This window comes from Oryctolagus cuniculus, chromosome 2 (genome assembly GCF_051225735.1).
Source record: "Oryctolagus cuniculus isolate XC-2025 breed Fujian yellow rabbit chromosome 2, ASM5122573v1, whole genome shotgun sequence".
Taxonomy (NCBI): domain Eukaryota; kingdom Metazoa; phylum Chordata; class Mammalia; order Lagomorpha; family Leporidae; genus Oryctolagus; species Oryctolagus cuniculus.
The window spans coordinates 53,690,231-53,762,319 of NC_142868.1; the positions used below are offsets into that span (position 1 = coordinate 53,690,231).

General features: G+C 38.6%; 1 pseudogene; it reads right to left on the reverse strand.

Annotated features, from left to right (window-relative positions):
- Positions 1 to 8,436: 8,436 nt before the first annotated feature.
- LOC103346103 (calpain small subunit 1 pseudogene) lies at positions 8,437 to 52,547 on the reverse strand (annotated as a pseudogene).
- Between the last annotated feature and the right edge of the window lie 19,542 nt (positions 52,548 to 72,089).

Genomic DNA, 72,089 nt, shown 5'->3' on the forward strand with positions numbered 1-72,089 from the left:
ACATAGATAAAAGCGGGGGAAAGAAGTAGGGCCAGGTAATGTCTGAGGTAGCCCAACCAACTTTTTAGTTTTCCCTTCATTTTATAGACAAATTCATTGCATTTATAAAATTCTGTGTAAGCATGTTTGTTTTTTTTTTTCGCCACTTTAAATTTCAGCTTCCTCTTTTCTTGTTTGCAGATCTAAGATTAGAAGTTTGCTGCAATTTTAACCTTTGTTCCACTATTGGAAAGATGATTTCTTGATCTCTCCCCTCACCTCAGACTTGAGATTTCCTTTCTCTTCGATTTTGTGCATTTTGAACAACATATGCCTGGATAGTTGTCTGTTTTGTTTTTGAATCCCATTTAATGTTCTCTGATCTTTGAGGTCTGTGATTTTTGTCTTCCTGGTATTCTAATTATACCTATGTCACACTTTGTTTATGGAACTCAGTTTCCAAACAAATAGATTCAGATTCTCACAGGTCAGAGAACAACTCAGAGTCATTGTAAGGTTATCCCTACTTATGCAAAAAAATGTACAGTGGTCACTAGCCCATGATGGCAGTTGGGCTACAATAGGTATGCATCTTTGTGTACGTAGCAGCAGTCAGACACACACACACATACACACACAGACACACACACAGACATCCACATGCATCCTCATATTTGTATCTGCATATCCACATCCATCTGTAAACAGTTGCATCTAATCATACTCCCAGGTGCTTGTATGGGCCTACAAACAACAGTGGCCTGGAGCCAAACAGTTGCATAACAGGGTATGGCAGTCATAGGCCTGTCAGTTACCATGACATTGGTTATCATGAAGGCAGAAAGATAAGGGGGCATAAAAGTGTGGCAACTTGATAAACTCCAGTTTTCAACCTCATCTTCTCAAAACTCTACTTCTTCAAGTCTCTTTGTCTTTTTTTTTAATATTTATTTATTTATTGAAAGTCAGAGTTACACAGAGAGAGAAGGAAAGGCAGAAAGAGAGAGGTCTTCCATCTGATGGTTCACTCCCCAATTGGCTGCAATGGCTGGAGCTGCACTGATCTGAAGCCAGGAGCCAGGAGCTTCTTACAGGTCTCCCATGTGGGTGCAGGGGCCCAAGAACTTGGTCCATCTACTACTGCTTTCCCAGGCCATAGCAGAGAGCTTTGATTGGAAGTGGAGCAGCCAGGTCTTGAACTGGCACCCATATGGGATGCCAGCACTTCAGGCCAGGGCTTTAACCCACTGTGCCACAGCACCAGCCCCCATCTCTTTGTCTACAATCTACATGTACATTATCTTTGGAAAGTCCCTGTGGGAGGAGTTATACAAGAATTATGGAATATCACATCCAAAGGCCATAATAACAATACAAGTTACAATGACAAATTATAACTATGACTGGGTTCTGTGATATCACTCCTCATTAAGGTTTCTATGTGGGTCCAAGTGTGGTTTCAATACCAAGTCCAGTGTGGTCAGTGGCATTGGTTACCTTCCAAGGCAGCCCAGCTGCAGTGATAGCAGGCAAGCCAGTGTACATCCAACAAGTTGATCAGTTGGCCACCGTTCAAGACTGCCCACTCTACAAGGTGTTTGTAGCTATTGGGCTGTATCCATTGATTAGATCAAAAGTTCAATAAAGTCATTTTTCAAGGGGCAACTCCATATGGATCAGCTTAATTGACATAACGGCTTTTAAATCTGTAAATAATGTCACAGGGTACTATCATACCATATTAAATCCATCATGACACAAAGTGGTGTTATGCTACTGGGTACTGAGCACCCAGTCAAGGACATCGATTGTTGTGGATTTAGCCCCAAGGGCAGGGCCCTCTCCACCACTATATTCCATAATGGGGTGGCTCTGAAGCCTTGAATAACACTGAAGACTCAGCATTGTCCTCGCCACCAGAGGACCCAACCATTGCAATTATTTGCTGGTCTCTTGGTGATGGATGTAACCTCCAGGGAGATGACGCCTCCCTTCAGGGCACAAATTGCATCGTTCTTTATTTTTTCCCCCTTTGGTTTTTCTTTCTGCCTCCCACCAACTGTTCTTGAGCTCAACAGTTGTATCGCCATCCTCCCTCAGTCATGTGCCACCTAGGCTTTGGATCTTGTTTTTCAAGGCGCCCTGGCCCACTGCCTCACAAAGAATGGTAGCCCTGGTGCTCCTCACCACGCAGACACTCTGGTCGTGTAAACTGCCCCCTTTTCTAGAAGACGGCTCACCTTTTCCGAGGCCCTAAGACTTTGCCAAGGGTCTGCCGATGTCACTGCCTTTGCAGCCACCATATGCTCTCCACCAAAGAGAAGGAGTAGGACACTGGCTGACATTCACCTTCTCTGTCACCTCAAGCTCCTATCTGGTGCTGCTACTGAAGCCCCCTCGAAGACATATCCAGCCCTGTGCGCAACCCCAGGGAGAGGTCAGCCCAAAATGTCCACATAGATGAGTATTGTCACCCTTTATGTTGAAATCTGGCTCCTTTCCTTGGTGTTGGATCTCTTTCACTTATTGCTTCATGAGGGCAGTTGCAGTCAAGGTATCCAGTTGCTTCTCCCACTTCTGCTACAGTTGCCACTCCATTCTTCCCAACCCTTCCCCAGAAAGGGTGAAGGTACAGTGTGAGCTGGCGCTGCGGCTCACTAGGCTGATCCCCCGCCTTGCGGCACCGGCACACCTGGTTCTAGTCCCGGTCAGGGCTCCAGATTCTGTGCCGGTTGCCCCTCTTCCAGGCCAGCTCTCTGCTGTGGCCAGGGAGTGCAGTGGAGGATGGCCCAAGTGCTTGGGCCCTGCACCCCATGGGAGACCAGGAGAAGCACCTGGCTCCTGCCTTCAGATCAGTGCGGTGCGCCGGCCGCAGCACGCTGGCCGCGGCGGCCACTGGAGGGTGAACCAACGGCAAAGGAAGACCTTTCTCTCTGTCTCTCTCTCTCTCTCACTGTCCAATCTGCCTGTCAAAAAAAAAAAAAAAAAAAAAGGTAGAATGTGCAGGCTTGAGAGGGACAGTTGCTGCCTTTTTCAGCTGTGTGTTTTTTTTTTTTTTCTTCTGAGAGGCATTGCAAGCTCCACTGCTCTCAGATCTGTGCTTGGGCTCAGCATTATTTCCTGCCTACAGGTAGTGAGAAGGACCACATCCACACTGTTTGCTGTTGTGAGATGTCCATCTGCTCATTTTTGCCTCTTCTAAGGAACCCTGCAGACCTCTTTTTAGGGTTGCCACCAGTGATCTGGCATTGTCTTTTGCCCACAAGGCAATTAGGAAGACACATCCTACTTAGCCCATGCTACTAAGGGCATCCATCTTCTCAGAAATCTTTCTCAGCAAGGAAATGCCTTTTCCATACTAGTAGGTGAGCCTGCTACTCCAGGCAACTCCTGGGAAGGCACGTGGTCCACAAGGCCACAGCCACCAAGAGCCACATACTTGAGACTAACCACTCCTGAATTCTACCCTTGATGGGTAAAAAAAATCCTTACTAGCCAGAAAAGAATGCTGTTGATGACACCAAAGTGTGTGTCCAGAACTCATTTCCCAGCCAAGTGGATTCAGATTCCAACAGGTCAGAGAAAAATGTGAAGCCATTTGTAGGGTTATTCCCCCTTTATTCACAGTGATGATGAGAAATACACAGCAAACCGTCACTAGCCTATGATAGCAGCCCTGCTAACAAAAAGTCTCCATCTTTTTGTCAGTGGCAGTGATCATGCACACATGTGCAAACACACACACAGAGAACATCTACATACATCTACATATCTGCCTTCACATGTTCACATCCATAGGCAAATTGTCACATCTATGCCCCCCAGTTGCTTAGGTGGGCTTACAGGAAAAGTGGCCCAGAGCCAAACAGTTGCCTAACACAGCTATGGCAATTTGGGATATGCTGGTTAGCATGACATCGGTTACCGTGGAGGCACAAAGAGAAGGAGGCATAAAGGCATGGGAACCTGGTAAACTCTACTTTCAGCCTCATCTTCCCAACAGACATCTTTGAAATTGTCCCAAAATTTCTTGATGCCTTTCCATTTGTGTTTATTTATTCATTCTTTTTATTTTTGTATTTATATTTGTGAAGTTTCTATTGGCTTATCTGGAGCTTACTATTTTTACACAGCTATGGCAAGCCTTCCAATACACCTATTGAAGGCATCTTTGTTCATTCTTTCTGTTAATGTGTTTTTTTTAAAAAGATTTATTTACTTATTTGAAGGCAGAGTTACACAGAGAGGCAGAGGCAGAGAGAGGTCTTCCACCCACTGGTTCACTCCCCAGATGGCCACATTGGCTGGAGCTTGTGCTGATCTGAAGCCAGGAGCCAGGAGCCAGGAGCTTCTTCCCGGTCTCCCAGGTGAGCACAGGGGCCCAAGTCCTCGCCCCACCTCTACTGCTTTCCCAGGCTATGGCAGAACACTGGATCAGAAGTGGAGCAGCCAGGACCCAAACAGGCATCCACATAGGATGCTGGCACTGCATGCAGTGGCATTACCCGCTAAACCATAGCACCGGCCCCTATTAAGGTGTTTTTAACTTTGAGGATGTCTTCAGAATCAAACATTCAATCTAGTGGTTAAGATGTCCTTGTTGTACACTGGAGTATCTGCGTTCAGTTTCTAGCTCTGGCTTCTGAATCCACATACCTGCTAAAGTAAATCCTCTGAGGAAGCTGAGATGATTCAAGTAATTGAATTCTTCCTCCAACTCACATGGAGACCTGAATTGCATTACCATCTTCTGGTTTCAGCCTCAGACCAGCTTTAGTTGTGGACATTTGGGGAGTGAACCAATGTCTTGGAGTTTTCTCTTTCTCTTTCTTTGTGTGTCTCTCTAATAAATATGTATACAGAAAATACATAAATAAATGAAACAAATAAATCAAAACAAATAAATATTTTTGGCATTATAAATCTGTATTCAAGATTGAAGAGCTTAAAGAAGAAATTGGTAGCAGGTTATTTGAAATGGATATAAAATTTTCAACTCATGACATTCAAATATAAAAACATTGAAATTATTGGAAATTGACTCACAGTAGATTCACATTGATAGTCAAATGTCATTTTCCAATAAAATAAAGTTTATGTGGAAATGTGTTATTGTAGGTATAGAGTATGGGATATACAAGATTACTTGACTCAACTTGAAATCCAGTATAGAAAGAAAACTATCATGCAACATTTAGGTCTAAAACTCTTTTGCAATGAACTCTGAGTTTTTCACTCACAAAAAAACTGTAACATGTAAATATAAAAATCTACTTAAATAAGGTGAAAAGTCAGTTACATTGTAATTCATTAGTTATGATTAGCATCCACCCACCCCTAAAACTAATACCAAGTTGGTCCTCTCCTATGTTAGACAGCCAAATATTTCTTTTTAATTATAAATTCAAATAAAATACCTTTGCTTTGTTATTCACACTTAATCTCTGACTGACAAAATAGTGAATAAAAACAATTTATTTTCATTGAAGTATTCCAGAAAGTAAATGAAGGGAGAATTATAGAATTGTAGCATTACCATTTTGTAACAATATATAATTGGCTGGTAACTTAATATATAACAGAAAATGAACCACTGGGTGCTTCTTACAAATGTGTTTCCACATTGCCAATCTCAGAAAACCATCATTTCTAAATCTATCTTACCCTGTACATCCAGCTCACAATTTATATGACACTCAACCAACATACCAACATGAAAAACTCTACAAGGAATGCAATTAACAAAATCTTGACTGTTAAAAAAAAAAAACTCTACAGTACATAATTGAGATTCTTCACCAAATAAACTGCAAGGAATCATTAAAAATGAGAAAGAAGAGAGAATGATTTAAACTAAAGGAAACTACTATGATATATAGCAACAGGCAAAAGTAAATCATAATGAGTTTAGCAATATTCATTTAAGTGATAAATCTGTAAGAGAAAGTAAAGAAGTTTTATGATAAAAGTCATTTGTGATCACCCTTAAAACTGGTGTTTTTGAAGTGGTAATGGAGGATTTATATGCTATGTGGCAAGATCATATCTCTTAATACAGGCAGTAGTTAAAATATCTTATGGCAGTTAATCAATATTTGTTTCATGCAAATTTCTGTATTTGTATCATACTAATTAAAAATAAATTAGAATGTAAAGGATGTTTTTCTGCAGCTATCTTCCTTCACGTCAGCTGCCTAGAATGTAGATATGGCTGTAACTTGAATAATCATAGAGAACCAGAGGTTCTGATACTAGAACTACAACAATGGCAAGATAACTGTATCCCTTATCTGTCAATTTATGACTCCTTAAGTGTAGATAGAATTAAACATACATCTTGTGTAAGCCACAGTAACTTGATAGTTTTTTAATCCATGAAGGCAAACAAAACTAATTCCAATTAATACAAATTCTATGATGACATTAAATAATTGAAGGAATGTTCTTGTAGTTAACAAAGCAGTCTAAGTAAGAAGAGTTATAATGTCCCTTTCTGTGTTATTACATTGAAAACTTGTTGGTAATCTAAGCAGCAACTACAGCACTTCAATTTATAGACCTATTGCCATTGCTTGATAGAAAGGACATTGGAGAAAAAGGTGTTTAAAAGGTTGAATTTTGATTAGTATAAAAAAGAGAATAGGAGAACTAACAATGTATTTCAGAAAGGAAATATATTATTCATATCGAATTTTTAAACTTTAGTTATTTGAAAGGCAGATTTACAGAGAGAGAGAGAGAGATACACAGAAAGAGATCTTCCATCCACTGGTTCATTCCCAAAATGGCCACAACAGCTAGGGCTGGGCCAAGCAAAACCAGGAGCCAGGAGCTTCTTCTAGGTCTCTCATGTCTGTGCAGGGACCCAAGCACTTGGGTCATCTTCCACTGCTTTCCCAGGTAATTAACAGCGAGTTGGATTGGAAGAGGAGAAGCCTAGACTTGAACCAGTGCCTGTATGGGGATGTCAGCACTGCAGGTGAGATGGCTTAAGATATTGAGCTATAATGCTGGCCCTCAAAATGCATGTTTTTGAGAGTAGAGCCATGATAAAGGGGCTCTAGAGAGAAGAAAGAATGTGCATCAATGATTTGCTATGCATATGTACTAACATTCAGAATATTTAGATTATCATAGATAAAACCAAACAATTAATCAGCATATTAGAACCAAGAAGATCTCAAAATGCAATGATAATTAAAAAATATAAAGACAGAAGTAAAGGCATGAAAAATTAAAAACCTAAAAGCAGGAACTATCCAAAATAAAGCACAATAAGTGAAAAATGTAATGTATGTAATGTATGTAAAAATGTAATGTATTCCATGTATGACATGGAATAGTATCACACGATTCAAAGAGAACTAGATTTAAAAATAAAAAAAAAATATAACATTGGATGAAAACTATGTCACAGATAAAGGAGCTGAAAGAAATACAAACCAATAACTATAAAGATAACTAAAAAGGACTCTATAATAAATTGCTCTAAAATCAGTGATAAATCATAAATATGATCATAGATAAATGCATATTAAATATAAATGGACAATGAAAATGTTAACTTCTGACCTTTTGTCAAGGCAGAGATGGTGGTGCAACAACTTTAAAGTAATGAAATAAAAGCTGTTAGTCGAAAATTCTATATTCAATGAAAATGTGTTTTAAGTGCAGAGGGAAAATTCTGTCAGACATAATCATATATTCAGATACTTTATTTTGGTAGTGCTAGAAAACTACTAGAAATATCCTTTAAAAATAAACATTAAAAAACAAAGAAACCTGGTGGATAATTAATGTCCAATATCTAACAGTAGTTTAAGGGGACTAGAATCAAGAGAATGTATTCAGTCACTCTGGGACAGGGAAAGAAGGATAATGTTCTGAGATGGCAAGGAAGACTACTAGAAAAGATAGAGGCAGAAACATCCTTGGATTTATTTACCCATTTATTTATTTTTGATAGTAGCAATAGGAGTGCAATTTCCTCCTGGGTCTGGTAGAGCGGAAGCTGAAAACGAAGGCACAGAATTCTATGGACTTGGAATGGCTTGGTGATGCAGTGTTTAGGTGGTATAGGGACTGGAGTGATCCAGAGCTGAGAGAGGTAGCACTTCAGATTGGAAGAAACACAAATGTTGGGTTTGGCACAGAGCCAGACAGAGCTTATGGAGAAGGTATGAGACAGGTGTCGTGAGAGCAAGGTGATCCTTAGGCAGAGCATGCTAGAATGCCTTAGTGCCACGGGAAACACAAGTGTGGCCTATTGGTGTGTGTTGGGCTCCGGCTGTTGCCTGAGAAGCTGGATGCCAAGGGTTGGGAGAACAAATGGCCTGTGGGTTTTCAGGGCTCATGCAGATATGACTGCAAACAGGTTCAGCCCTGGGAAAGACCAGTGTTCAAGGTGACTCCTAAAGCAAGATGGTAAGGGAACAGGTCTGGGGTTTTTATTCAGAATTACATAGTCAGCTGAAGGCACTCCTGGATATTCACCTGGATTTGTTCAGTGCTATTGTTGTCAAGAGATTTGCAGGGACAGAGCATGGGGTCCAATGTGGCCACGCAGCTGATGAAGCTGTCAAAATTCCAGGTGCCTTCCCTCAGCTGGACAGCGTCAGATGCTCATGTTCAGAGATGATCATTGCGGTGGAACTCTGCTGCCTCAAAGGCCTCCAGCAGTTCACCGCTACAGATGCACCCAGATTGCTCAAGATCTAAATGTTTGTGTATGACCTACCGCTTTTTGATGTTATCCCACAGGTACTTGAACTCCTCCAGGCCCAGCTTGCCTGGGGTGTCACTATCCATCATGGGAACCAGACTTTACCATGTGTCAATGCCAAATCTGTCAGCCGTAGATCAGGGTATTGGATCACAACTTCATTGAGAATGTTCATGGAATCTGTGGCACTGATGCTATCGCCAGCCAGCTTGGCAAACCGTGGATTTAAATGTAGGAATTTGTAGTTGAAACATGGGGGCACTCACTCTATTTGAAAGAATAAGGTTTTGGTGGTAGATGTGTGCTTTCTGTTAGACTACAGCTCTTGAGATTTAATTAAGTCCTCACAGGGCTCATCTCACTTCTTAAAAAAGGTTGCCTGTTCATAATTGTCCAACAGACTTCACTGTCATTAGCCATTCACCTGATTCAATGCATGACTGAAAGGAAAGAACAATGGGCTGGAAGTTAAAAATGCCCGGATTGTGTTCCAAGCTTTATTATTTGGTTGAACTGTTTAAGTGTTGGAAGTTGATAATTCTTTAGAAGCTGTTGAAAGTGATGCAAATATTTCTTCTTGATACTAATGTGGTACAGATTTTTATACTATTGCCATTTATTTATTTGAGCTAGTAGTAGTTGCTTATCATAACTGTTTTCTAAATCTAGGAGACAAACTGAGATTAAGCTAATTATGTGTTTCTTAGCTATAATAAAAATTGATTCCTACATCAACAGCAACATGTGATTGCTCACGTACTTACATGTTGTTCACCCATATGGGAGGCCTGGATTGAGTTTCTGGTTCTTGGAATGCATAATTTGTACATAAAACTCCTTCATATGTATTAATTCATATTTAAATTACTTATAGTATCTAAAGCAATATAAACTCTTTTTAAATAATTGTCATATAGTGTTTTCAAAGAATTATCACAAGAAAAATGTCTCTACACTTTCTATATATGTGCAATTAATTGTTGGAATATTTTTGGTTCACATTAAGTTGAATTTGTGAATTCAGAATCTATAGTTAGTGATTACTTCTCCAACTTCTTATTTATAATTTTTATTTTAAAATATATTAACATATTGTATATATTTTAAAATATTAAATGTTTATTAATGAAATAGTTGTTATGTATGGAAAATTACCACTTCATTTAACACAGTATCATTTTTTAACTTTATTTAGTAAATATAAATTTCCAAAGTACAGTTTATGCATTACAATGGCTTCCCCCCCATAACTTCCCTCCCATTCGCACCCCTCCCAGCTCCCACTCCCTCTCCCATTCCATTCACATCAATATTCATTTTCAATTATCTTTATATACAGAAGATTGATTTAGTATATATTAAGTAAAGATTTCATCAGTTTGCACCCACACAGAAACACAAAGTGTAAAATACTGTTTCAGTACTAGTTATAGCATTACTTCACATTGGACAACACAAAAGGACAGATCCCACATGAGGAGTACGTACACAGTGACTCCTGTTGTTGACTTAACAATTTGACACTCTTGTTTATGGCATCAGTAATCTCCCTAGGCTCTAGTCATGAGTTGCCAAGGCTATGGAAGCCTTTTGAGTTTGCTGACTTCAATCTTATTCCGACAGGGTCATAGTCAAAGAGGAAGTTCTCTCCTCCCTTCAGAGAAAGGTACCTCCTTCTTTGATGGCCCCGTTCTTTCCACTGGGATCTCACTTGCAGAGATCTTTCATTTAGGTGTTTGGTTTTTTTTTTTTTTTTTTTTTTTTTTTTTTTTTTTTTTTTGCCAGAGTGTCTTGGCTTTCCATGCCTAAAATAGTCTCATGGGCTCTTCAGCCATATCCGAATGCCTTAAGGGCTGATTCTGAGGCCAGAGTGCTTAACACAGTATCATAACATACAAGAAACTGAAGCTCAATTAGAAGATTCTAAATCAGATATTATTACTAACATATCAGATATTATGGGCTGGCGCTGTGGCTCACTAGGCTAATCCTCCACCTTGCGGTGCCGGCACACTGGGTTCTAGTCCTGGTCGGGGCTCCAGATTCTGTGCCGGTTGCCCCTCTTCCAGGCCAGCTCTCTGCTGTGGCCCAGGAGTGCAGTGGAGGACGGCCCAAGTGCTTGGGCCCTGCACCCCATGGGAGACCAGGAAAAGCACCTGGCTCCTGCCATCGGATCAGCACAGTGCACTGGCCGCAGCGTGCCGGCCGTGGCAGCTATTGGAGGGTGAACCAACGGCAAAGGAAGACCTTTCTCTCTGTCTCTCTCTCTCTCTCTGTCTACTCTGCCTGTAAAAAAAATCAGATATTATTACTAACTCTAACTGATATTTTTAAAAAATTATGTATTTGAAAGACAGAGCAACAGAGAAAGAGAGGGAGAGAAGGAGAGAGAGAGACCTTCCATCTTGCATTTTATACCCAAATGTCTCAAATCCCCAAGTCTAGACCTGACCAAAGCCAGGAACCAGGAAATCCATCATGGTTTCCCACACAGGTGGTGGGGGCCTAATTCCTTTGGCCATTATCAGAAAGCTGGATTGGAAACAGAGCAGCCAGGACTCTAACTGGCACTCTAACACAGGATGTCAGCATTGCAAGAGGGGGTTTTACCTGTGCTGTGCAGTTGTTTTTTGTTTTGTTTTGCTTTAGAAGAATTGGAAAACAGCACACTTGTCAAATTAGGAAGACATCTCTCTTCAATGAGTAATGATTATGGTAGTAAGCTTAAGGAGAAAGCTGCAAATGGGGAGCTTCAAAGTTCATTCCTGCGGTATAGATCTAGTAAGTCCAGTTATTTAAGACCAGAGTTCCAGAGGAAAATTTAATTCCAAAGATTAATTTTTTATTTCCTTCCATGTGAATATGAAAAGTCAGGAGAAACTGCTTACTCTTTCAAGAAATAGGCCTTGTTACTGATTTTGTTAATATCACACTGGAGAATGACCTTTCCTAGATAATTAGGTTTTCTTGTTAACTGAAGTCTAACATTTTACTGCACATGAATGGTATTAAATATAATAAATTTTGAAGTTACTTTTCTTAGTAAAATACAACAGAAATAAACTTAAGCTACAGTCTATGGGATCATAATTTTGAAAATTAATTTAGTATTGTGCTCACAATATTACAGTAGGTATTGATGCTGTAAGACATATAGATGAATGCTAATTCATCCAAGAAGATGCTCTGAAATATGACTTCTCTGGTTAAAAAATAATCTTTGGTGAGGTATTAAGATTTTTCCTATTTTTATGTATTTTACATTTGTTTGCCAATATTTACCTGCAAAATTGTATGTAATTACATATAATATACATTATATACATATATCTATATTATAATGCCATCAACAGCTGTTGAGGCAATATATAGAAAAATCTCTAATGGCAAATATCTTTTGTTTGATGAATTATGTATCCAATGGGCCTGGAATGGTACCAGGCATGCAAATCATGCTGATCAAGTATGATTTGAACTAATGTCTCATGGAGATTAGTTACTAGGTTCAAATTTTTACTCTAATACTTCAAAACATGAGTGTTAATGGGTAACATACTTATCTCTTTATTATTGTTAATATCGCCATTAAAAATTGGTGATGACAGTAAACTCTCTCATAGAGTCACTATATTACATAGTCAAATGTTAAAACAATATGATGCCAATAATAGAAAGTACTAAAATTGTTCAATATTATTATTCATTAGTATGATTTTTTCAGGATCTCCTCTCAAATGTTTCAGGAATAAGCCAAATGCATTGCTCCTCTGCCAATGAGGTTCTTTTAGGATTGCTTGGTAAAGGTTTGGGATGCATGGAGGGTGGAGAGTTGCTAGCTCTTCACTTCCATGGAGACACTTTCTTTCTTCCCACTTTGGCCCTTTATGTATATATTCTATTCTCAAGGTCCTCGTTCCTAACTGACCTAGCTCTGGACAGTTTTTCCAGTTTTTGGACTCCATCATTAGTCTTCTGCACCATGAGTACGCATTACCTGAAAGTCAGACTCCAGATAACAGAGGTCTCCCCATATTTAGACTTGGAGGATTCTTTCTCAAGTACTTAGATACAAAGTCCAAGTACTTAGATACAAAGCTGAGGATGAGGAACGTTCAGATATTAAGGCAGGGTAGTGGTGGACAATTCTCCATAAACTGTGACCTGCAATTCCTGGCAGGTCTAGGCTGATAACTAGATGAGAACCCTCAGAAAAGAGTGATGAAAATGTGGTTAGCAAGTGATTTTATCATTGGGGAACTACTCCTGGATTTATTTAGCCCTATTAGAAAGATAAGAGGAGTTTTTTTTTATCACTTCATATCAGAGCAATACATTGGACAAATGGATACGAATTTAGTTTTCAGGAAATCTGAATGATTTCGTGATATATAACAATTCTGAAGGAAGTAAAAGCAAATGTTCTCTATCAATGTATGATACAATTTTCCATGTCTAAGGAGCAATAAGAAATTCAGAGAAGTTCTGTTTTTCTGTAGTGTAGGGACTTGAATTCAATGAGCTTACCTGATCTACTGCCAATTTAACAACAAACAACACAGTTAATTTTCTGCAACCTGGAAAAATAACTAGATATTTTATGGCTATTTTCACAAAATCAAGCATGACATTAATTCAGATGAGATCAGCCAATCACATCTATTTTTTAAATGTCAAAAATTAGTCTCTGTTTTTCCTATTCCATTTTTTTTGTTGTTTTTGGCTTCTAAAAGGGAAAAAGGTGACTTTTGACCATTCAGTTTCTACAAAAAGTTTGATGACACCAAGTTAATCAATTAAGATACTTCAAGTGCAATTAAAAGATTATTTGCATAAATTGGCTTAGGTTAAAAAGCTATTCTATTATCTCATACAAAAATAATTTATTGTAAGTAGGTCTGTGATTGGTGTGACAGGGCAGCACTATCATCCAGAACCCAGGCAGTTTTAAATCTGCTCTGCCAACTCCAAATTGTTTGATGTTAATTCTTTGGCTTCTCATAAACATCGTCAACATGATTTTTTCACATCAAATTATCACATTTTTGTATGTGGTAAACAGAGGAAAATCTTTGCCCTGGGTTTTCCAACAAATGTGCCCTTTTGTCTAATTCTATCCTGTATCTGGCAAAAGATAATAAATTGCAACTATTAGTTTAGGCTACAGAAATAAAACACTGTTTTGCTTAACTTTTTAATTAAGTATTTTAAGTACATTTTGTAATTTTAGTATATACTTATCATATTTCATATTTTTATGGTTAGGAATACTATTTGTTTAACATGTATATACAAATTATGTATATTTATATACTTTTTGGGTTTGTACATATTACATATGGTTACATGCAATAGCACTGATGTGTACAGACAGTCCCTGACTCATAATGGCTCTACTGATGATTTTCAGCTTCACAATGATATGAAAACAATATGAATTCATTAGAAACTGTGCTTTGAATTCTGAATTTTCAAGTTTTCTGGGAGGGAAATATGTGATGGAATAATTGTCTCTCTTGATGCCAGACAGTGGCATAGAGCCATACCTCCTATTCACTCAATCGTGAATACTCTAAGTTATACTGTGTTGCCAGTCGTTTTATACACAGTTATTGAATACATTAAATGAGGTATTCAACATTTTTATATAAAACAACTGTCGCTCCCCCTCTTCACGGAGGAACGACACTAAACCCTGCCTAGGCTTCATATCCGAGTCACGGCACCATTATGTCGCTCCCCCTCTTCGTGGAGGAATGACACAGGACCCTGCACTGTTCTTTTGTCTGCTCGGCCCTCCCCGGGTTTGCTGCTGGTTCTTCACGGGTTGGCTACCGACCCTTCCACCTCCGTGGAGGGGCGGGCCCCCTGCCACTTTCCCCACTTCCGCGGGGGAGCGGCACACAGCCGGCCGGCTCTCTCGGGGGCTGCACAGGTGTTCCTTCAGATAGATGTTCCTGGTGCATGTTGTCTCTCTCCTCCTTTATAGTCCTCTTCCACCAATCCCAACTCTGCTACCCACACGCCAAGTACGCTGCTCTCCTCCAATCAGGAGCAGGTCCTGCTGTTTATTGGTTGAACTGGAGGCAGCTGTGTAGAAGCTGTTACTCCCTTCTCAGCACCATATTGTGGGAGAGCAGATGCATAGAATAAGTCTTAATTCGAGTAACAGTCTAGTCCCAGTTGCTCCCCACAAACAACCTCTTTTTTTTGTTTTTTAAATGAGGCTGGAGTTGTGGCATAATGAGTGAAGCCACTGCCTGCAATGTTGGCATCCCATTGTGGGTGCTTGTTTGTGTCCTGGCTGCTTCACTTCTGATAGAGCTCCCTGTTTTCTCTTGGGAAAAGGAGCAGAAGATGGCCCATGTGTTTAGGTGTCTGCCACCCATGTGGGAGACCTGGCATCAGCTTGACCCTGTTCTGGCTGTTGGCAGTTTTCTGGAGAATGAAACAGAGGATGGAAGATCTCTTTATCTCTCCCTCTCCCTGAAACCCTGCATTTCAAAATAAATACACAAAAATGTTTTTAAAATGTTTTGTTTTAAATGATTTTGCCTAACCATAAGCAAATATAACATGATTAAGTTAGGCTTAGCTGAGCTACAATGTTTGGTAAGTTAGCTGTATTAAATATTTTTTCCACAACTGCTATTTTCAATTTCTGATGGGTTCATAGGATTACTCTGGACATCACAATATAGGTATATATATCAATGCAAGCTTTTCGAAAGTTAAGAGGATAAGGTATTTAGTGGCTAATTTTGTGAGGAGAATTTCTTAGTATAATTATTATATACTATTTTGAACTAAAGGGAAAAAAATTAATGAATTTTTTTTTAAATTAAGCAGAGAGCATAGGTCTCCCTAGACATATTGAGATTCAAAAAAAATAGAAACTAGAGTAGTTATGCTTTGTGCATGAAAAAAAGTTAGTTACCAAAGATCTTGTGAAAGATATTTGCACTCATTATACATTATTGACCTTATAAAAATTACATATTTCGGCATTATATTATCAAATTATTGAATAATTTAAAAATATACACATTCTTTCCTGACTATGTAATGTAAAATAAATTACTCAATTTTTTAATGGATGACCAGTTTAAGGAAGACATATTAAAATAATATTCCATCACATTTTAATGTAAATTAAAATCATAGAGAAAGTATATCTTCTGTTTCTGGCATTTCTACTATATCTGTTGGAAAAACAGAAGGATAATTTTATACATATTGTATAACATATGCGATTTTAAGTCTCTAAGCCAGATACATAACCAAGCTGTCTGCAAACACATTTTTTAATCGTTGAAAAAGAAATGTGTTGAAAATTTAAAATTACACATAAGTGGATACATAAAAATAAAAGGCATTTCTGGAATTTTATTTTTCTTTTATTGAAATTTGAAGTTGAATAAATAGGCATCCAATCCAACTGTTCTATACATTTCCTAGATCCATATCACGATTACAAAATCATGTCATTATATTTATACACTAATGACCTTATGCACAGCAACATGTAGCATTTAATTTAGATATTACTTTATGTGTTAACCAGACAAAATTCTTCATTGACAGGAGGAGAGATCAAAGCACAGAGAAATAAGCAGTTGCCACAATGTCTCAGCATCAAAATAAAGGTATAGACATAGCCATCAACAAGGCTTTCACACACAAACACACACACACGTGCGCGCGAGCTCCAGTATCTCTGTTTATAAGCTTATTTTACATGTCATATCCCAGTATCTTGTTTTTTAAATTAAATTTTGCTAAAATTTAGCATGCATATAGAAACATTTTCATAAAATGAATGTATATTATTATTCTGAAGTCACATCAAGGAACTGATGATATAGCCAACAAATGGAATCCACCTAAGTATACATCAGCTGATGAATGAATAAATAAAATGTTGTAAATTTATGCAATGGAAAACTATTCAGCCATAAAAAGAGATGACATTTTATCACTCACAACAATATGGATTGATTTGGAGAACATTTTGTCAAGGGAAATAAGCCAGGAACAGAATGGCAAACAGAATATGATCTCATTCATATGTGGAATACAGAAAGTATTGTGGGCATTTTTTTATTCTTTAACTTAACCCTAGGTCCATTTTACACTTTTTTTTTTTTTTTTTTTTTTTTTTTTTTTTTTTTTTGACAGGCAGAGTGGACAGTGAGAGAGAGGAACAGAGAGAAAGGTCTTCCTTTGCCGTTGGTTCACCCTCCAATGGCCGCCGCTGCAGCCGGCGCACCGCGCTGATCCGGTGGCAGGAGCCAGGAGCCAGGTGCTTTTCCTGGTCTCCCATGGGGTGCAGGGCCCAAGCACCTGGGCCATCCTCCACTGCACTCCCTGGCCACAGCAGAGAGCTGGCCTGGAAGAGGGGCAACCGGGACAGAATCCGGCGCCCCAACCGGGACTAGAACCCGGTGTGCCGGCGCCGCTAGGCGGAGGATTAGCCTAGTGAGCCGCGGCGCCGGCCCCATTTTACACTTTGTAAAAATTGTTTTCAAACCATTTTTAATGAAGCAACAATGAATTATCTCTAAGTTTCTAGAAATTTCAATGAAAATATCTTTATTGGTGATTTTGTACTTCAAAAATATAATGCCAGGCATTTTTATTAGAAAGTCCTTTCTTTTCTAAAAAATGAAAGAGAAATTTCTATTACTTTAGAGCAGTGTATAAACTTTATAGCTGAAACTCAAGACTAATGATCTTTAATTAGTCCCTTGACCCTGGGAAATATTCATTGTGATATAATAAAGATCTGGAAACTCCCTAACATGTCATTCTCATAATGCGCACAGAGTCTGTCCTTTGTAATAAAGCATTTTTATCACTCCACTATTTAATTGGATATTTGTCAGGCAACAGTGTTTTTCACAATAAGTGGTGCCACCAGTGTTTTATAGCTTATAACAATCTGAGCAACAACTAGCATTTATAAAGAGTTGCCATGTGCTGGACATTTTTCTAAGTTATTTGCAAGTATTAGTTGTATTAATCGCCATAATAATCCAATCGCAGAGTTGCATTTCTCATCTATTTAAAAAACGACAACCATGACAAAAGTTAAAATAATTTTCCCATTGTGTTTATATGTAATTTATTTTTTATGTAATCTACCCACTTATTTCCAACTCCGATTTCTTCTCTTAGCCCTAGCAAAAGCAGGGGTGGGGAATGTCTAGCCCACAGGCTATAGAAAGCCTGCGAAATCATCTGGTGCAGTCCTGCCAAAGAAGCTGCAGACAGCGTGGGCATTCAGTACATCTACAGCAGGCTAATTTTTAAGTTGCTAATTTTGTCTGGCAAATGAATAATGTCAAAATTATCCAAATGGCCCTTGGCAGAAAAACAGGTTCCCCACCCGTGAAAGGAACATTCACATTTGATTATATACCTTGAACAAAAACCCTCTATTTTCATTTATTTTTATTCCATGATAAGACATTAATATATTTATTATAAATGTTGTTGCTAATATTTTCTTCCTAGGTAAATACTATTACTATACTTGAGAACGAGGAAAGTAGTTTAAGCTTTTCTGGATCAACTTCTGACAACACAAGCAATTTACTTGTGTAGACAGACATTTCTTTCTCCATTGCTGAGTGCTGTTGTGCAGTCTTAACGTGTATTAGATTTGAAGGAACTCAGGTCTATAACCAGCACTTTTGAACATTTATATTTTAGAACCCATGTTATGCAGCATTTCTCTTCTAACCTTTTTCTTGTTTAGGAATTTTGAATGTGCTACTGAATGAACTTGGGTCCCTCCACCTCATTGCAAGCTGAACTACTTCTAATTCTTTTTGTTGTCTTGAAAATTATCTACTGAGAGAGAACCTTGTTGACACTTCTATCCATGCCTCCTTCATCTCTTCTGTCTATAGTGTTCATTTAATCATTTCTTTCCTCCACTGAGTAAATTAAATTGATCATTTGTTTTATCTTTTTTTCTTCTGTACACTGTAATCTTTTTTAGGCCAGATATTTCACTTAACTTGTTAACTTTGAAACTCTTAGTATGTAGCACAATCTCCAGATAAAATTATTGTTGAATTAACAAATAAATGAACCAACAAGAATAAAGACTGGAAAATTTATCTCATTGAACAGAAATTATTTCTTTCTAATTTTCAAAAAACAAAAAAAAGAATATCACAGTATGATGGTTTACCATTAGAAAGTTTCATAGATTTAATTATAATCAGGCTGACTTCAAGTTAAAAATTATGTATTATAAGCTGTATGAATAATGGTAAAATAAGATTTCCTAAAGCCTCCTATTCATTTAAGTGGTTAGAACTATTATTTAATTAAACAGAATAGCTAAAAACAAAACAAATTAAAAAACAAGTCTAATAATCACATGTTAATTCAGTATATCTTATGTATTAAGGGGCATTCATGCATTTGTCATAGATCTATGGTCCAATATTAGATTCTCTGTTGTAGAAGAAATATGTAAGCATGAGAGTTGAGTCAATAATGAGATGACATAAACCAGATGTTAAGATATTTGGACTCTAATATAGACTGCCAAGATGATCCATTTCTCTCACTAAATCAATGTAGATATACTGCAGTTATATCTTTGCCACATCTCCTTAAAGGCTTTTCCCATGGAACAGGTTACAAATGGACCTGAGTGGCTGGCGCCGCGGCTCAATAGGCTAATCCTCCGCCTAGCGGCGCCGGCACACCGGGTTCTAGTCCCGGTCGGGGCGCCGGATTCTGTCCCGATTGCCCCTCTTCCAGGCCAGCTCTCTGCTGTGGCCCGGGAGTGCAGTGGAGGATGGCCCAAGTGCTTGGGCCGTGCACCCCATGGGAGACCAGGAGAAGCACCTGACTCCTGGCTTCGGATCAGCGGCCATTAGAGGGTGAACCAATGGCAAAGGAAGACTTGTCTCTCTCTCTCTCTCTCTCTCTCTCTCACTGTCCACTCTGCCTGTCAAAAAAAAAAAAAAAAAAGGACCTGAGCAAACAGTCATTATAATGAGGGGTGTAACTAAACCATGATCCTTGCTGAAATTTGCCCTTGCTAAATTTTTTCTACTCTGTGGTGTAGTATCTATTCTAAATGTGAATTACTCAGGGCAATTTTCAGAGATATCAAATTTAAAATAATTTTTGAAAAGCATTTGGAATCTGGTTGTTCTCCATATCTCTTAAATTCCTCCTGTTGTCAAACAGGCTATATTTAGTCAAGAGAAATCAGTTTGTAAAAATAAAACATATTTTGATTGAATTGATAACATTGGGTAGGCCCAATTAAGCAATAAAAAGAAACAAAGTATTGGAAACAAAGAACAAAGTTGAATTTCACAGATATAATGCTGTATGTGATATCAAATGCAAAACAAGTGTAAATTATGTTGAGCAAACTATTTCAAGGATAGCAATTTTCAGGGGTGGTCAAATATTCTTTATCTTGATAACACTTGTTTGCATTTGTCCAAGTTGATTGTATTTATCCATTGCATGTAAATTATATCAAAAAGGGATAAATTAAAACATTTGATAAGCAACATAGGTATTGAATTCTTCAGTTGTGACAACCTCTGAATTTAGCCATCTGGAAAGGAGGTTGGTTGAGGAAGAGTGGTATGGCAGTTGGCTAATATCAAGCATAGTACAGTCACTGATGTAGACATTTGTTCACCTTTTATTTCCATTTAGCAAAGATTGTCCTCATTTATGTATGTTTACCTGATGGATTAATTTTATCTCCAGTTACCCTCAAAAGTTTCCCTCACAGAAGATAAATAATGTTACCATATTATAATTAATTAGCCACAAGAGGAAGCAATCCCCATTTGGACTGACAGAATTAGTTAGCTTGACAGCTTCTCAACCTGCTTAATACAATTTGCATAACCATTTGGTTCCCATTTAGTAACCTGTAATCCATAGTTCTTATTATCAGAAAATAGCTCCTGAGAAATATTCTGTTACAACATTCCTGAGTCAGTCCTCTGTTTGCATCTTTCACTGTGTACTTTGAAATCTTTATTCAATTGAAACAAACTTTCCTGCAAATATGAACTTGACAATCCAATTTTATAGAAGGTTGATTCCCCAAGTAGTTTATGCTTAATCAATTTAAACACTATTCAACATCTTCCTTTAGGAACCAGCTTCTTCCATAATAGCTACTACTGTACTTCACTGACAGTCTATTACTGTAGTTTAACAAATAAACTTGAAACATAACAACTTGATAAAAATAGAGGGTTCATTCTTTGCTTGTTTTTTTTTTCTTTTTCTTTTCCTTTTTTTTTTTTTTGCTTCTTATTTCCTTGTTCCCTTGGAAATCACATCAGGTACTGTTTTTTTAGTTTTTTAGCAACCAATCCACAGAGCCATTGAAATTCCAAGTTTTTATGACCACATTTTCTGCTCATTATGATGTTTTAGATTAAATTTCACCTAGTCAGAGAGGTCTTCCCTGTGTAATTTTCCTGTCTTCTGTTCTATATTACTCCTTTTTTTTTTTTTTTGCTATATCCTACTCTGAGATTAGTGTACTGACGCAATTGCATATCTGACTTTTAGCAAATGAGGGTTTTGATCAATGAAGAGTTCTTTGAGTACCTTTGACGTTTAGTCAAGACAGTTTGGAGAATGACTAACAGCTGATCTTGGGTTACTCCTCCCTCTTCGCATCTCTGCCCATCATAAAATTCTCTTTCTTTCTCAGTAGCCCCCAGCTCCTACTTGTCACTTGTCTACTGCAGAGAGTTTCTCTTGGATTTTCTGACTACTCCCTCCACGTGCCTCTTCAGGTTTAATGGTGGTAATGACTGTTTAAGCTGTTAGCCTTAAAAAAATGTGTATAATCCTGTTTGGTTTTATGTTATCCCTACCCATTTCTTTCTTTAGAAATAGTTCTTCCATTAAACATTTGTCAATAGTTCTCCTTGAGTGGACCATTTACATGAGGCCAGTATGCTAACACATTATTATTTTTTTATTAGAATACCAAATATAAAGTAGGTCACAAGTAGCTTTTATTTCATCACTCTATTTGAAAGCATCATAGAACTTGACACTATCTAAATTTTTAAGTTATCTATGTACTATTTACTTTGCACATTACAATGAAAGCTTTTTGGGAGAGGACTCCAAGTTTGTTTTATTTGATTTATTCTAGTAACTACAATACTGATTACCATCAAATAATTTTTCAAGATGAACAGGAATGACAAATGAACAGGAAATGATAAATTTATATTTGTTGATTGAATGCTGCATGGAGTGCTTTTTTCTCCAACAACCCAACCTGCTACATACCTTTATCTGAACATTGTAGTCCCAATCATTTCACCAAAACACCTTCATTATTAAATATATCTGTTGATTATACCTACATCTTTCATTGGCTTTCAGACTACTACCTATTAACAAAGTTTTATGATGATTACTGATTTCAATTTAAATCCTTTATTTCTGGGAAATTGTGAATTAAATCATTTGGTCTTAAGTACAGTCATATTAAATTGTCTACAGCCATGTACACTGTCAGTAAGCAGTGAGCCTGTATTCATCAGTGATGTGTTGGTGATGATGACAGGAAGGATAACTTGTATCTTTACTTCTTAGTTGTGAACAGACTGACACATTTTTCATTTTCAGAATATCCGTGATAATATGGCTTTATCTATGTCATATTTCAAAATACCATGTCAAGGACTGCTTTCTGACATGTTCAGCAATGGGTTCAATATCCCATCACACTTTTAGGAGTATTTATTGATTCTTTATCTTCTCAGGGCATTTTTTAAATACTGTCTTTGGTTGAAATGCTCTCACAGCCAAAGTTCAGTCTCAGAGAGATTTCACTGTGCTCTGAGGAGTGAAAATTCAAAACACAAAGCATGGAAATTTCAAAGTTCAGTATTAAAGTGAGTAATATCGGTTGTGAATAAATAAGCAAATTCAATCTGCTCTAACAGTTGGGTTAATCACAGCTCATTTAAGTCGACTTTATGATGATTCACCTACCTGTGTCATATCGTTCTTGTATTTACTGCTTCATGTTTTGGATAGAATATTTTTCTTCTCATTAATAAAGTGTTATCATGGAATGCTATCTTTAAAATTTTTATATATTATTTTTTAAAATTTATCTTATTTGAGTGGGAAAGAGAGGGAAGAGATGTATAATTTGGGACATGCTCAAGCTGACTTGCCCCAAATGGTAGAGTTAGAAACATACCAGGGGATTCCAATTCAATCCCATCAAGGTGGCATGTACCAATGCCATCTCACTATTCCAAGTGATCAATTTCAGTTCACAATTGATCATAATGAAAGGACTAAGAGTCAAAGGGATCACATAAGCAAGTCTAGTACCTGCTAACACTAACCGATAGAATAAATAAAGGGGAGAGTGATCCAACATGGGAAGTGAGATACTCAACAGACTCACAGAATGGCAGATGTCCTAAATAGCACTCTGGCCTCAGAATCAGCCCTAAAGGCATTCTGATCTGGCTGAAAAGCCCATGAGAGTATTTCAGGCATGGAAAGCCAAGACACTCTGGCAAAAGATCTCTGTGAGTGAGATCCCAGTGGAAAGAACAGGACATCAAAGAAGGAGGTACCTTTCTCTGAAGGGAGGAGAGAACCTCCACTTTGACTATGACCTTGTCTAAACAAGATAAGAGTCAGAGAACTCAGAGGGCTTCCATAGCCTTGGAAACTCATGACTGGAGCATAGGGAGACTACTGATGCCATAGACAGGAGTGTCAATTTGTTAAGTCAACAACAGGAGTCACTGTGTACTTACTCCTCATGTAGGATCTCTGTCCTTAATGTGCTGTGCATTGAGATTTAATGCTATAACGAGTACTCAAACAGTATATTTCCCTTTGTGTTTCTATGGGGGTGAAAACTGTTGAAATCTTTACTTAATGCATACTAAACTGATCCTCTGTTAAAAAAAAAAAAAAAAGAAATTATCAATTCCCAACTTGACTCTCACTGGGATTAAACATGACAATAGGTCTGATCTGATTTCATCATCATTTAAAGAAAATCATCTATTATTTTTCACTTTATGTTTCTGTGTGAGAGCAAACTGTTGAAATCCTTACTTAATGTATACTAAGCTGATCTTCTGTATATTAAGATAATCGAAAATTAATCTTGATGTGAATGGAAGGGGAGAGGGAGTGGGAAAGGGGAGGGTTGTGGGTGGGAGGGACGGTATGGGGGGAAGCCATTGTAACCCATGAGTCGTACTTTGGAAATTTATATTCATTAAATAAAAGTTAAAAAAAATTATCTTATTTATTTGAAAGGCAAAGTGACAGAAAGAGAGAGGGAGAAACAGAAAGAGAGAGCTTCTATTTGCTGATTCACTGTCCAAAAGTCCAAAATGGACAGGGCTGGTCTAGCCTGAAACCAAGAGCCATAAAACCCATCCTGGTCTCCCATATGAGTGGTACCACATATGTACCGCATAGGGGACTGCAAACTTGGGTTGCCTTCTGTTTCTTTCCCAGGTGCATTAGCAAGGAGCTGCATCAGAAACAGACAACCTGGACCAGAACTGGCTCTCCAATATGGGATGCCAGTGTTGCAGGAAATGCCTTAAACAACGAGACATAACACCAGCCCCTGGAATATCTTAAAGTGGATTTTTATACACAAGGGAACTTCATTGAGTATGTGGAAATTCAAATTATAAAAAAAAAGAACTATGCATGGCTTTCAAAAAATTTATATCAAAATGCAGTTATTTTTAAATTTGAGTTTTCCAATGAACCTCTTGAAATGCCCTCACATATAATGAGTGTTCAAAACGTTCACAGAAAGTGCATATTGTAAAAATGTGCATGGATTTTAAACCTTTCAAACAGTGAAATACACTTTATTTTCATAATCTAGGAACTTCTTGAGCCCTCTAATCTATACACATATTGAAGATGAATCAGACATAGTATTATGTTACATTTAGAATTTTATCCTATCATATCATAAGAAAAGAAAATATATGAAACTTGTCAGGATTTGATATGAGTCAGCTAGAATTCACTAGAAAAATAGGCAAGAAAAGGCTATGTGAAAGTATGTTTCCACTCATAAGGAAATCAATACTTAAAAGTTCACTAAGTCATGCCAGATTTGAAACAGTGAGTAGTTTCTGAGAAGAGCCAACAGAGAGGCATCCAGTGTGATTTTTTAATAAAATACGTCAAGGATTTGGATTATTTGTGACTAGTAACTTCACTACTTGTTGTGGGGAGCAACTCGGACTAGACTAAGTTACTGGAATTAAGACTTATTCTATGCATCTGCTCTCCCACAATATGGCGCTGGGAGAGGAGAAAACAGCTTCTACACAGCTGCCTCCAGTTCAACTAATAAACAGCAGGAGCTGCTCCTGATTGCAGGAGAGCAGCATACTCGGTGTGTGGGTAGCAGAGTTGGGATTGGTGGAAGAGGACTATAAAGGAGGAGAGAGACAACATGCACCAGGAACATCTATCTGAAGGAACACCTGTGCAGCCCCTGAGAGAGCCGGCCGGCGGTGTGCCGCTCCCCCGCGGAAGTGGGGAAAGTGGCAGGGGGAACCGCCCTTCCACGGAGGTGGAAGGGTCAGTAGCCAACCCGGGAAGAACCAGCAGCAAACCTGGGAAGGGCCAAGCAGACAAAAGAACAGCGCAGGGTCCTGTGTCGTTCCTCCACGAAGACGGGGAGCGACATAATGGTGCCGTGACTCGGATAGGAAACCTAGGCAGGGTTAGTGCCATTCCTCCATGAAGAGGGGGAGCGACACTTGTTATGCTTAATTCTGTTTAATTCTTCTCCAAAGTTTCACAATTACTAGAGAGAAATCATCATTTACATAAGACATACAGAATATCACAAACTGCCCTGTATACTTGCTGCTACATTTCAACTTCATGCAAGTTCTCTCTCTTACCCCACTATAATTTCAATGCAACCCAAAATATGATAAGGGAAAAGTATTCTGAAGGAATTTGAAGTAGTAGAAAGAGAGAAGCATAAGTTGAAAGAACTACAATGTTGGTAAATTCATTTTTAGGATTTAATTTTTTTTATTTTTTTTTATTTATTTATTTAATGAATATAAGTTTCCAAAGTACGAATAATGGATTACAATGGCTTCCCCCCCATACCGTCCCTCCCACCCACAACCCTCCCCTTTCCCACTCCCTCTCCCCTTCCATTCACATCAAGATTAATTTTCGATTATCTTAATATACAGAAGATCAGCTTAGTATACATTAAGTAAGGATTTCAACAGTTTGCTCTCACACAGAAACATAAAGTGAAAAATAATAGATGATTTTCTTTAAATGATGATGAAATCAGATCAGACCTATTGTCATGTTTAATCCCAGTGAGAGTCAAGTTGGGAGTTGATAGTTTCTTTTTTTTTTTTTTTTTTTTTTTTTTTTTTTTTTTTTTTTTTTTTTTTACAGAGGATCAGTTTAGTATGCATTAAGTAAAGATTTCAACAGTTTGCACCCCCATAGAAACACAAAGTGAAATATACTGTTTGAGTACTCGTTATAACATTAAATTTCAATGCACAGCACATTAAGGACAGAGATCCTACATGAGGAGTAAGTGCACAGTGACTCCTGTTGTTGACTTTACCAATTGACACTCCTGTCTATGGCATCAGTAATCTCCCTATGCTCCAGTCATGAGTTTCCAAGGCTATGGAAGCCCTCTGAGTTCTCCGATTCTTATCTTGTTTAGACAAGGTCATAGTCAAAGTGGAGGTTCTCTCCTCCCTTCAGAGAAAGGTACCTCCTTCTTTGAAGACCTGTTCTTTCCACTGAGATCTCACTCACAGAGATCTTTTGCCAGAGTGTCTTGGCTTTCCATGCCTGAAATACTCTCATGGGCTTTTCAGCCAGATCAGAATGCCTTTAGGGCTGATTCTGAGGCCAGAGTGCTATTTAGGACATCTGCCATTCTATGAGTCTGCTGAGTATCTCACTTCCCATGTTGGATCACTCTCCCCTTTATTTATTCTATCGGTTAGTGTTAGCAGGTACTAGACTTGCTTATGTGATCCCTTTGACTCTTAGTCCTTTCATTATGATCAATTGTGAACTGAAATTGATCACTTGGACTAGTGAGATGGCATTGGTACATGCCACCTTGATGGGATTAAATTGGAGTACCCTGGTATGTTTCTAACTCTACCATTTGGGGTAAGTCAGCTTGAGCATGTCCCAAATTATACATCTCTTCCCTCTCTTATTCCCACTCTTATGTTTAACAGGGATCACATTTCAGTTAAATTTCAACACTTAAGAATAACTGTGTATTAATTACAGAATTAAACCAGTCATATTAAGTAGAACAGACAAAGAAACTACTAAGAGGGATAATGTATTAAGTTGTTCATTAACAGTCAGGGCTATGCTGATCAAGTCACCGTTTCCCATAGTGTCCATTCCACTTCAACAGGTTTCCTTTTTGGTGTTCAGTCAGTTGTCACCGATCAGGGAGAACATATGGTATTTGTCCCTTTGGGACTGGCTTATTTCACTCAGCATGATGTGTTCCAGATTCCTCCATTTTGTTGCAAATGACTGGATTTCGTTGTTTCTTACTGCGGTATAGTATTCTAAAGAGTACATATCCCATAATTTCTTTATCCAGTCTACCGTTGATGGGCATTTAGGTTGGTTCCAGGTCTTAGCTATTGTGAATTGTGCTGCAATAAACATTAGGGTGCAGACTGCTTTTTTGTTTGCCAATTTAAATTCCTTTGGGTAAATTCCAAGGAGTGGGATGGCTGGGTCGAACGGTAGGGTTATCTTCAGGTTTCTGAGGAATCTCCAGACTGACTTCCATAGTGGCTTGACCAGCTTGCATTCCCACCAACAGTGGGTTAGTGTCCCTTTTTCCCCACATCCTCGCCAGCATCTGTTGTTGGTGGATTTCTGAATGTGAGCCATTCTAACCGGGGTGAGGTGAAACCTCATTGTGGTTTTGATTTGCATTTCCCTGATTGCTAATGACCTTGAACATTTTTTCATGTGCCTGTTGGCCATTTGGATTTCCTCTTTTGAAAAATGTCTATTGAGGTCCTTGGCCCATCTCCTAATTGGGTTGTTGGTTTTGTTTTTGTGGAGTTTCTTGATCTCCTTGTAGATTCTGGTTATTAACCCTTTATCTGTTGCATAGTTTGCAAACAGTTTTTCCCATTCTGTCGGTTGTCTCTTCACTCTCCTGACTGTTTCTTTTGCAGTACAGAAACTTCTCAATTTGATGCAATCCCAATAGTTGATTTTGGCTTTGACTGTCTGTGCCTCCCGGGTCTTTTCCAGAAATTCTTTGCCTGTGCCAATATCTTGAAGGGTTTCTCCAATGTTCTCTAGTAACTTGATGGTGTCAGGTCGTAGATTTAGGTCTTTAATCCATGTTGAGTGGATTTTTGTGTAAGGTGTAAGGTAGGGGTCTTGCTTCATGATTCTGCATGTGGAAATCCAATTTTCCCAGCACCATTTATTGAGTAGACTGTCCTTGCTCCAGGAATTAGTTTTAGATCCTTGATCGAATATAAGTTGGCTGTAGATGTTTGGGTTGATTTCTGGTATTTCAATTCTGTTCCATTGGTCTATCCATCTGTTTCTGTACCAGTACCATGCTGTTTTGATTACAACTGCCCTGTAGTATGTCCTGAAATCTGGTATTGTGATGCCTCCGGCTTTGTTTTTGTTGTACAAGATTGCTTTAGCTATTCGAGGTCTCTTGTGCCTCCATATAAATTTCAGCACCAATTTTTCCAGATCTGAGAAGAAGGTCTTCGGTATCTTGATTGGTATTGCATTGAATTTATAAATTACTTTTGGGAGAATGGACATTTTGATGATATTGATTCTTCCAATCCATGAGCATGGAAGATTTTTCCATTTCTTGGTATCCTCTTCTATTTCTTTCTTTAAGGTTTTGTAATTTTCATCGTAGAGATCTTTAACATCCTTGGTTAAGTTTATTCCAAGGTATTTGATTGTTTTTGTAGCTATTGTGAATGGGATTGATCTTAGAAGTTCTTCCTCAGCCATGGCATTGTCTGTGTATACAAAGGCTGTTGATTTTTGTGCATTGATTTTATACCCTGCTACTTTGCCAAAATCTTCTATGAGTTCCAATAGTCTCTTAGTAGAGTTCTTTGGGTCCCCTAAATAAAGAATCATGTCATCTGCTAAGAGGGATAGTTTGAGTTCTTCCTTCCCAATTTGTATCCCTTTAATTTCTTTTTCTTGCCTAATAGCTCTGGCTAGAACCTCCAGAACTATATTGAATAGCAGTGGTGAGAGTGGACATCCCTGTCTGGTCCCAGATCTCAGTGGAAATGCTTCCAACTCTTCCCCATTCAATAGGATGTTGGCTGTGGGTTTTTCATAGATTGCTTTGATTGTATTGAGGAATGTTCCTTACAAACCCAGTTTGCTTAGAGTTTTCATCATGAACGGGTGTTGTATTTTATCAAATGCTTTCTCGGCATCTATTGAGATAATCATATGGTTTTTCTTCTGCAGTCGGTTAATGTGGTGTATCACATTGATTGTCTTGCGCACATTAAACCATCCCTGCATACCAGGGATAAATCCCACTTGGTCTGGGTGGATGATCTTTCTGATGTGTTGTTGCATTCTATTGGCGAGAATTTTATTGAGGATTTTTGCATCTATGTTCATCAGGGATATTGGTCTGTAATTCTCTTTCAGTGCTGCATCTATTTCTGGCTTAGGAATTAAGGTGATGCTGGCTTCATAGAAAGAATTTGGGAGGATTCCCACTTCTTCGATTGTTCTGAATAGTTTGAGAAGAATTGGAGTTAGTTCTTCTTTAAATGTCTGGTAGAATTCAGCGGTGAATCCATCTGGTCCTGGGCTTTTCTTTGTTGGGAGGGCCTTTATTACTGTTTCAATTTCTGTCTCAGTTATGGGTCTGTTTAGGTTTTCGATGTCTTCCTGGTTCAATTTAGGTAGGTTGCATGTGTCCAGGAATCTATCCATTTCTGATAGGTTTCCCTGTTTGCTGGCATACAAGTCCTTGTAGTAATTTCTGATGATTCTTTTTATTTCTGTGGTGTCTGTTGTTACATTTCCTTTTTCATCTCTGATTTTATTGATTTGGGTCTTTTCTCTTCTTTTTTTAGTTAGTTGGGCCAATGGGGTGTCAATTTTGTTTATTTTTTCAAAAAACCAGCTCCTCGTTTGGCTGATTTTTTGTAATGTTTTTCTTGATTCAATCCTGTTGATTTCTTCTCTGATTTTAATTATTTCTCTTCTCCTACTAGATTTGGGTCTGGTTTGCTGTAGGTTTTCTAGATCCTTGAGGTGAATAGAAAGCTCATCTATTTGGTGCCTTTCCAATTTCTTGATGTAGGCACCTATTGATATAAACTTTCCTCTTAACACTGCTTTTGCTGCGTCCCATAAGTTTTGGTATGTTGTGCTGTTATCCTCATTTACTTCCAGAAAGTTTTTGATTTCTCTTTTGATTTCTTCTATGACCCATTGTTCATTCAGGAGCATGTTGTTCAATCTCCATGTGTTTGCATATGGTCTAGGGATTCCTGAGTTGTTCATTTCCAACTTCATTCCTTTATGGTCTGAGAAGCTGCATGGTATGATTCTAATTCTTTTGAATTTGCTGAGACTTGCTTTATGGCCTAGTATGTGGTCAATCCTAGAGAAGGTTCCATGTACTGCTGAGAAGAATGTAAAATCTTTAGCTGTAGGATTGAAAGTTCTGTATATATCTGTTAGATCCATTTGGGCTATAGTGTCGTTTAAATCTACTGTATCCTTGTTGATCTTCTGTCCTATTGATCTGTCTATTTCTGAGAGTGGAGTATTGAAGTCCCCCAGTACTATTGTGTTGGGGTCTAAGTCTCCCTTTAAGTCCGTTAACAAATCTTTTAGATAAACCGGTGCCCTGTAGTTAGGTGCATATACATTGATAATTGTTATATCTTCCTGTTGAATTGATCCCTTAATCATTATGTAGTGTCCCTCTTTGTCTCTCTTAACGGTTTTTGTAGTAAAGTTTATGGTGTCTGATATTAAGATGGCTACGCCTGCTCTTTTTTCATTTCTGTTGGCATGGTATATCTTTTTCCAGCCTTTCACTTTCAGTCTGTATGGATCTATGTTGGAAAGATGTGTTTCTTGTAAGCAGCAAATAGATGGGTTTTGTTCCTTAACCCAGTCAGCCAAACGGTGTCTTTTAACTGGACAGTTCAGGCCATTCACGTTCAATGTGACTAATGATAAGTGGTAACTTTGCCCTGCCATTTGCCAAAGATAAGTTCTAATATATGCTTTGAATTCCCTGTGATCTTTTGCTGTGAGGTTTCCTTCCTTTACCTTCTTTCATATTGATGACCGTGTTTCTTTGTTTCTGTGTGTAACACATCTTTAAGCATCTTTTGCAGGGCTGGACTGGTGGCAACAAATTCTTTCAATTTCTGTTTGTTATGAAAAGTCTTTATTTCACCTTCATTCACAAATGATAGCTTTGCAGGATATAATATTCTGGGCTGACAGTTGTTCTCTCTTAGTACCTGGGCTATATCTCGCCATTCCCTCCTAGCTTGTAGAGTTTCTGATGAGAAGTCAGCTGTGAGTCTGATTGGAGATCCTCTGAGAGTAATCTGACGTTTCTCTCTTGCACATTTTAGGATCTTTTCTTTATGTTTCACTGTGGAGAGTTTAATTACAACGTGTCGTGGTGAGGGTCTCTTTTGGTCATGTTTATTAGGGGTTCTGTGAGCTTCCTGTACTAGGATTTCTCTGTCCTTCTCCAAACCTGGGAAATTTTCTGCTAATATCTCACTAAAAAGGCCTTCTAATCGTTTCTCCCTCTCCATGCCTTCAGGAACTCCTAGAACCCGAATGTTGGGTTTTTTAATAGTATCCTGAAGATTCCCGACAATATGTTTTAGATTCCGAATTTCCTCGTCTTTTCTTTGGTCTGACTGTATCCTTTCCTGTTCTCTGTCTTCTAAGTCTGATATTCTCTCTTCTGCTTCTCCCATTCTGTTTGTAAGGCTCTCTATTGTGTTTTTCATTTGATCTATTGAATTCTTCACTTCAGTCACTATCCCAGTTTCCTGTTGTACTAGTTGTTTCGTTTCATTTTGATTCCTCCTTAATATTTCATTTTCACGAGAGAGATTTTCTATCTTGTCCATTAAGGATTTCTGTAGTTCAAGAATTTGTTTTTGAGAACTTCTTAATGTTCTTATCAATTTTTTGAGATCTGCTTCTTGCATTTCTTCTATGTCATCATCCTCATAATCTTGAATTGGGGTGTCTTTTTCATCTGAGGGCTTCATGGTGACTTCCTTGTTTTTATTACCTTGGTTTTTGCGTTTGTTATTTGTCATATTGGAGATATTTGGTTTCTTCACTGTGGTGCTTTCTCTTGTTATACTATGACTCTAGATTAAGTGGACTATCTGTTTTTGATGGAGCCTTAGGGCTTGAGATGGGTGTGGCCTGAGAGCTCTGTTTGGTGTGCCAAAGGTGACACTCCCAGGTTGGGCGTGGTAAACCTCTCTCTCTCTCTCTCTCTTTTTTTGATTCAAAAGGGAAGTTGTTCTGCACAGCTGAACGAAGTTGGAGGTAGTTAGCAGGCAAATGATATACCCGCAGGAGCCAGAGATCAGAAGCTCTTTCCCAAGGACCACACAGGGAATCTGTTCGGCCCTCGGAGTGGGCTCAAATTCTCCTTCAGTCTCCCACTGGGTTGCCAAAGTTATGGAATTGTAGCGTCTCTGGAGAGTGCTCACGTGAATTCCGTGAGTTCTCTCCCCCACCGTCTCTTTTTTCACAGTCTCAGTTCAGTAGCACCACAAATTTACAAGGTCCTAATCTCCTGTTAATTCGCCCCGCCCAGAGTCAGGTTTTTCTGCTAGGCTCAGGGCCGGTGCAGACCTGAGGTCGCTCTGCTTATGACGTATGTCCAAGATGGTGCCTGCTCTTTGTCTTGCTCGCCCTTGAGAGGTGAGCGGAGAGAGAGAAACCCGTGTCCATACCAGTCACCTTTTTTTTTCCCCTCTCTCTCTCTTCCAGTTAGCTTGGTGAAGTCCCCCCCCCCCGGGGGTCGTTCCCTCTAGTCTCCTCTCTCCACTTGCCTGCCGGTGTCTCGGGTTATTGAGGTTCGGCTCACCTCGCGTTCCAGCGCTGGTGTGTTGAGTCTGCCGCTGGTGTCCCGAACTGTGGGCTCCCACGCTCTCCACGCAGGTCTGCTCCCCTTCCAGTGCCGATGTGTGGACTCGGAGCCCTGGACGTCCCAAGTCTCCCCGCTGTTGCACTCCCCTTTGAGCACTTGCGCGCAGACCCTGCAGCTTGCGCAGCTCAGTCCCGCGGCTCGGCTTCTGCGGCTCGGCTTCCGCGGCTCGGCTTCCGCGGCTCGGTCCCGTGGTTCGGTCCTGCGGCTAGGCTTTCGCGCGCAGTGGGCGACCTTGTTCTCCCAGTAGGTCCTCCGATTTACGCCCACTGGATCCAGAAGAGTTTCGTCTGCAATATTTTCCTGGTTCTTTTTTCTGAGGCTACCGTAACTCCCCTTTTATTAAACTAAATTTTCCCGGACTATCGGTGCGCACCCTCACTATTCCGCCATCTTGGCTCCGCCCCCTAATTTTTTATTTATTTATTTATTGAGAAACAGAGTTGCAGAGAGAGAGAGAGAAACATCTTTTGTCCACTGATTCATTCCCCGAATGGCCACAATGGCTGGAGTTGGGCCAATCAGAAGCCAGGAGCCAGGAGCTTCTTCCAGGTCTCCCATGTGGGTGCAGGGGCCCAAGCACTTGAGCTATCTACTACTCCTTTCCCAGGCCATTAGCAGAGAGCTGGATTGGAAAAGGAGCAGCTGGGACTCAAAAGGGTGCCCACTGGAGCCACAGAAGGAGGTCTAACCCACTATATGCCATGGTGCCAGCCCCAACATGTTTTTTCTTTCCTAATAAAGATTCATTTTACTTATTTTTGTTTATAAGAAGATCAGAGGAATTGGGAAGTGGGGAAGAGAGAGAATACTTTCATTCACTGGTTTACTCCCCAAAAGACTGCAACAGCTACTGATAGGATGTGCTGAAGCCAAGAGCCAGGAACTCCGTCCAGGTCTTCCACATGGGTGCAGGGGCCCAAACACTTGGACCATCTCCTGTTGCCTGCCAAAGCATATTAGCAGGGAGCTGTATCAGAAACAAGGTAGCTGGTACTCTAAATATTGCTTTGATATGGGATTCTGGTGTCACAAACTGTGTCCTAATCTGTGCCACAGCACTGACTCCTAACACATGGTTTTAAGTTGTCAATATTTGCACAACACTACAAATTAAATTGATTTAAACTATTTACACATATGTTAAAATATTTTTATGGAAACCTGAAAATCTGTAAAAGAATATGACATTTTTCAAAATTCCTTTATGAGGATACACAAAATAATCTTTTGAAAAATACTGATGGAATACATTACCATTGTTGCTGGATTTCACCAGGAGGTCAAGTTCTCCAGTGAGAACACAAAAGAAGAAAGTAAGAGTAGATGTAAATAAAGCTTTGGTGGATGATGAAGGAGGAATATATTTTTAAAATATGTCTGTCTTATAGCTATATTTTTTCACAGAAATCAATAGCTGGTAATGCAAGAACTTTATTTTAGTAAAAAAATAATTCAAAGAAACTGACTAGTGTTGGGAAGATTTAAAGACCATCAGGGACTATTAGGAAACTGCTAAACTTAAAACAATGAAACAGAAATAGTACCAACACCTCTTTTGTACAATGTCTCATTTTCCGCAGAAGTCCTCAGAAACTTGGGTTAAGCTGCATTCACATAGCACACTGCTACAGAAGCCACTTGTAAGATAAAGGACAGATGGCTGAGTGGTCTCGGGCAGAGGGAGGATTTTATAGGAATGTGATCTGTGTAATGAAAGACAGAGAAAAGTGGGTGTGGTTCATTAATTGTAATAAATACACCATATTAATGTGAGATTTAATACTTAAGGGAAGTGGGTTTTATGGAAACTCTGCACTACTATTTCAAAATTTTTGTTTTGTCAGTTTAAACTTATTCTGAAATAAAATGTTGAAGAAAGAACAATGGGGCCAGTGTTGTGATGCAGAAGGTTAAGCCACCACCTGTGTTGCTGGCATCCCAAATCATAGTGCTAGTCCTAGTCCCAGATGTTTGGCTTCCAATCCAGCTCACTGCCAATGTGCTAGGAAAAGCACCAGATGATGGCCCAAGTACTTGGGACCCTGCTACCCATGTGGAGACATGGATAGCGTTCTGGGCTTCTGGCTTTGGCTTGAACCAACCCTGGCCATTATGGTCATTCGGGGAATGAACCAGTCAATGGAAGACTTCTCCCCAAGTACATAAGTAAATTCTGTTTTCAAAAGATATCATTGATGAAATTTCAAATACAGGAGTAGTAAATACTTGGCAAGAAACTGGTCAAACTATTATTTTCCCCAGAATATACAATGAAAAGAAACCTCTTCTGTGCTTGGTAGAGTGCATATTCTTGAGAAAGTCAGTGAAATAAAGGAAATGGATCAGAGAGAGAAAAGTAGCACTGTTACATATTTACCATGTACCATGCTAGCAAAATGATTGATATTCATTATCTGTTTAATCCAGGAAAGGAACTTCAAAGTAAGTACTTTGAACTGTTCTCATTTTAAAAGTAGGGAGACTGTATTGTAAAATAGGTTAATAAATTCCCCAGGACCACATGGGTATTGTGGTATGAAATGGTACTGAGTCTCTAACTCACTTTTTGACTAAGATAAAACTTACAACAAATAAAACACCCACACATCAGAATAAACTTTTTTTGAATGCAATGCATTCTGGTACTGGGGGAAATCATGACACACTTGAATTATAGTGGGCTGCATTCTTGCTCTCTAAATCTGGGCTTCAGATCAGGCAGCTGGTAACTATTTAGAGCTCAATTGATGAAGCCATATTTTAAGAATTTTTTTTCCTGTTAAGTGTTCAGAATTTAAATTTACTACTGCAGAGTTATAGAGGAAAACGGAAGAGATTTTCTCTTGTTTGATTATGAGAAATACAATGCATTATTTTAGATGATGTCAATTAAACATAAATGAAGACATGAGTTAAATCTGTAAAAGCAGATTCTTAATTGGGATATTTGTTTGCTTATTTGATTCACATGTCTGACAAACTTTAATTGATACATAAAGAAATTAAAATATATCTGTGGGACACAGGGAAGTGAGATCTTAGTTAATTGTGAAAATGAAATATCTTTCTCAATGAGTTTCTCTTTCTCATTAACAGACTTGATGACAAGTAGAGTACTTTATTAACTTCATGAATGTGTACAGAGTTAAACTAATAATTAAAATGCTCATTCACAGAACCTACTTATTTATATGCAGGTCTGGCTGTCAACGCTAACATTCATTAAATCAAGAATAATGCATTTGGGTGTTACAGCAAGATTCACAACATGATTCAAAAAAAAATCACCATGGAATTACATAATCATAGTTAGAGGATTTTAGATAAAATTGGGAGAGGAAGGTGATTCTATTAATATGTTTTACTTTAATCAGATCTAGAGATGTATTATTAGATAACAGTTTTTCTAACTGTAGATATATTTTGGAGGCTGTTACAGAGTAAGTGAAATATATATTCTGAAGTAATGATATTTAAATGTTTTAATATTTGCATGTCATTATACTAATATTTTAACTTAGAATAGAGATTGTATAATTGTTTTACCTCTGAAGTGCACTTTTGTTGCTGTTTGTGTATATAGAGGCATAAGAGAAAAATATTAACATCGTGTAGAAAAGATGTGTGTTTATGAATATAACATTTGATAAATTTCATGCTCCTGGATACTCTGTGTTCATCTTTGCTTTCTCCAAACTTATTTCTTACCTTAATCAAGTGATCCTGAAGCAACTATATTTCAACTCATTAATCTAAGTTTACTCAAAGAGGCATTTGTGAATGTCTCCATGCTAAAGTATATGTAATTTGATTTTCTAGAGTAGGCTATATTTAATTAAGAGAATAACAAAATACATTTATATTTACCATAAATGTTTGTTTCCATTTTTCTTTATAATTATCAGCCATGCCCTGATTTTTCTATAAGAATTCTAAAATTAAAAACCAGATTATATTGCTTGTCTATAAATACCTACATGTTTTTTGCATTTATTTTTTATTCTCTTCATTATTGTCCAAAAAGTTTTTAGTCAGGAGGCTACCAGCATAAATTGGGTTAAATTCTACTTCCTCAGAATCATATTTTTCATAATTTACTTATTTATGCAAAAGGTAGAGCTACAGAGAGAGAGGAAAAGACAGAGAATGAGGAGAAATCTTGCATCTGCTGGTTCACCCCCAAATGCCTGCAAAGGCTGGGGCTGGGACAGGTTCATTAGCAGGGAGCTGGATTAGAAGTGCAGCAGCTGGGAGTCAAAACAGCCTACCTATGAGACGCTGACATCACAGGCAGTAGCTTAACCCATTGTACCACAGAGCTGGGCCCACCACAGTTAGGTTTTAAAATAAAACAGTATTTCAAAAATAGAACTTAACAAACACATAAGCAAAAAATACTAGGGATAAAGAACACTTGCTTTTAAAAAGAATTCTTAAAAACTAAATTTATTAGTTAAATTTTATAACATGAAAAACTCATTGATTCTTGCATCTGAAAAATATAATTCTATAGGAAAAGAAATTTCTCCCAGATGATCTGAGAACTCCTTCTCATTATGTAATAATACTTGTATTTCCCATACAAGCAATAGAGAAATATTTTGCTTGCCTGTATGAAATTTCCGTACTTTAAGAATATCCTAAAATGAAAGCAAGCAAAAAGATTTAGAAATATTAACTTTTAGGATGAGTGAAGTTTGTTTCAACCATTTTTGAATTTACATAGCAAATTTATTTCTTTTATAGCATGTCAGCAGTTGGGAAAGTATTATTTAAGGATGCTTAAGTAGTGCATGCAATTAATAACTGGAGATAAAATGTACGAAATCTGAGAAAGTGCAAGACATGATCTAGAAAACAGATTCAAAATCAAGGTGTTGTGGGTATGGGATCCTCACAAGGGTGTATTCCAGGTTCTTCCCTCCATATACAAAAGAATCCAAAATGTAGACATAAATATGGCTGGGAAAACTATCTGCAAAAGAAAAGCGTAGCAAGTTCGAGAGAAAGCAAGAATAAACAAAAAGACAAAGCACAAAATGACCCCAAACAAAGAAAACAACAAAATAAACCTTTCTTAAAAGGTACCAGTCATCTTTTAAAGCATCAGGAAGCTTGGGGGGTGGTATTCAGGTTGGAGCTTAATTGTATATTTAAAATGAAGCAAAAATATTTTTTAAAAATAATAATAAAAATGAAGCACCACCCATCACAGTGCCCTGTTTTGGAAATACTAGAATGGCCATAGTGTCCCATACCTGTTGGTAGTGGAAGTGGCAGTGCCAGTCACAGTAATTTTATTATAACGACACTATACGTCTTTTACAATAAAGGACATCACAGTGACACATCCTGCAATCTTATTTGATATTCCTAGTTTGCCCTGGTTCTAAGACTGTGATGTTGTGGATCTTTCTACTATAGGGAAGGGGAAGGCCTCAATGATTGATGGTTCAGAAATGAAAATGGAAAATCATTTCATTCACAGAAATTAAAAGGATTATGAAAGTGTCTTGAACAAATTGGATAACCTTGATGGAATAGATAAATTTCTTGGAAAAACAGAAACTCAACAAGACAATTTATGGAGAAACAGAAAACCTTGGGATCGTTGGTGTTGTGGCATAGTGGATTATGTGGCAACTTGCGATACCAATATCCAGTATTAGAATGCCGGTTAGAGTTTCAGTTACTCTGCTTCTAATCCAGTTCCCTAATCGTGTGTCTGGGAAAGCAGCATAGGATCATTCAAAACTTGGGCCCCTGCTACCCATGTGTGAGATCAGGATGGGGTTCTTGCTCTGGGTTTTGGCTTGGCCCAGCCCTGGCTGCTCAGCCATTTGGAAAGTGAATCAACAGATTAAAGATTTCTTTCTCTTTCTCTCTCTCCTCTTCCTGTTACTCTGCCTTTCAAATAAATAAAAGTAAATAAAAAATTCATTTAAAATATAATAAAAAATCTCAAAAGACTTATAACCTGTAAGAAGGTTCAGACACTAATTTAAAAAAAAAACTGCTCAACAGAGGCCAGTGTTGTGATATAGTGGGTAAAGTTGCTGCTTGTCACACCAGCATATCATTTGGGTACTGGGTTATTTCCTGGCTGCTCCACTTCTGATCTGGCCCCCTACTAATGGCCTGGGAAAAGCAGCTAAGAATGCCCCAAATGTTTCAACTCCTGCCACCCACATGGAAGACCTGGATGAATCTCCTGGCTCCTGGATTTGACCTTTCCCAACCCTGGCCATTGTAGCCATTTGGGGAGTGAACCAATGGATGGAAGATCCCTCCCACCCCTCTCTCTCTGTGTGTGTGTATGTGTGTGAGTGTGTATGTGTGTCTGTAACTCTGACTTTCAAATAGATAAGTATCTCTTAAAAAAAAAAAAAAAACCTGCTCTACAAACTAGGGATAAATTGAAACTACCTTAAATAATAAAATCGATTTATGAAGAACCCAGAGCAAATGTCATACTCAGTGGTTGAAACACTAGAAGCTCTTTCTCTAAGATAAAAAAAAAAGAGGTAAAAGTCAAAAATGTCCATTCTTGGTAATTCTCTTCAACACAGTACTTGGAGTTGTAGGTGGAGAAGTTAGGCAAGATGAAATAAAAGACATCTAGTTTGGAAGGAAAGAAGTAAAACAACGTGTCTTCACAGATCATAGGATGCCATGTGAGTCCAGTGATCACACGGCCCCTCTCAGAGGGAAGCAGAACATGAGAAACAGTAGGGAATGCGAAGATGGAAGTAGGAGGTTGTAGCTCTAATAAGTCAAGAATTCCAGATGGTGTCCTGTAGCTGTGAAAAAGCCAAGAAGTGGCTGCTCCCTTCAGGGTCTCCAGAAGGGACAGTCCCTGAACACACTATGATGCCAGCCTCTTTTGACTCAGTTCAGAATTCTTGACTTCCAGACCCCAAAAGGAATCAGTTCCTATTAAGTCATTAATTTTGTGTAAATTTGTTATAGCAGCAAAACAGAAATTAATACAGTGACTCCCTCTAGAACTTTGCTGACCCTTGATGTAGACTATATCCAAGAAGACAAAGTATGTGAGGAGTTTTACTTAAGCCCCCAAAGGATAAAACACTATGGAAATTCATTACCAGAAAAATACTTGAAATTGGTCATAGAAAAAATGCATAACTTCATTAAATGCCTCTACCATCATATGTAAATTTTTGAAGTCATTATAGGTGGTAGGGAGAAAACATAAGTCTCTGGTAATTTCTTATAAAGCATTTGTTCAAGATCAACAAACTTTGTGGAGTGAATTCCTAGTCTCCAGTGAACTGTTCAAATTATGGTGATCACTGTGGTATTATTAGGGGCTTTGCTTTTGTGCAGGGTGCTAGACAAAGTGCTACAAGCTGGTCAGGCGCAGTACAGCACAAGAAGACATTTGTCAGGCGCAGAAGCTGAACCTGAAGGAAGTTGCTGAGCAGCAGGTCTGCCCCCCCCTCCCCCCCCGCCGTTCCTAGGCAGGATTCCGGCAAATGCATACCAGCTGGACTGTTTCAAATGGAGTGTGAGATCTTCCCCATATCTGTACCAAATAGAGACTAGAAATAGAGAAACATGGACTAAGTAGTATCATTGGTCTCTGCTTGAAAACAGATCCCATAGGCCTATAAATTTAAAATGTAGAAAATAAGAAACACATGCATTCACACACACACACACACACACACAAAATTCAACCAGCAACTGTCTCAATTCCATGTCTTGGTTTCTACAAAAGCTTAGAAATAGTCTTTAATATAGCTTAATGCATGTCCAGCATTGTTACAGGGCACTCTATGTAAAATCAGAATCAAAATGGAGTGAGTGTGGCTAAAAGCTAACTGCAGATCTCTTGCTTCTGTACATATTAGCTTTGCTTGTTGATGGTTAAAGGTGTATCTTGTGAAACTATGTGGGCCCGAATTCCCAGGAACTAGGTTGACGGAAATGTTTCATTTACATTATCTTGCAACCATATCTTGGATCTGTTACTGGGTTTGTTATTGTTAACTTACAACCCTATTCTGGTTTTCTTTTTTATTGTTCACTGCATACCAGGGGTCCGGTTTGAAGTTGTGAGCTCTAGTGGACAGAATACTATAAAAAACTGTGTAACCCGCTATTGAGGGCCGCACTCTGGTAAGAAGTGTCGGTCTGAATCGGTGGCCGGTCCAGATCGGTTACCTTGACTCATTTGTCTCTCATTTGCTTCTCATTTTCAATAAAATTCATGTGTGACTGTCACTGGCTTTTGTAATACTGTATTTTAGCTGACGAGTGGATGCAACACTCTATTAAAACATGCAGTACAAAGGAGAAATAATACAAATTGATAGAAAAACTGGTTTTAGTCCTATCAGCAGCCCCAATCTTTAAGGTAATGCAAGAGTTAACAAGTCAATCTCACTGTTCTAAATTAATTTGTTAGGCTACCTTCTATTGATCTTTTTAATGCAAATGCATTGCTGGCAAAATACATTGGAGATTTGTTTGACCCCTTTATTGTTGTAGGATATGGCAATTAATTTTTTATTGAGATTCCAATTAGCTTTCAGTTCTTACATTGTTTTACCTAAATCCTCCTCTATAGTCCCCCTAAGGTTACTGACAAAAGTTCATCTAAACATGACTACACTAAAAGGTAGAAGTAAAGAAACATTGCTTATGTTGTGTACAAAATTGAGGTTACTTTAGGTTAACTGGATTAGATTCTCTGAAGAGATAAAGATGCTTTAAATCATGAGGAATTAATCAGAAAATTATAATTGAAAAACAAGACCACAGTAGTCTATGACAAAAGGGAAGAAGGTGTCACATTAGCACAACAGAGCAGGAAAATCTGAAGGAAATTTTACCAACCATTGCCATTATGACCCTTGTGAAAGAGTTGTCACAAAGAGAAAAACACAGGGAAAAGCCCTAAGGCAGGACTTGCTGATTAGGACCACCGAAGGAGAATCACTAACAAAAGAAAATTGAGTTCTGCGTTGGGAGGGGGTCTGCATGTGAAATTTTCAGATGTCCCTGCAGGCACCAAGGACAGAGAATGGAGTCCGAGTAATTACTGTAGGGAAACTGAGAGAAAGGTTATGGGAGGATATTACAGACACCAGGGCAGTGTGTAGAAAAGAGCTTTCAAGTCGAGTTCTGTAACAAGCCCAGCAAGTGCCAACCATTCAGGTTAAGAACTTTAAAAATACATTAGAAAGCTACCCTCTTCCCACTGCTGATCTATCCTGAATTTACTGACCCTGAATAAGAGAAAGATGAGATAGTGATTGGAGAATAAGAAAAAGGTGGGACAATCAGGAAATATCCCTCACATGGACAAATAAAACCATAATGCATTCACAGCATAAAGGGAAGGGCATACTTCAGTCCATGGAGGCGCCTTTGGCTGGATATGGGAAGATTCTGTTTTTCAAGCACTTCAATCCCTTTACACAAAAGGATTGGAAGAAAAAAGGTAAAGCAGAGGTGTAAAATGTGAAATCCCACAGTGACCCATTCTCATACTTAAATCTCTACCCTGAGGTTATAAATAATCCTTGCAAAGCAGGAGCCTAAAATTGGATTAAGTTGCAATCTCACGAAATCAAATGTACATTAATTTGGTGTCTCTCAGTATACAAACACTATGCAACCATTGCTTGTAGTGAAAAGCATTAAACAGTTTATCATCTAAACATTTATTTTTAAATAGGAAAAAAATAAAATAGCCTAGTTTTACATAGCCAACATGTTTTTGATTATTTCTTTATATCTGTTCTTCCTAAACAAGGCATATACTGATTGTCAGAAAAAAACCAATAATGTACTTTTGTCCAATTTACATATTAATCTTAGATTTGATTTGAACATCAAAATGCATTACAGAAATTCATTAATATTTTTACAGCAGTTACACATTTGCAATTGTCACTGAGACATTAGGTAACACTGTTTTGTTACACCATCATTACATTGAACTCATTTTAGTATAGTCTTAATTCATGTAAGTTTTTTAATTGAACTGTATCCTTGAAAAATTTCAATCCTTAGATTTTTCCATTCCTAAGTCAAACTCAGCATGTAGTTTAGCATATTTATTTGTAATACAATTTGTTTTTATTCTAGCTGATCTTAAGCTTTCCTTTATTTTTCTTTCTTTAAGTTATTTATTTTATTTATTTTTTGACAAGCAGAATTAGACAGTGAGAGAGAGAGAGACAGAGAGAAAGGTCTTCCTTTTCCATTGGTTCACCCCTTAAATGGCCGCTATGGCCATCGCACAGTGCAAATCCAAAGCCAGGAGCCAGGGGCTTCCTCCTGGTCTCCCATGTGGGTGCAGGGCCCAAGCACTTGGGCCATCCTCCACTGCCCTTCCAAGCCACAGCAGAGAGCTGGACTGGAAGAGGAGCAACCGGGACAGAATCTGGCGCCCCGACCGGGACTAGAACCCGGGGTGCTGGCGCCGCAGGTGGAGGATTAAAGATTTATTTGGAAGGCAAAGAGACAAAGAGAAGGCAGACCAAAGATCTTCCATTTGCTGATTCCCCAAATGCCTACAATAGCCAGATCTGACCTAGGCTGAAGCTAAGAGCCTAGAATTCCACTGAGTCTCCCACATGGGCAGTAGGGACCCAAGTACTTCATGCATCACCTGCTGCTGCCCAGACAGCATGAACGGGAAACTGAAAGCTGGAATTGGAGTAGATCCAGGATGCGAACTCAGATACACTGATAAGGGATGTGCATGTTCCAAGTGACCTCTTAACTGCTGAATGAATTGCCTGCCATGGTTTAGTACTTTTTAAGGCTCCCATATATAACTTATAGGGATACTTGTAACCTCCAAAACTGGTTAGCTAACCTTCATAACAACAAAAAATTTATTTTATCTAAAAAAGATTCTATGCAACATGTCCAGCTTATTTTTTCTTATAGAAGAGGAATAATTGTATTTTACATAAACTTATTAGATAGCATTTGAAGAAGGATTTAAATGAAAAATGCTATTACCTGCGAGAAGTTCTAGTTTCTTCTTTTTACAAACCTTTCTGATAATCCTCATTTTATTTTGGGCAGATATAATACAGCCTTAAGAATTATCATATGAATGTGCTATTTATGATTTTACAATGAAATAATAAGTTCCTTTTGTTTAGAGTTTGTAGCAAAATTTCTATGTACCCTAGTGTGACAGACAAAAAGAGTTAATTTAAAATTTATGCTCTTGAGGCTGGAACTGTGGTGTAGTAGGTTAAGTATTTGCCTGAGGTGCAAGCTTCCCATATGGGCACCGGTTCTCATCCCGGCTGTTCCATTCCAATCCAGCTCCCTGCTGATGGCCTGGGAAAGCAGTAGAGGATGACCTAAGTGCTTGGGCGCCTGCACCATGTGGAAAACTCAGAAGAAGCTCCTGGCTCCTTGCTTTGGATCAAACTGGCTCTGGCCATTGCAGCCATTTGGGAAATGAACTGGTAGATGGAAGACTTCTCTCTCTGTCTCTCCATCTCTCTCTGTGTAACTCCACCTCTCAAGTGAATAAATAAATCTTTTAAAAAATTTATGTTCTTTATTTTGTCCTTCGAATATAATGCATTATACTTTAGGACATTTTCATGCACTCTCATGGGAACCTTTAGTTGATTTCCTGGAGAGAAGTAAGGAAACAAAGCATTAGGTGTTAGCTGTGCAGTTAGAAGAATCTTTAGTCTTCTCATTAAACGAAGCTGGTATAATTGAATATCCATACACAGAAAAGTTTAATTGGATTCTATCCTCACTATGTATATAAAACAACTCAAAGTGAATTGAAAACTTAAATGTAAGTCCTCAAACTATGAATCTACTAAGAGAAATTTTAAGGGAAACAATTTAGTACATTGGAATTGATAAGTTTTTGGACCAAACACCAAAAGCAAAGGAAGCAACAGCAAAAATAAACAAATGGGATTTCATCAAACTAAACTAATAAGTTTCAACAAAGGGAAGGGATTACCTATAGAACAGAAGAAAATCTATCAATCCATACTTCCAATGAGGGGCTAATAACCAGAATACATAAGAAAAATAATAGTAAGAAAGAAACTAATTTTAAATTAGCAATAGATTGAACAGATGTGTTTTCAAAGGAAGACAAATGACCAACAGCTGTATGAAAAAATGCTCAATATCACTATTCAACAAGGAAATGCACATCAAAAGCACAATGAGATATAAACTTACTCCATTTAGATTGGTTGCTATCAAAATGACAGAAGAACAAATGAGGGCGAGGATGTAGAGAATAAATCCTTGTACACTGTTGGAGGCATATAAATTAGTACAGCCATTGTGGAAAACAGTATGGCAGACCTTCAAAAAACTCATGTTGGAACTAACATAAGATCATCCATCAATCCTACTACTGGGTATATATCCAAGGACAATGAAATCAGTCTGTCAAAGAGACATCTGTACTGCTATTTGGGTGTTGCATTTACATAAGGAATTTCTGTATACATTGGTAAAATAAGTGCATTGCTAAAAGCTTGCAAATAGGAGTATTAGTTAAATAAATTTGAATCTTAAAATATCCCATCATAACGTAAGGGTTGGAAAGGAAACAGGAGATTTGCACTCAAGTTCTGTCCTTGTAATTAACTATCCAAATACTGAATGTCGTTATGAGGTCTAGAATTCTTACCTGGTAAGCAAAGAGGAGGAATAATGAATGTTTACCCCTTCTTGTGTGGCAGAAAGAGGTAACTGCTAGTACCAGGCAAGAAGAGGATGTACCAGGGTTTTGCTTTCGCTCCCAGCACTGTCCCTGTTTCTATCTAGGGTCATTTTTCTCAGGACTGCACTATATGACATTTCTTCTGTGTCCAGAGGCTGCCAGTCCCTGGTGGTAATGGAAGATTGCCTCAGTCTTGATCACCACAGGAAAACACTAAATGAGTCCTGAAATTAAAGGTCTGCTGCTGCTGATCAACTGGTGCTGTGGCCTAGTGGGTAATGCCGCTGCCCGTAATGCTGGCATCCTGTATGAGCACCGGTTCGAGTCTTGGCTGCTCCACTTCTGATCCAGCTCTCTGCTATGGCCTGAGAAAGTAGTAGAAGATGGCCCAAGTCCTTGGGCCCCTGCACCCACGTGGGAGATCCGGAAGAAGCTCCTGGCTCCTGGCTTCAGATTGGCGCTGCCCGGGCCGTTGTGGCCATCTGGGGAGTGAACCATCAGATGGAAGACCTCTCTCTCTCTCTCTCTCTCTGCCTCTCCTCTCTCTGTGCAACTCTGACTTTCAAGGAATATAAATAAATAAAAAAAGTCTTTAAAAAAAGAAAAGCCAGTAATAGTTATCATTAGTTAACAGCTTTCAATAAGAAGAGACTTATCAAAGAATTGTCATAAAAGAAAAATAATTTCCACACATTGATTTATATGCTTACCTGTATTTTCCTTTCCAGAAATAATTTGCAAACATTAATTAGTTTTAAAGATTGTATCACTTTTTGATACGATACACATAATGATTTAATTTTAAAATATTTTCGGCAATTAATAATTAGCTACTCAGTGTCTATAATTTAATTCAATTTCACAAGTTCAAAAAACCTAAACAATGACACCTTTTGATAAAAAAGCACATTGGAAGCATATATTCAGTTAACCATAATGTTTCTAATGGATAAATATATTTACATAAGGAATCATCATTGAAGATTTATTTTTTACACCTGGATTCCAATTTAAGAATATTACATTTATTGCCCATATATTGAAGCAGAAAGTTCGTATAATAAGAAGCAAACTGAATTGTTAAAGTGAGTTGGGAACTGAATATTTTTGTTACCGGTTAGAGAAAAGCTATTCACAGTTAGTATTTGGTGTTTTAAAATAGAGTAAGGCAGTTATATTATAAAATGATACTTCTTTAATAATCACTTTTGCTAATATAGAAGTGAGTTAATGATCTATTCTTCATATTAGTGAAAGTAAATACATATTTTTAAAAGATTTATTTGAAAGGCAAAGTTACAGAGAGAGGTGGAGACCAAGAGGTCTTCCAATCGCTGGTTCACTCTCCAAATGGCGACAATATCCAGAGCTGGGCTAATCTGAAACCAGAAGCCAGGAGTTTCTTCCAGGACTCCCACATGGGTGCAGGGGCCCAAGCACTTGGGCCATCTTCCACTGCTTTCCCAGGTGCATCAGCAGGGAGCTGGATCAGAAGTGGAGCAGCTGGGACTTGAACTGGCAAGAGCTGCAGGTTGGGGCTCCAACCTACTGCACCACAGTGCCAGGCAAACTGACTTTTAAAAGAACTTAACTTTTTACTTTGTTGCACAGTGTTTTCCTTTCCTTTCCACTTTTTATCTTCTTTCTTCATTCCCCCTCCTTTTCTATCTCCTCTTTCCTCTTCCTCTCATCCCTCCTCCTCCTCCTTCTCCCTGTTCTTCCTCTTCCTCCTCTTCCTCTTTTCTTCTGCTTCTCCCCCTCCTCTTCCACTTCCTTCTCCTCCTCTTTCTCCTTCTTTTTTTTCTTCTTATTCTGCCCCTCTTTCTCCTCCTCCTCCAAATCCTCCTCCTTCACTTCTCCTTCTTCTTCCTCCTATTATTGTTATTCTCATCAATGTAAAATCCTAAGATTTATGTATTTTTTAATTTATAAGGCAATTAATATCAGTCTCTTAAAAATGTTTATTTATTTTCATCTACTTGAAAGGCAGAGTGACAAAAAGAGCGTTACAGAGAGAAAGGTGTCTTCCAGCCTTAAAGGCCTACAACAATTAAGGCTGGGCCAGGCAGATGCTACAAGCCTCAAAATGTTTCTGTGGATCTCACATTTGTGGCAGGGATTCAGACACTTGATCCATCATTTCTGCCTCCCAGGATGTATCAACATGAAACTGCATTAGAAGTGGAGCAGGTGGAATGTGGCCCTCCTTTACGGAATGTGGATGCTCCAAGCAGTAGAACAACCCACTGCACCATATGCAGACCTGGAAATTTAATTTTCATTAAAATTTGGAGAGTTCATTTGAAAATGATGTTGCTGCAATATGTAGATGGAAACAAACATTAAAACTGGTTACTATGTGAACCAACGATTCAATCAAGCAATTGCTCAACTGGAATACACAACAGAAGAAACCGTTTCCCACTGTGAGCAGCACCTTCTGAAAGGGAATGTATTAAAAGTAAAATGTTTTGTGGTTATGCTAGAGAAACAGACCAAGTTATTAGCTTTATTAGGGACTCTACAAGTCATATATATGTGATAAAAGAGCCTGGTTTCTTTTTTTTATTATTATTTGACAGAGTTAGACAATGAGAGAGACAGAAAGGACTTCCTTCCGTTGGTTCAATCCCCAACTGGCCGCCAGAGCCGGCGCTGCGCCAATACGAAGTCAGGAGCCAGGTGCTTCCTTCCAGTCTCCCATGTGGGTACAGGGGCCCAAGCACCTGGGCCATCCTCCACTGCCTTCCCGGGCCACAGCAGAGAGCTGGACTCAAGAGGAGCAACTGGGACCAGAACCCGGAGCCCATATGGGATGCTGGCACTGCAGGCAGAAGATCAACCAAATGAGCCACGGCACCGACCCGAGAGCACGGTTTTAATATAGACTTAAAACTATTGTAAAGACTTCAACTGGGGTGGTACAGAAGCAACAAAACGTGGACGGTAAAGGAAGGGAAGTGTAGGGTTATCACAGGCCATACATTATCTGAGGCACTTAGGTGAAAAGAGATGCCAATTTTTTACCCTTATTACCTTTTAGTACTTGAGCCCATTATTGGAATTGGAGTTCATAATGTCCACAGGAGAAGAGTACATTCTGACCTAGGGAAAGGTTTAGATTTAAAAAATCCAAATAGGCAGAAAACGTGTTTTGTGGAATGGAATAAATTCTGAAACAGTTACACAACAGAAGAAGACAACTTTTTAAAATTGAATTGATTATCAATATGTTGGTACATGCTAGAGGTAACTATAATAGCTCAAATGTTTGCTTGGATGACTGAAACCTGTCTGCAAAGTATTCCATTGCTCCATGTAATTAGGAAGGAGAAATTTAGTATAACATAGACAAAACGAAAGAATCAAAGGACATGTTGCAGTGGGTTTATAAGAGTTCCTCCCTTACCTTGCCCCCTAGTTAGGTCTCCAAGGAGAGCACGGAGACACTTGAATCATTAAAAGTTTATGCTATGTAAATGCTACCATTCCAGTAAGCAACTGAAGTAGTTCCCCTCTGTTTCCTGAGAATGATGGTGGAAGATGATATTGAAAATAATGTTCTTATTGCAATTGTGAGATAATGTATCAGTTATATTTTCTACCTAATAAGCCAGACAAAAATACTGTAACTTAAAACAAGTCATGAAATTCAGCTGGACTTGGATTGGAAGACTCATTTCTGCTCCCCAAATATTGTTTGGAACCACTCATACATTGTGGCCTGCCCCAGTGTGGCTGGGGTGGCTGAGACTCCTCTTTGTGTGCTCTTTCATTCATCATGAGGCTAATTCGCTTTACACACACATTTGGAACAGTTTTCAACACAAAGAGAGAGCAAATCCGACTGCAATATGTGTCTTTAAAACTTCTGTTTGAGTCTTGGATATTATTACTGTTTCAGCCAAAAATAAGGCTTGCAACTGAAGTATACTTTTGTTTCAGTGAAGAACTATTGAAAATGATAAATTAACTTGCAACCATATATACCAGGTACTATGCTGAAACAAAGGCCGATACACTTCACAGTGTAGCTCTATTCTAAAAGGGCATTTGAGGGCATACACTGTGTTCTAGTCTGCAGCAACTCTGAAATCCAACACAGCATGTAACCGGATTTCCCTGTTCCAAGGGCAGAGATGTTCCTTTCTAATTCCTGAAAGTACTTCCCTAATTCATTTTTTCTTTGTGGCCATTGACCCAACTTTCCAGACTCCTAGAAATATACTTCAAGGTTCCCTTCATTTTCCATCGGAAACAGCACAGGTTTGCTCGTGGGATACTTGTCAGCCACATTCTGTGCTCCCATCCCCTGCCCAGAATATTGTCATCTGTACCACGTGTCCTTCTGTTAGTCTGTGCTTGTAGTGCTTTGGCAATACAAATCTGTTTAAAATTGCAATTTCATTTGGATCTTATGGTGTTTCACTCCTTGACTTGAAAGCAATATCCTTAATTCTTTCTGAAGCAGATGTCTCTCTACTTTGAATGTGCTGAGAGGCCCTTTTGTACATCTGATAGGGTCTTTAGACATCTACTGCAATCATTCTGAAGTTTGAAATAAAGAGGTTTTATAGCCACACAATTGATTTGCCACAAGGTCATTTCTTAATTTGAAACTTTTTTTTTTTCTGGCTTAAAGTACTGGATTTGCCTGCAACTCCTGCCTTCTCTATACCTCCTTTTAATTCTGCTTGTAAACAAAATCATTCTTTCTTTTGTTAATATATTTGTCTGTATATTTTCACAGAGCTAAAAGAAGTTGATTGTAACTTTTAATATTCTCTTGGGAAGCCAAAGCCCACATGTTTTATTAGATGGGTTATACATGTGGCCCATTAATGCAGGCAGTATTTTAATCATTGCTTTTGAAATATAGGATTCACCATTTTCCAGCCAACAAAAGCAGTATCATCGTAGAATTTCCAGCTGCACTATTTGGCATTTTTCCTATGTTCATCAGCTGTTTCCTGTGTCCTCCATGCTTCCTCCTCTCAACCAATTATTCAGATCATACCATATGTTTCAGGGTTTTGTTAAGGTTCTCAATTCTAGCCACTAATTTTCCTGTTGGCTACCCATTCCTGCTAAATAACTACTCTCAATGCAGGACCTAAACTACCATTTACTTGACCACAATCCTGAGAGTCTGGATTTGGGGCAGCTCTCAGTCGAGTTGTTTCCATTCTCTGCCAAAAGGTCCTTGTGGGGTTCTGCATGAATTTGGTTTCCTACCAGGATAGTGGGGCACCAGGGAGTACCAGCAGCACCTCTTTTCAGATATTTTCATCTGTAAGGAATCCAGACTTTCTTCTTCACATATTCATAGAAGAATTTCAGAGACCAGAGAGCAGTCAGTCAAGCTCAAGGCATTTTGAAATTTTTACTTGTCACACATGCCCATGTCACAGGGAGGTGGGGAACAAGACCTCATAACCAAGCCCAGACTCAATGTGGATGGGAACACAAGAATATGGATACAAGAGATGTGATTCAATGGGAGCTCTTGCCATGAAAACCTGCCACAGATAGCATGCAGAAATGCAGAGGCCAGTGACAGCACTTAATACGAAACTAAATCTTATAAATTCCTTTAATAGTCAATAGATATAATAATTATTTACTGTAGTTCTTCAGGGTAAGTTAAAATTCATAACTCTGACAACTTACTTGTGAAGAAATTTGACATCACAATGCTTCACAGTAACTGCTTGGTTTGAAGTTTCCATGATCTAGGACAATGAAAGCATTCCCCTTACCTTGTAATTAAACATAAAGACCAGAAAGTAGGAAGTTATCCCCAGAAACATTTTGAAGCATCATTTCCATGAAATTGTTGAAGGTCTTAAGTCAATTTATTCTGTCAGAAGTGAAAAATAAATTTGTCTCTTATACTGTCAGTAAAAATAACTGTATGATTTGCTGTATCATCTATCAACTATCTATCTATCTATCATCTCTCTTCCTATCATCTCTACCTATCATCTATCCTATATTTGAGAGGCATAGCAACAGAGGGATCAACAGAGGGAACTCTTATATACTAGTTCACTCACCAAATGACTGCAACTGGTTGAGTCTGAGCCAGAGACAGAACTAGGAACCACAAAAACAGTCCATACCTCTCCCAGGGGAGACAGGAGTCCGACAACTTGAGCTGTCACAGCCCCTTCTCAGGCTCTACAGCATTGGTGGGAGACTGGAGTCAGGAGCCAGAACTGGGAATTTAATCCAGGCACTTCAAACATCTTCAGTGCTAGGCCAACCATCCCTGGTATTTTCATATAACATTTACCTTGTGGAGTTCAGTTATAAGTAATTAATTCAAACTGTAAGTTAATTTAGATGAATACATTTGAAGTTAAAACTTAATAGTATGTAATACGTTAAGATTAAATGATATAAAATATGGGCAACATATTAAAATCTTGGTCTTAGGAGCTTTTAGGACCTGTTGCAAGAACTGCTGTTCCTCCATGACAGGTTTTATTTTAAGCCAGAAAAGACAGGCCTAAGGGTACAGGAGTGAAACTATTCCTGGAATTTAGATTCTTCCGCCTTCCTGTGTGATGCCTAGCCCCTTAAGTTGCTCAAATGCACCAATAAAACACATACATTTAGGTAATTGCCATATAAGGAATAGGGAACTGGCCTGTGTGTGCAGTGATGCATATACTTGTTTACTGGAGTGCATAACAATGCTGGGAGGGAGAGGGACCAGGCTCCTCACCTCAGCACTGCGCTACATTGTATGTACAGGTTAGAGCCCCAGCTAGCTGGTAATAAAATCCTCTTGCTGTTGCATCCAGCCTGCCTTTTGTGAGTGGTTTTGGGGAGGGTCTCAAACCGGACCCAACAACCTTTTTGGTCATTGTGCTCCTCTGTATCTACTGAGGAACGTGTTCAGATGCCTCTTCGTGTGCTTCCCGGAACAAAATATTGCTGGGTTTTTCTTACCGCAGGTAAAGTGGGTAAAGCTGAACTGTCATTTGAACTTCAGTTTCAGTTCTCACAGACGCAGTGAGGATCTTTCAAATAGTTCCAGGTTTGTAAATAATGCCTGTGATATGCCCCATAGAAGAAACAGCATATAGACTATTTTATTGAAAAGCAATGCTACCTGTGGCAAATAATTATTCAAACTTTGAGAAACAGTTTCCTGCTGAGTTTTATAAGCAAAGGAGAAAGAGCTAACCATAGGACACCAAGTAATTATTTGAACTAGCCAGTCTAAAATGATATAGATATTATCTTGTCTTCCAAGTCATACAGTTGTATGAATGCAGCAGCATTCCATCATTAAATGAAAGTGGCACATTTGAGATCAAGCTACATCAGATCCTGACAGCAGGGTAACAATACAAGTTGCACTAGCTTCTCTTATTTCTAATATGTCTACTTCTGCTTAATCAAAAGGAGTGCTTCTTATGACTGTTGTCCTAAAAGAAGACAATCAAGTCTGTTTTATAGATAGCTATGCGTTATATCCAGTCATTAGACCTAAGGAGACTGAGAGTGATGTGGCGGTGGAGCGGGTTAAGCTGACGCCTGCAATGCCAACATCCCATGCTGGAGCAATGTTTCAAGTCCAGCTACTCTGCTTCTAATCCTTCTCCCTGCTAATGTGCCCAAGAAAGCAGCAGAATATTGCCCAAGTACTTGGGTCCCTGCCACCCCTCTGGGAGGCCTGGATGGAGTTCTAGGTTCCTGAATTTGCCCCTGGCTGTTGCAATAATTTAGGAAGTAAAATAGCAGATGGTCCACCCCACACTTTTCTTTCTGCCACTCTTCCTTTCTAATAAAATTTTTAAAGAATCTTTTTAGAGAGAGCATCAGTAGACTACAGCAGCATAGCATCCCATAGAGGAAACATCCTAAAGAACAGCAGGGCATGAAAATCACTGAATAGGCAGAACTTCAAGTAACTTGTCAATTTGTTTACTTCGCTTAGAAAGAGACATGGCATAGCTACATTTACAGGTTTATTTTAATTCATCTGCACACAAGAGAGTGAGTAATTTAAGAGAAAAAAGATTGGAAGATTGGTCAGAAGAAACTCTTAGAGGCATGTGTAATATACTTTCAGAATATACCCAATCTTCCACATTATTTCTAAGCTATATCAGTGCTTAAAAAGATTCCTTCTCTACAAAAAACTCTTCAAAATAAGGTAGAATAGTCAATTTCTAGTAAGGATTTCCATGAGTCACTTTATTAGGAAAACTTACCAGTATCAGCTCAAAGAGCTCATGAATAAATTAACCAGCATGTCCTGGATGGAGTTAATGTGTGGCTCCACAGCATGGATTCCTCTTCACTAAGCCGAATCGTACCCCCATCCCTGCAAATTTCTTAATCTTCCAAGAGACGAGCACTTGGTGATGCTATTCCCTCAAATGTACCAAGCAAGCATACTTGTTGACATGTTGCAGAAATAAGGTCCTTTCAAATACCGAAATAGTCACTTACACTTGATGTAGATCCTCTTAATCTTTCTAGCCAGGTAAATTTCACCCTTAACCCAATAGTTCTAAAGGCTTCTCCGTTGCATCTACTTCTTCAGCTCTTCAAGATAATAATGAAATATTATTATCAAATGATTCATATCAAATTCTGTTCTGCCTAAAAATGCTGAGTGGATTATTATCTTCACTGTAGATAATGAATAAACCTTAATTTGGAATTTAAGAATTTAAGAATATGAGAGTAATAAAACAATTTTCTCACTTTAAGGCCAGCCACCAAATAACTGCTTACTGTTCAGTAGCCTTGTCTATTTATTCTCCCTTATTGTTATTTTTTTTTAACTTCCAAGCTTTAAGTTTTGTTCATCTGCAAATATTTCTTCTATTTCTTGTTACAGATCTTAGAGGAAAAGTTGAAATTATTCATAGTTGAAGGTTTTAGTGATGAGTCCCTCATATTTGTTCTTTATTCTGTTGAAGTACATTCCATTGATATTTAACTTATTAAGAATTTTTGTTGAGAAAGAATGTTATTTTTTTCCTAATGGTTTTTCAGTATCTAATAAATAGAAAATGGTTTTTGCTCATTTTTAATACTATGTGTCACATTTATTGATTTGCATATGTTGAAACATCTTATATACCAGGATGCATCATACTTGATCATATTGGATGACCAATGTAATGTCCTGATGAATTCATTTAATTAGTATTTTGTTGAGGACTTTTGATCATCAAGGGTATTGGCTTGTAATTTCTTTTTTCCCCTCTAATGTCTTTGGTGTTGAGGTAATGATAGTCCTATAAAATAGGACTTTTTGGATGGATTTGAGAACTATTCACATTAGTTCTTTTTATGCTTGGAGGAGTTCAGCTGTGCAGGCATCACATCCTGGTTTTTCTTTTATGTGAAACTTTGTGTTACTTATTCAGTCTCCTTATTTGTTACTGGTCTGTTCAACTTTATTTTTTCTTCATTATTAAGTCTTGGTAGATTTTATTTCTTTTTCTTTTTCGGTTTTTTAAAGATTTATTTATTTTTTTGAAAGTCAGAGTTACACAGAGAAAGAAGGAGAGGCAGAGAGAGAGAGAGAGAGAGGGAGAGAGAGAGAGGTCTTCCATCTGCTGATTCACTCCCCAACTGGCCACAACAGCCAGAGCTGTGTGGACCAGAAGCCAGGAGCCAGGAACCTCCTCCAAGTCTCCCACAGGAGAGCAGGGGCCCAAGCACTTGGGCCATCTTCTACTGCTTTCCCAGGCACAGCAGAAAGCTGGATCGGAAGTGGAGCAGCTGAGACTTGAACCAGTGCCCATATGGGATGCGGGGGTAGATTTTTTCTAGGACTATATCCCTGTCTTCCAGTTTATCCAGTTTGTTGGCATACAATTATTCATCATAGCTTCTTAAGATTCTTTGTATTTCTATGGTTATCTGTTGTACTGTCTTCTCTTTCATTTCTTATTTTGATTGAAACTATCCTCTTTCTTCTGAGTTATTCTAGTTCAGGTGTTGTCAACTTTATTTATCTTCTCCGAAAGATAACCCTTAATTTTGTTGATTTTTGTCTTCCTAATCTGTATTTCTTTTATTCATGCACAGATATTATTGCCTTCCTTCTATCTTTGAACTTAGCTTCTTCTTTTTTCTAGTTTCTTGAATAGTAAAATCAAATTGTTTACTTGACAATTTACTTTCCTTTTTTTGCTGCTCGTCACAGGGCAGCAGGTCCGATAGAGCTCCTCAGGGCCAGCCTGGAGAGCTCAGGGGCCGAGTGGGATGATGAGTGTCAGTGTCGGCAGCAAAGGAACCACACCAGAGCCGGGAGATCAGTCAACGCCCAGGGAGCAGGCGGGGTCTCGATTTTATTGGGAGGGGAAGAGCTTTTATAGACACAGAAAGGGGGCTGTCCAGGGCACAAGGGAACTGAGCCAACCAGCTGAAAGGTAAGGCAGGACATGAGCCGGGCACACCCTCAAGGGCCTATCACAGCCGAGGACACATACTGTCCATGAATACGGAAGTCTCTTGTCAGGCTAGGTACCTCCCTGGGGGCCATCTTAGATTGTTGGAAACACTGAGTCACTGGGATGAGGAAGTGTGGCAAATCCAGCAAAGGCCTAGAGGCCTTGTTGAGCGAAGGCCTAGGAACTTTGTTTCCTTTTCGGTTGGAGCCCACCCGCACTTTGTTGACATAGGTATTTACTGCTATAAAATTTCCTGTAAGACCTGTTTTGTTGTACCCTTCCATTTTGTAATGTGTGTTCTTTGTCTCAAGATTTTTGTAAAATTTTTCTCACAACTTTATCACTGACTCATTAGTTGTTGAGGAGCATGTTCTTAAATTTACACACATTTGTGAACTTACCAAAATCCTTCTTGTTAGTGATATCTAATTCCAAATGAATATGGTCAAACAAGGTGCTGGATATAATTTTGATTTTATCATATTTTACATCCTAGCAAATGATATGTGTGTACTTGATAAAAATGTGCATTATGTTGCCATTTGATGTAATTTCTCTTTGTATCTTAAGTCCAGTTCATATACAGTATTGTTCAAGTCCAATGTTTCCTTATTAATATTCTGTCTGAATGTTCTGTTAATTGTTGAAAGTGAGATATTGAAGTTTGTTACTTATTACATAAGCAGAGGATGAATAGAAATGTACTATTTAATTTTAAAGAACTTGTTTCTGTAGGTTTGGCAATAAGGTAGCTGTGCTGATTCTTAATGTTTCTCTGTTATTCCATTCGAAAATCCATATCAATTCTTCCCCTTGAACCTGAATTTGCTTTTTTTAAGATTTATTTGTTTATTTTTTTGAAAGTCAGAGTTACACAGAGAGAGAAGGAGAGACAGAGAGAGAGAGAGAGAGAGAGAGAATCTTCCATCCACTGGTTCACCCCCAGTTGTCCACAAAGGCTGTAGCCGCACTGATCTGAAGGCAGGAGTCAGGAGCTTCTTTCAGGTCTTCCATGAGGGTGCAAGGGCCCAAGAACATTAGCCATCTTATACTGCTTTCCCAGTCCATAGTAGAGAGGTAGATTGCAAGTGGACCAGCAGGGACACGAACCAGAACCCATATGGGATACTAGCACTATAGGAGGTAGCTTTACCTGCTATGCCACAGTGCTGGCCCCAAAGCTGAATTTTCATGTATTATATTAACAAGGGTATTAACTTAAGGCTGGCACCGCGGCTCAATAGGCTAATCCTCCGCCTGCGGCGCCAGCATACTGAGTTCTAGTTCCAGTCGGGGCTCTGGATTCTGTCCCAGTTGCTCCTCTTCCAGTCCAGCTCTCTGCTGTGGCCTGGAAGTGCAGTGGAGGATGGCCCAAGTGCTTGGGACCTGCACCCGCATGGGAGCACCTAGCTCCTCGCTTCGGATCAGTGCAGTGCGCTGGCCGCAGCATGCTGGCCACAGTGGCCATGGAGGGCGGGGTGAACCAACGGCAAAGGAAGATCTTTCTCTCTGTCTCTCTCTCTCTCACTGTCCACTCTGCCTGTCAAAACAACAACAACAAAAGGATATAACTTCATACAAATGCTTACACTTCAATAAGGTTACTACAAAATTGATTGGGTATTCAACTTAGCAGTAAGATGCTTGCATCCTGAATCATAATGTCTGGATTTAATACCTGCCTCTGGTTACAGATTCCAGCTAATGCAGACCTTGGGCATCAAGAGTAATGACTCTAATAATCGGATTCTCTACCCAAATGGGTTGACTTCCCACTTCCTGGCTTTGGTCGTAGTCATTGTGTGCATTTTGGGAATGCACGCATGGACAACAGCACTCTCTTTCTGTCTCTGTGCATCTCCATGTCTGTCTGCTTCTCTGCCTCTCAAATAATTTTAAAAATCAAAGACACTATTATCCATCCTTCACTTGATAGAAAATGGCTATATACAGATGACATATTTAAAATATATTTTTAATTTTTATATGTTTCTGGCTTTATAGATAATACATTTTAAGTGAAATTCAGTTATGATTCCTTCAGATTTTGAACAGGTCTTATCTTGAAACTTTAACCTTGCCCTCAGAAATGTATATCTAATATTTAGCACATTTGAATATTTTATCTAGAAGTGATAAAAGCATTTGGTCATCTTTCTTGGATATCTTTGACATAATATGTGTGTATGTTCTCCATTTTTGGAAAAGTTCACAACTTAAGGATGAGAAACAAAAATATTACACCAAGCCTTACAACATTAAACAAAAAACAATACAATATTATTCATAAGCCCATGTGTGATGAGAATGGAATAAGGTTAGCAATAACCTAGTTAACAAGCTTTATAGTAAGCTTTGTTTTTCTAACTTTTCCCTTGAATTTAGTAGTTAATAACCAGGACAGTTGCCACCATAAGAAAGGAAATTATCGTGTGTGTTATTTATCCTATCTGAAAGTTTTAGATGCCTTCTGACAATGTGCTAATTTTATAGTCAGGATGCAATCTTCAATGATTCATATATCATCAGACATGAAGGAAACATTTCTCCAGGAAAACTTCAAAGTAAAGTAGTTTTGTAACTTGGACATGTGCTATTATGCAAAATACCAATGCATTGTTAAGGAGATGCTTAGGAGCAGGAGTTTGGCACAGTGGTGAGGACACTGCCTGAAACTGCCTGGGTTTGAGTCCTGGCTAGGGTTCTAGCTTCCAGCTAATGCCCAGCCCAGGAGGCAGCAGGTGCTGGCTAACGTAGCTGGATCACTGTCATCCATGTGGGAGATCCGGGCTGAGTTCCAGCTTCTGGCTTCAGGCATCTGGAGAGTGAACCAGCAGATGGAAATCAATCTCTCTTTCCTTTCAAATACAGAAAACTTTTTAAAGAAAGTATTTATAATTAAGCTTTAATATTGGATTTTTAAAAGTATTTATTTTTTCATTTGAAAGGCAGAGAGTTAGCAAGAGACAGAGGCAGAGAGAGAGACAGAAGTCTTCTATCTGTTGGTTCTCTCCCCAAATGGCTGCAATGGCCAGAGCTGGGCCCATCCAAAGCCAGGAGCCAGGAGCCTCTCCTGGGTCTCCCACATGTGTGCAGAGGCTCAAGACTTCCCGGCTATGGTGGAGAGCTGGGTCTAAAGTGGAGCAGCCGGGACTCAAACTGGCACCCATATGGGATGCCGGCACTGCAGGTGGCGGCTTTACCCACTATCCCACAGTAATTATAATTTCTGTGCCCCTATAATTAAACTTTAAAAAGTAAAAACAGGAACATATATCTGAAAGAAGATACTAAGACAGATAGAGAATTATAAGACATATTTTTGTCATATGTTAATATATTCTCATATAATGTGAGAGGTTTGTAGAGTTTCTTTAAAACTCAGTTATGCCCTTTATGTTAGGGAAAAATAAAATTAATAGAATTACAGAAAATTTTCTCATATTTGGAGCACTTGCATTAATTGACCACTTTCTCAAGCTTAAAATGATTTACTAATGTGCTACTTAATTTAAAAATTCATTATACTTTAATTTTCTTTCTTTTGTCTCCATTATTCTCTTTTAAAGGGTTCCTAATATCTGTTAGTACTCACCTCATCTTAGTGCCTTCTCAACTTTTGTTGGCAGTTACATCATTTTACCACCAAAATGGAAATTCACAACTGCCTTTATTTCCACTCAGCATTCTCCAAGCCATGAGTCATGTTATTTCGTTCTTAACACATTTTTAAAAAGATTCTTGTACTTTTATCTTCCCTAGTTAGAAACTTTGTTCATTCCCTAACAACACTGCAGCTGCCAATGGATGTTAATTATCACTGGATCTTTAAAAATTTCTAGCAATTCCCCATACATTTCCCTTGCAAATTCGCACACCAGTCTGCCTACATTGCTCTTGCTAGAAACTTTCTCAGTGCCTATGCCTGCCTCAGAGAATGTTCACCCCTTGACCACCTACGGTGATTCTCCTCCTTTGCAGCTTGTTTGTGGACTGGAACATCAACGTCCTGGCCTAGAATGTTATTCAATAAGTGGTGTAGCTCTAGCAAGTGAATAATTTGTCACCTAAACTGCTGCATGGATTTTCATTTTCCTTGTTGGTTTTCTCATTCTTTCTCAAGGATGTTGTTTTCTCAATTCAAATTTATTTTAATTTTAATATGCATGACTTTTTTTTTCTGTGTCATGACTACTTTTTCAATAGATTTGTTTTCATCATTCTCTTCCTAGTGTAAGTCATATTATCATCTTATAAAGCTGAAGTAAGCAAGGTGTCCGATGCATAACAAATCTTCCCAGTAACAAATCTTCCCAGCCAGATGCATCAATTAACTCACAAGCTTTTAATGGGATTCCGCTCCCAGGCAAGGTTCACTGGTCCCAGTGGAGCAGGGGGCCAGGAAGTCATGCCTCAGAGGTTGGGAGGGCTCCTTTTATAGATACAGGGTCAGGGGGTTAAAGGTCGAGGCAGGTCTGATCCTCATTGATTGACCTTTAGGCACCTGCGGGGACCTTGACAAGGACTTTATGTTCCCGGAAGTACAGGTAGGGACTCTCCATTCCTGGAAGTGTAGGCCTTCTCTCCTTGAGGATCCCAAGGCTACCAAAGTAAGTTCAATGAATTGTGGCTTCTGAATAAAGACGTGACAGAATATAACTCAGAGTGAGAGGAAGAGACAAAGAGAGAGATAGAGAGAGAAAGAGATCTACCAGCTGCTGGTTCACTCCTCAAATATCAAACACAGCCAGCTCTGAGCCAGACCAAAGCGAGGATCCTGGAACTCCTTTGCACATGGGTGGCAGCAGAAGCATAAGTACTTGGTCCATCCTCTGCTACCTTCCTAGGCACATTGGAAGGAAGCTGGATCGGAAGCAGAACAGCCTGTATTTGAAGCAGCACTCTCATAGGAGTTGCTGACTCCCTACACCATGATGCTGGCTCCTCTTTTTTTTTAATCTTTTTGTTTCATTTCTCCATCAAGGATCCACAATTCATGGATTTCATGATGCATATCTATTGAATTTTTGAAAATTGTTTGCTTTATCTTTTAATTTTTTTTCAATAAAATACTTAGCACATAGAGAGTATCCCTTAATTTTGTTATAAGAATGAATGTGTGAATGATATTAGTAAAAAGTTTTTTTCTGCTAAAGTAGTTATTACTTCTTCACCCTCAAGTAACCCATAAAATACAGTATGTACAAGATAATTTCTTTCTCCTTATACTTCTGAAAATATTTTTGTTATTTTCTTACACGTAATTATTGAAATGTAACTCAAAGTTGGAAACAAATTTCTATGTGAGTATGAATATCTTGCTCCATTTTCCCACATTCATAGTTTCTGATGAATTCTTTTTTTTAAAGATTTATTTATTTATTTGAAAGTCAGAGTTACACAGAGAGAGAAGGAGAGGCAGAGAGAGAGAGAGAGAGAGAGAGAGAGAGGTCTTCCATCCACTGGTTCACTCTCCAGCTAGCTGCAATGGATGGAGTTGCACTGATCTGAAGGCAGGAGCAAGGAGCTTCCTGAGGGTCTCCCACGTGGGTGCAGGGGCCCAAGCGCCTGGGCCATCTTCTACTGCTTTCCCAGGCCACAGCAGAGAGCTGGATCAGAAGTGGAGCAGCCAGGACATGAACTGGCACCACAGTGCCGGCCTCATCTGATGTAATTCTGATATCAGTTTTATTGTCATTGTTTTGCAGTGAATTCTTTCTTCCCTCTTTGAGTACTTTGATAGTTTTTCTTTATTTAAGTATCATACTTCACAATAATGTTTCCCAGAGATAAATAGAGCGTAAATACAATAATTTCATTTAAAGGCCCCAAGGATATTTGACTCAAAAAACAAAAACAAGACTTGTACAATTAATGTGTAAATTTTAATTTTTAAATATTATTTATTTTTAATTTTATTTGAAAGAAGGGGAGGAGAAGAGGTCTTCCATCCACTGGTTTATTCCCTCAGTGCCTGCAACACCCAGGGTTTGGCCGGGATGAAACCAGGAGCTAGGAATTCAGTCTGAGACCCCACATGAGTGGTAGCAACCCAAGCAATTGAGCATTTACCTGCTGCCTTCTGTTACGCACATTAGCTGGGAGCTGGAATTTGAAGCAGAGCCAAGACTTGAACTTAGGCACTCTGACATGGGAGGCAGATGTCTTAGCCACGGCAGCAAATGCCTGCTGGATATACATATACATATACATACATATATATATATATATATATATATATGTTTAGTCAAAACTGGGAAAATATGGAGAGTAAAAACCACTTTTACTATTTATGTTAGGATAACCAGGTCAACCAGGACAGCCCAAGGAAAGAGAACATGTGTTTGTCTTAATTACTAGATTCATTAGTGACATCTTTTCACATTTAAATTTTTTTAAAAAAATTAGAAGAAATAAATGGATATAGCTTGGGATAAAGATGATTTTGTAATCTTTCCTCAAGACTATGTTAACTCTCCTGTCCTGTCATAAAGGAATCTGAGCGGGCCTAGAATAGTTGAACATATGCAGGAATTGCACATGAGTTTACTCTAAAAATGCTATGGTGTAATAGAATTGATGAGTAAAAAGTGTAAAGTTCTATTTTTGCCATTGTTCAGACAGAAACTCCAGAGACTACAAGATAGACTAAGATCAGAGGATTGTCACAGTGGTGTAGATGTCAGTGTCTCCATGGTCTCCAAGCATGCTAGAACATCCAGTGAAAATAGAGGGCATATCATTGCACCTTATGATTCTCAATACTGAAAGGAAGAAACCAATTTTTGAGTTTTTTAGACTTTAGAGGAAGCCCAGTTCACACACAAGATTGCCATTCTGAATGATATGCCAAATAACACAAATACTACTATCTTCAAGTGTAGCCTAGAGAAGGGCAGGGCTCTGTAGTAGGTCTAAGTTGGGATGTATATGGATGTAAGGCACATGCTATACTTGATTATATGTTATTGTAGATATTTGTAGAGGGAAACTTGACTTGTGCCATTTATGGCAAGACCCAATAAAATAATCATAATCCATATCCATATAGTGATAGGTCAACATCATATCCAAAAGATCATTTAAAAAATATGCCTTTTTGACAAACAGATCTTATGTTATCACTGGGTTCCCAGAGACTAAAGGACCTTATGGTCAGAACTGCCCTTAATGGGCTTGGTTTGCTATACCCATCAAGTCATAATATCATACTTGACCAGCACTATTCCATTGTATGATAAAAGTGATATATTTGGGGGGGTGGTACTATGGCATAGCAAATTAAGCAACATCTGCAGTGATAGCATCCCTTATGGGTGCTGGTTTGAGTCCAAGCTGCAGTTTCCAAACCAGCTCCTTGCTGATGTGCCTGGGAAGGCAGCAAAGGATGGCCCAAGTGCTCGGGCCCCTGCACCCGTATGGAAGACCCAGAGGAAGCTCCTGGCCCTTGGCTTTGGCCTGGCCCAATTCTGCCTGTTGTGAACATTTGGGGAGTGAGCCGGAGAATGGAAGGTCTCTCTGTCTCTGTCTGTCTGTCTGTCTGTCTCTGTGTGTGTGTGTGTGTATTTGTGTGTGAATGTGTATGTGTGTTTCCCTCTCTCTAATTCTGACTTTCAAATAAGTAAATAAATAATTTTTTCTTAAAAAAGGGGATATATTTTGCATCAGGTATGAATAAGATCAAGAGGTAGAAATAAGCTGTAAAAACAGGTGGCTCAGATTCCTGTGTAATCAGTCACCCATCCACCACCTCAACTCAGTATATGACAACACAACAAAAAAAGTTTACTTTGGCTATATGTTAGCCCCACTCCAGAGTGGCCCTGAAAGATAGTGCAAAGGGAAGCTAACAATAGGCACTCAGTACTACTCTTGAATCTTAAAAGAGAAGAAATGATGACAGATCAAAATAACTATGTACTCATAAGCACTGATAAGTGACTTGGCTGCTTGATGAGAAGCCTGGAAAAGGCAGTAATGAAAAACTTGGGGCAGAACACTAAGGGCGAATACTAAATGTTAAAATCATCATGTGTCATTTTAACAGCCACTGGAAAGAACTTACCACTGAAGAGGCACCAAATACCTAAGTAGACAGAACGACTAAGCCATGACAACAGAATCTGAAATTAAGCACATACATAATAATGCATACATAATAATTAACTAAACCTCATCTACTTACTGCCATTGCTGAGCGTCCAACCTGCCAGCAACATAATTTCCCAATATAGTACTTCCCCTGAAACACAGCAACCAGCCACTTGGTGGAACATGAACCCTTTTGCACCCGGTTCAGCCTGGAAAGGGATGGGATTCCCTAATGACTGAAGTCTATAGCTAGCTAAGCATGAGCGTGCCTTTACTATCTTTGGGGCTTTGGTCATTGCATTAAGAGTTGGAAAGTTTGCCTATACCCAATATGGGATTCCACATGACATGATATTACATTAAATTATGGAATAGCCTTTTCAGGAAAGGAGTAATAGCAGTGAGCACATTGGTATGTGATCTACTGAGCACATGACCCAAAAGTTGCTGAATTATTACAGCAAAGGATGGCTTTGTTGCCAATAGAAGGATGGAAATAGGCGTCAACCTCTTACCATTAATCCCTGTGACCATTTTAGTGAATCATCCCCATTAACATAAATCTTGGCGCTGTACTCTTTTTGGTATAGATTTTATTGCTTTCTTCTTCTTCTCCTTCTTTTTAAGATTTCTTTATTTATTTGACAGTCAGAGTTACACAGAGAGAGGAGAGGCAAGAGAGGTCTTCCAACTGCTGGTTCACTCCACAATTAGCTGCAATGGCCAGAGCTGTGCTGATCCGAAGCCAGGAGCCAGGAACTTCCTCTAGGTCTCCCACGTAGGTGCAGGGGCCCAAGCACTTGGGCCATCTTCTACTGCTTTTCCAGGCCATAGCGGAGAGCTGGATCAGAAATGGAGCTGCTGGGACTTGAACCGGCGCTCATATTGGATGCCGGCACTGCAGGCGGTGGCTTTACCTGCTATGCCGCAGCGCCGGCCCTGGTGCTGTGCTCTTATAAATACTGTTTCCTAGAGCAAAAATGCCTCCAAGAAAGGGCAGAGCAAGAGTTCCACAAACCATTAGATAGTCCACTGTCTTATTATTTCAGATTCAGCAGACCTGAAGAACAGTAAAGATCCCAGCAAGAATAAATAACTTTGATCACTGGGAAGAGGAACACTACTTTATACAATGAAGGCAGGGAAAAAAGTCTATTCATTTACTTTAAACTTACATATTTATTTGAAAGGCAGAATCACAACGAGAGAAGGAGAGAAATCTTTCATCCTCTGATTCATTCCCCAATTGGAAAGCTTCATTCTGGTCTCTCACAAGGTTAACAGGGGGCCAAGTTCTTGGACCAGCTTCAGCTTCTTTCCCAGGCCCATTTGCAGGGAGTGGGATCAGAAGTGGAACAGCCAGGATACAAACAGGTACTCACATGGGATGCTGGCATCACAGGCAGTGGCTTAACCTGCTCTGCCAAAAACGATAGCCCCATGAAGGCCTTTTTCTTTTTTTAAGTATTTATTTATTTTACTTGAAAGTCAGAGTTACCCAGAAAGAGAAGGAGAGGTAGAAAGAGGTCTTCCATCCCCTGGTGCACTCCCCAATTGGCCGCAAAGGCTGGAGCTGCGTCGATCCAAATTCAGGAGCCAGGAGCTTCTTCTGGATCTCCCACGCAGGTGTAGGAGCCATTTTGTACTGCTTTCCCTGGCAATAGCAGAGAGCTGGGATAGAAGTGGAGCAGCCAGGACTTGAGCCGGTGCCTATATGGGATACCTGCACTGCAGGCTGCAGCTTTACCTGCTAAGCGACAGTGCTGGCTGGCCCCAAGGCCTTTTAAAGTTGTGGATCTTTTGAGTTTATCTCTTGATATTCATTTGCCCTATACTGACCACAAATGGGCAACTCCAACAGACAAAACTTGAAAAGAATGCGTTGTACAGGAACTCTGACTTCTTAATTGTTGTGTTCATTTCATTCAACTAAGAAAGTTACCTTGACCCACAAAAGTTTTATCTAATGGTGAAGGAAAGATAATGTGAGTGTTGGAAAAGGGGGATTCTAAGGATCAGCTATGAATCTCAAAATCTTTTCCAACTGTAGGATGTGCTGTTTTGACACAATAATAAACATTTATTTTGGATTTTTGTCTCAGGTTCCCAGTCAGAGCTCCTAAAATCCTGATAATTTTCTAAATAATAAGAACAATTGGAGCATCTTTTGTCATATTTGCTTTTTGTTCCCAGGTACTAAAATAATTCTGGAGCTATACAGGTGAAAGGAGCACCTTTTGTTATTTATAATAAGCTATTTTGAATCATGTGGAAGTTTGTGCTAATGAGGTGACTTTTGCAAAGTCTCTAGGGATTGAAGAGCTGGTTGCCAAGGTAACTAAATGTGATTAGAGGATTGGAAATTCCAAGCCCTCCACCCACTTGCAGGAAAGGGAGTCAGGGGGCAGGTTGAATTCAGCCACTGTTGGGCAGTGATTTAGTCAATCATAACTTTTTATGAAGTCTCCACTAAAAACTAACTGAGGAGATTCAAGGAGGTTCTGGGTTGGTGGACACACGGATGTGCTGTGTGGATGATGTACTGGAAAGAGTATGGAAACAGCACATTTCCCTTATATGTAATTACTCAGCTTTATCATTTTATAATAAACTATAAACAAATAAATAAAAAGAATCATTGATAGCCATTCTAGCAAGCTACTAAACATGAGGAAGGGGGTGTAGTAATATCTGATTTGTAACTGATTAATCAGAAGTCAGAAGGAAGACGTAGACTGGTGATTGGCACCTGAAGTGGGGTGCCACTTGGAGAATTGCATTGCGTGGGAAAAAGGTCACATGGAACTGCCGTGTAACAGTGTCAGAAAATAGTCCCTTTTTCTTCCTCAGGAAGTGCATTGCATACTGTTATTTCTTCCTCTTTCAATTCCCCAACCTCCAAAATGAACTTATTATCTGAAACAAATGGACCCCGACCCCCCAGGATGAAAGCACTTATTCCCTAGTCTTGACAGCTGACAGCAGACAGCTCTCAGATGCGTTCATCTCCTAGGATTTACCCTTGGCCAAAAATAACTTCAAGTCCTAACCCTGAGGTTAATTCCAAGAGAGAATTCCTTAATCACAATTCTACATGCAAAACTCCTTTCAGAACAAGTTTCCTGTGGAACTTAACTTGAAACAATGGCAAGATAGGATTTCCCAACTCAATGACATAGTTTTCTATATAAACAGATGTTAGAAAATGTCAAAATATTTGCACATGATCTCAAGTACACATACACACACATAATCATGTATAAATGTATATGAACATACAGCATATCGTAAATTTGCTATTTTTAATTACTATGAATTACAAATAGATTTTTTTGCAGATTTAGTTTTTTCTACAAAAGATTTAATAAGTATTGATGCAGAAGCAGTTGAATATCATATTTAATAATATACTAATGAAATTTTAATTATATTGTTTATATATTACATATATAATTATATATATGCTCATTTTTAATTATATTGTTTTAACTTTAAGATAGTATAATGCTTACTTGTCATTGTTAGGAAGATATGATTGTGTGATGAACAAAGTAAAGATGAAAATTAAAATTTGTCATCACTAAAATAGATAGGAAAACAAGTTAAAAGAATTTGAGTGCACATGAATATATGGTAAATGGAATAATTCTTAGTTATAAATAAAAATATTTGGACTCAGACTTACACAGATAAGTGTTTTGTCTGTGTTGTTTGGCTATTTTGTTTGATGCAGAACTTTCAATTGGATGACATCTAAACAGCCCTTAATATGTACTTTTTGCAACTCATTTTGCAGAACAATATAATCTAACTGTTGTGGGCTAGTTTGGGCCAAAATTAATATCTCAGGCTCTTGCTTTTTCTTAGAGAATAACTTTAGCAGAGGCACACACACAGCATGCAGTTTGGTAAGGTTTATTTAGAAAAAAGAATACACAGGCCATGAAGGCTTCATTTAGGGAGAGTGGCCAGGAAAGGTAAAAAGGGGAATTTCAAACCCTTCTCTGCGTGTCCTGTGTTCATGAGGCGGAGAGAGAGAAAAGGGTGCCCCCTCCTGTTCCCTAGGCTTCTTATTAGCTGCAAAAAGGGGAGTGGTTTCATAGTACTGCCCTCAAGGGGCAGGTGTATCTTGGGGAAGAGTCCTCCGATTGAAGATAGGATTACATGGGAGTGGGATTAAGTTCCAGCTCAGGAACTTAATCTATCTCCCTGGCTTTTCTCACATCATAACCTGATCTTGTATGGTTGTAAGTTGTAACATGAAGAGATAGAAAGTTAAATAATTTCATATAGATGTCATATGCAGTCTGTATTTATGCCACTTGAATAGTCTCATAGTTTCTATGGAAATATTCAGGTGTTGGGACTCAAACACACCTGAAACCCTAGCACTTTGATTTGCGGAGATGGAGAAACAGTCTTAGAAACCGTGTCGATGACTTCCCTCCTATTCTTTGTGGCTTGATCCTCTTTCTCTCCTGCAGATGCAGGGAAGGGCTTTCTCTGACGTTTCTCTTAACTGACTAAAGGAACTTCTTTAAAATAATGCAATTATCTCTCTCCATAGAAATGTCATTACATAGCCAGAAATGATTAACCACCAGAGAAGAAAGAAATTCAGTATGATGGCAATGTTCAGACTGGGTTTTCATCTATCTTTCTAATAGCTCCAACAGATATCAGGCTTTATCTGCATAATGAAGCAAACTTCTTTACAATGCTTTTCTTTCCCTTACCCTCCCATGACCTGTCTCTAGCTCCCTCTGGAAGAAGGAAGTCCCTATTTCTGTGACTCAAAATACTATTTAAGCTTCAATCATCTGGTTCTTCCCTTGAGCCTCTTATTTATGCATGAATCCCAAGCTTGTTTCAAGCCAATACATTTGTACGTTTTCTTCCTCATTAATCTGTCCACTGTCAGTTTATTTCAATAGATTTCAATATTGAATCTTTTAAAATATTTATTCTAGGAGCCGGTGAGGTGGCGTAGGAGGTAAATCACCAGCTGTAGTGTCAGCATCCCATATAGGTGCCAGTTCAAGTCCCGGTTATTCCACTTCTGATCCAGCTCTCCACTATGGCTTGGGAAAGCAGTAGAAAATAGCCCAGTCCTTGGGCCCCTGAATCCGCATGGGAAGACCCGGAGGAAGTTCCTGGCTCCTGGCTTTGGATCGAAGTAGCTCCAGCCATTGAGGCAAATTGGAGGAGTGAACCAGCAGATGGAAGACCTCTCTCTCTCTCTCTCTCTCTCTCTCTCTCTCTACCTCTCCTTCTCTCTCTATGTAACTCTGACTTTTAAATAAATAAGTAAATCTTTAAAAAACATATTTGTTCTATTTGTTTGAATAGCAAATTTACACACACACACACAGAGAGAGAGAGAGAGAGAAAGAGAGAGGGAGAGATAGAGAAAGAGGTTTTCCATTTGCTGGTTTGCTCCCTAAATGGCAACAATGGCCAAAGCCAGGCCAGGCTGAAGCCAGAACCTTAGAACTCCATCTGAGTCTCCTGCATAGGTGGCAGGGGTCCAGGTACCTGGATCCACTTCTTTCCCCAAGCACATGAGCAGGGATGTGAACTAGTAGAGACCTGAGCTGGTGTTTAGATGGAATGTCAGAATCACAGGCTTAACCCAGTGTGCCACAGTTCTAGCTAAATGTTGAATCTTCAGAGGAACACTTTGAGTTTACTTCACTGCAAGGCCTTTGATTATAGGGTGCTGCTCATAAATTCACTGTTACAAAGTATATTTTATGTATGCCACTTTCTCTGTCAATGCTCTGAATATATGGTTTCAAAACATATTTGGTACATTTTATTTGTAGACCACTTAGCATAAGAAATACAAAAATAGTAACTGACTTTAAAAATAACAACAAAACAATTCTAGCCAAGAGACAGTAGTGTATTTATCTTTAAACACTAGGAGAAAAACAACTAAAATCATCTTGGAATTCTATATCCAGTTAGAAGTTCCCTCTTATATTCAGCTATTACTTTGGCAGGTTAGAATTCTACATCCAGTTAGAACTTCCTTCTTTTACTACTTTGGCAGGTTTCAATAGTCTACACCGTTTTCATTGAGGAGACTTGAATCCTTAATTATCATACTCTTCTCAGTCTCTGGTATCTGTCATGTTCATTCACATTTATAACAAGGCAAACGGTTATCATACTGTTCCAAAGGTATCCCCTGGGTTTTATAAATATTTTTCCTTTCTTCTACTGTCTAAAAGAAGCTCTGCATTTTCCTTGCCAGCATAATAGTTCCTCTTTTCTCCTATTTTACGCAGAATTAAAAGTCCACTGGAAGTCATAACTTGTAGTTTGGTAGCCCAAATGCTGGGTCTGATCATAATTAGGTGATGATAATTGACCACTGTGAATCAGCTTTTTCACTGCAGACAGTAGCACCTCTGTTCTTACAGGTTCTCTTTCACTTACCTGCTAACTCTTTATCAAGAGCAAAATAATGGCACCATGGCATCATACAAAGGACACCCATGTACATCAATTGTCTTTCCAGGCATTATTTTCTCATATTTTTCAGATATCTGTGTTATTGGTCCACTCAGAACATGCTTCTCTATATGCGTGTTTTATAAGTCACTGTTCATGAGATTATTGGCAATTGAGCTATCACCTTATATTGAAGAATATCTATGACCCAATAACCAACAAAGACAGCATCTTCTTCACCTGCCAGAGGAGATACCTGGGCCAGTTCAAAACCCTCATGTTAAAATCTGTTTCTTTCAATCACTTTTAGTATCTCTTGCACCTTTGTGGGACTTTCAGTGAGCCGAATCCATGGGGGATTAATCATGCAAGGATTTTATTAGACAAAACCTCTGTGAAAGCAAGAACACAAACAAAAAGGCTGAGAGACCCATCATACTCCAATTCAAAACTCCGCCGGAGTGAATGAGCAGCAGGATGAAAGGTGGATGAAAGAATCCTAAATTGTGTATTCTAGAAACGTCTGTCAAGACCATCAGGTAGTTGTTGAGCAAATTTAGGAAGTTAGAGGAACTTCTAGTTCTAGAGAAAATATAGCCATAGAAAAACCTAGGGAGGGTGGAATTAACAGAATTCATGTGAATGACAGCTTCTAACATATTTTTCCTCCAGATGTCAAGAAAATAAAATTTTGTTGCTTCAAACAGTTTGTTGCACTTTATTATTTTTAAGGCAGCTCTTGCAAAATTATGCAGGGAAGATCTACTACGGGGCTACCAAATGATAGGGTTTTATTGTTGTTGTTTTTTTTGGTAAATATTTAGCTGTGAAAAACTATCCCTGGCCTCAGTAAGTTTCTGCTTCCCTTTTTGATCATTTTGCTTAATCATGCATATCACATAGACTTTTGCATCCAAATTTTCCAAACCAATACTTCATGGAATACTGGTGCTTCACTAAGGTTTTAATTGGAACCACTGAGTCAGTTATTGTGTTTGGTAAAATAAGCTGTCCATTATATTTATGCTTTTGTCACAATTTTAAAAATCTTAGATAATCTCATTTACATGCAATAACAATATTTGAGTGAATATAGTTGGTTGAGTTTAGTCTTAGTGCTCTAAATAGTTTCATACTTCTATTCAATAATAAAACCTGCTTAGTGTTCTGGGAGTTCACATCTAATTCTATTTACTTTTTTATCTGATAAAAATTAATCTTCATTTAATCAAGAGCAATTATTAAACCCATAATTTAGAGGAGCTTGTTCTTGCAGATCATCACACCAATCAAATTCTACCATGAGGACATGCACCTATGGTTTATAATAATTACATATTTACAATGAATAATCATTCTTGGTAGAACAGTTAGATTGGGATTCTTTCCTTTTTTTAGCTCAGTGCTCCTACAGAAAGAAAAAGAAAAAGTAAA